This window comes from Coffea arabica, chromosome 5e, assembly GCF_036785885.1.
Source record: "Coffea arabica cultivar ET-39 chromosome 5e, Coffea Arabica ET-39 HiFi, whole genome shotgun sequence".
NCBI classification, from domain to species: domain Eukaryota; kingdom Viridiplantae; phylum Streptophyta; class Magnoliopsida; order Gentianales; family Rubiaceae; genus Coffea; species Coffea arabica.
This window is the reverse complement of record NC_092318.1, coordinates 41,699,847-41,771,935: the sequence shown is the minus strand read 5'-3', so window position 1 is coordinate 41,771,935 and position 72,089 is coordinate 41,699,847.

Below are 72,089 nucleotides of genomic sequence, written 5' to 3'. Positions count from 1 at the left end.
ACCAGACCAACTTGTTTCCTTCTTTGTGCAACAAAACAATGGCAAAGAGTTTAGCTATAGCACCCCACCAAATTCCCTGTTTTGTCATTTAAGCAAGTGTATTATTCAACGTATAGTTGCCTTATACTAGGAAAACTAATAAACACATAGTGGCATACCTTATCCTCTCTCTCCCGGGTGAGAGTTCAAAATTTTCTCTCTATTGGGAAGTGTGCATCTCCCTCCTCTGGGAGCTTTCCAACATCTTTGTCGGAAACCTGAGAGACCACCAAACTCCAAACAATCAACTGGTAGCCAACAAAATCCACTACAACAATATTAAAGCCTTCAGACAGCATTAAGCGGCAGCATTAAAGACAACGGACAAGATCCCACCTTCAGTCCGGATTGGTGGATCCAAAAAACAAAGGATTGAGTGTTTTTGCGCCTGTTTTTGAAAACCTGTTTTTCACATTCTAAATGCTACAGTAAATATGTATTTCAAAAACAATTTCAAAAATATCATATCCAAACAATATATCAAAAACAACTCCAAATATATTTCAATTATGTATATTTAATTTGTATATTTTAATAAGCATATTTCAATTTGTATATTTTAATTATGTATTTTAATATGTATATTTCAATTATATTTTAATATATTTTAATTATATATTTTAATATGTATATTTCAATCATGTATTTTAATATGTATATTTCAATTATGTATATTATATATATATTATATTAATATAAATATATTTATTTCAATTATGTATAATATTATATATATTATATCAATTGAAATAAATATTATATATTTATATAAATACATTTATTTATATATAAATTTATAAATATATTTATGCAATTTTGTTTTATAATATATATTAATATGTATATTTTAATTTTGTATATTTTATATAAATTATATTAATATTAATGTTTATTATATATATTATACATTTCTAATATTATATATTTATACATACATATTAGAAATATTTTATTTTATTTAAAATATATTTTTATATATTTATAATATATTTACTTAAATATTATATGTTATATAAATTATATATAATATAATATATAATATATTATACATTTATATAAATGTACATTTATACATAATATATAAATATTTATGTATATTTATAATATACATTTATATTATGATTTATATATAATATTAATTTTACATTTATACATAATATTAATACATGTATACATTTATATTAATTATATTAATACATTTCTACATAATATTAATACATATTTATAATATATTAATTTATACATTTATATAATATTCATTTATAATTTATACATTTTTAATAAATACACTTATACATTTAAATATACATTTATATTATTCATTATATATAATATTATACATTTATACATTTATATTAATATACATAATATTAATTTTACATTTATGCATAATATTAATACATATATACATTTATATTAATTATATAAATACATTTCTACATAATATTAATATATATGTATAATATATTAATTTATACATTTATAATAATATACACTTATTCATTTATAAATATATTTATATATAATATAATATATTTATATATTTTTATATGAATATATAAATTTATTTATTTATAAATATCTATAAATGTATTATGAATGCATAAATGTATATTTATATGAAAATATAAAATTTATAATTTATACATTTATACATTTATATAATATTCATTTATAATTTATACATTTATAATAATATACATTTATACATTTGTAAATATAAATGTATTATAAATACATAAATGTATATTTATGTAAAAATATAAAAATTATAATATTTTAAAAATACTCAAAAATATGTTTCAAAAATACCTCTAAAAATAATCCAAAAAAATCTACAGTAAAAGTTTTTCATATAGTTTTTGAAAAACAACCCCAAAAACAACTAACCCAAACGGACTTGTTTTTCAGATTCGAAATGCTACAGTGGTGTTTTTGAAAAACAACCCAAAAAACAGCTAATCCAAACGGAGCCAAAGGACTTCGGAAGAAAGGCCACTAACTTCTGTGTCCGAAACTCTTAGCAGGTAACTCTAAAGCTTTACCATACGGATCTAGCCTGGATCTGCAAGTACTCTTGAGGAGAAGCAGTTAACACTGCTGTTTCCGTTTTGTCTTTTTCCTTTCCACGCTTACATCTCGTGCTTTATAAGAAAAAAAAAAAACGGACAATGTTGGAAAAAACAAGGGCTCCATTTGAATTAATTATTTTTGGAGGTGTTTTTTAAAAATTTTACTATAATTGTGTATATGAAAATCTTTTATTATAGATGTTTTTTGAATTTTTTTTAGAGGTGTTTTTAAAATATATTTTTGAGTATTTTTATAATAAACAATTTTCTTGAAATTTTTTTAAAATATATGCTGGCTTTGTTTCTATATATTAATATTTATTTATTTATATATATAATATTTTTTATTTCAATTTTTTTTATAACACGTATATTAATATGTATTTATATTATATATATTTATATACATATTATAAAACAAAATTGAAATATATATATTTATATATATATTTATATAAATAAATATATATATTTATAAAAATATAAAAATATATTTATTGTGAGGACCCAAATTTTTTTATTTTATTTTACTTTTATTTTATTTTATTGATTTATTTAATCATTTATTTATTCGTTTACTCCAATTAATTTATTTCATTCATTTTAAATTCATTAACTTGGAACAATGTCTCATTTTATATTTTAAAACATTTCGTTAGCGAATTTAATTTTTCTACAGCTCACTTAGTAAGAAATAGCGATTACACGTTTTTCGAGGTAAAATTTGATCCGAGAGTGCAATAATCTTGAAAAATTAAGAATGATCGATAGTAGACTAAGAAAAGTTAATTGAGAGGTGAGTGAGTTAAATTAAACTCAATTATGAACACTAATGGCCTTCTATTCATTCGTTGACTTTGGGATATCAAGTCACCTTTATGTCATTTCTTTTCTTCGCTCAATCACTTCACCACCTACCACCCAAAACCCTTTCTTCCTCTTCTCCTTTGGCCGGCTCTCCTTTTCCAATTTCCTCACCAAAATTTCAGCTCCCTTGTCTTCCATTTTGCTCCAAAAATACTCTCTAAACTTGCTTCATTTCGTGGTTCATCACACAAGGTTGAAAGGGAACTTGGAGGAGGAAGGTACTTGGAGTCTTAGAGTTTGATATACATAAAACTATTGATAAAATTTCTTTTTTAATTGTTGAATAATTCTTTTGAGGATCTGACCATGTTCCTGAGTGAAATCTTACTAACTCTTCTTTTGACTCTTCTAATTTTTGTTTTAGTATTCCCCCATATCCTAATTCTGATGCATCTGTTTCAACTATCATGAATGCTTTAGGATGTGGTAAACATAAACATGGTAAAGATTTAATTTTTTCTTTTAAATATTTTATTTTTTGAGTATGTTCTTCTGTCCATGGTTTTGGATTTTTCTTTAGTCTATTATATAATATAGAACATTCTTGTCTTAATTTGGGAAAGAAATCTGCTATATAATTTAAACATCCTAAAAATCTTTGTAATTGATTATTATCTTTTATTTCATCTGGAAATTTAGTAGTGAATTCTAAAGCTCTATTGATTGGTTTTATTGTTCCTTGATATATGTCATGTCCTAAAAATCTTATTTTTGTTTGAAATAATTTCATTTTTGGTGCAGAAACTACTAATCCATTTTTCTTAACTATTTTTAAAAATATATTTAAATGTTTAAAATGCTGTTCTAATGATTCAGAAAATATTAATACATCATCAATATAAACTATACTAAATGAATTATAAGGATTGAAAATGTCATTCATTATATTTTGAAATTCTGATGGTGCATTTTTTAATCCAAATGGCATTACATTCCACTCATAATGTCCAAAGGGTGTTGTGAATGCTGTTTTATACCTATCTTTTGGATTTATTAATATTTGCCAATATCCTGATTTTAAATCAAATTTTGAAAATATCTTTGCTTTAAATAATCTTTTAAGCAAATCTTTTTTATTAGGAATTGGATATCTTATCCATTGTAATACTTTATTTAATGGTTTGTAATTTATTACTAATCTTGGAACTCCTCGTCCTTTTTCTGCTTGATTCATGACATAAAATGCAGCACAACTCCATGGTGATTTTGAATGGGTTATTAATTTTTTATCCATTAATGTTTTTATTTCTTTTTTACAGAATTCTAATAATTCAAAATTCATTTGTATAGGTCTAGCCTTAGTTGGAATATTTTTCTCATTGAATCCTGTTTCATAGGGTAATTCTACCATATGTTGTTTTCGATCCCAAAAAGCATTAGGAATATCAGCACATACTTCTTTTTGTAGTAATTTTTCTATTTCTAAAATTCTTTTTTGTATCTTTTCGTCTTTTAATTGTTCCTCAATTTTTAAATAAGATTTTTCTTCTTTAATATAATTTATTTGTTGTTGTACTCTAGTAATACTATTTATTGTTTTATAAATAGAGGAGGTTTGTAATATTTGTAATTCTCTTTGTTTTACTGGGGTTAAAAATCTAAATATAACCGTTTTTCCCATTATGTTTATTGAAATTCCTTCATGACTTACAAAAAATGGATATATTTGAATTAAAAAGGGTGTTCCTAATATTACATCACAATTTATATCTTTTACAATTATAAAATTATGTCTAATACAATATTCATTATTACATATTGATCCTTTTGTAAATTTATATGTAACTTGTAAATTTTCTCCATTTGCTGCCATTAATGTCTCTTTTGTTTTTTCACAATATTTAGTAGGAATTATTCCTTCTTTAATACAACTTGTGTCTGCTCCACTATCTATTAGAGCTACATATGTTTCTTTAAAATCTTCAACTGTGATAGTTACTAAAGCAAACCATTTTTGAAATGTCATTCTTTCTATAATATTTATATATTGAAGTTCGTTTGTAGATTTTTCTGAGATATTTATTTCTTCTGTTTTAGAATTAGAAGTTGAAGGCTGATTTTCTAATAATGTTAATTTTGCTTCTATTTCTAAATCTTTTGTTTTTAATTCTATAATCTCTTTCTGTAATTGTTTTACTTGTATCTTTAGATTGTTAATTTCTGATTGAAGATCTTTGGTAGTTTCTTTTTTCATTATATTTATATTTGGATACTTATCTATTAATTTCGAAATACTAAAAGGTTCTATTATTTTTGGCATTTTATCCTCTTGAATGATTAAACTTTTTAATCTTTCTAAATATTCCTTTTTAGCTATTGGATCTTCTATCTTTTCTATCATATCTAATAAAAATTCTTTGTCTTCTTTTTTAGTTATAACATTTATATATTTTGGAGTGCAATTACAATTTTCTTCACTGTCTGAACTAGATATATCATTATAATAATCATCTTCAGAACTTTGATCTTTTTCGTTTATTAATAAGTTTATTAATTTATTTTTAATTTCTTCCTCATTAACACAGATTTCTGAAATTTTTTCTTTTAATTTACATTTATTTGCTTTATGACCTATTTTTCCACATTTGTAACAAACAATTTTTCTTTTACTAAACTTTCTCTTTTTAGTTGGTTCATTTTCCTTGGGTTTTTTATATTTTATTTTCTTATTGTATTTTTTAACTTTCCTTTTGTATGCTGATGGTGATTTAATTCTTTTAATTCCAAATGCATCACAAAATGATCCTACTTCTTTGGTTTTAGAACAATATTTTATTTGTAATCTTAATTCTGAACATAACATTAATCCTTCTTTTTTGACAAATGCAAATAATTGTCCGAAAGTAATATTTTCAAATGAAATTACATCTGTTCCCATTTCTTTTTGTAAACTATCCATTATTCTTTGTGAAAATAAACTTAGTAATCCTGTTATGAATCTTTCTTTCCAGAATGAAGCATTACAATCCGGTCTTCTTAATACATTTGTTAAAACATATCTTTATACCATCTAAAATCTGATAAGGTAGGACATCTTAAATTTGTTAAAAATGTTTTATTAGAATTCAATTATTCTTTTGGGTTTCCTATGAAATACATTACTATTGTTACTATTAGGAATTCTGCAGCATCTGAAAGATCAAAATTTCGTACCACTAAATATGATGGAGATTCAATTTATGAATGGAATATAGATGGAAAAGCTGAATATGAAGTATTAAATAATTTGCAAGAAATGGGAATGGCTAGACTTGCTTATAAAATTAAAAATATTCAAGAAAGAAATATTGCAACATTATTAGTTTCAGGATTCACTGGACAATTAAAAAATTGGTGGGATAATGCTCTAACATTACAAGATAAATTATCAATATTAGAACATACCCAAGAGATTGAAGATGACCAAGGAAATACAACTTATGGTTAGATTAGTTAGTTAATCTAGTTAGTCTTTGGGTTGTTGATGGGTTTACAAGAACCTTGACACTAAGTAGAGGACTTGAGGTGGTTTCATAGGTAGAGGTCTTGAGAATTATTGTGTGTTTATTTGCTTGTTTGATGCTTGTTTTGAGAAGATATGGCTTAGTTTTGGTTGGGAAGTTGAAAAAAAAACTTAAAGAATGGAGGATGCTTGCTGTCCGAATTTTGGTTGGTGAATCTCTCATGTTATTTTCGAATTTTGATGTTATTTTAGTGCTATAATGCTTGATATATGTTGGCGTTTACGTGTGTTAAATATCTTCCAAAAAACTTTACAATTGGTTGAGTTAAAGTAGGGTTTCAGTGAGGAAGAAACTTGAAAAATTTTCTGATCAGGAGACCCGACCAGTGTTCACATTTTGGCCCATAACTTTTTGTCTGGGAGTTGAAATCAAGTGCCGTTTGTGGCACCTAAAACTAGACTCTGAGGGGTTTCCAACGGTATAAAATGTACCTCCTAATTCGTTTCCTATGAGCCATAGTGAACCGGCAAAGATAACTGAATTTGCTCACTGCTTTCATCCGAGAAACAAGCATAGCTACAGTTTGTAGCTCAATTTCACCTATCTTGTAAAACGAATTTTAAGACAGTTCCTTCTAATGATTTTTAGCATTTTGAACCTCGTTTTCAATGCCACAAAGTACGCTAAATTTTGAGTTTTGTAGCTTTAGTTATGATCAGACTTTGAAACGCTCTCAAGCCTTCAAAACTGGAAATTTCGTAGAATAGGTTCCAAAACTCAACTTTCTTAAAACTGTTGTATCTTGGTGTAGAAAGGTCCGAATTGAGTTCCATTTATTACATTTGAAACTAGAATTGGAGTTCTATTTGTGGTATAAATTTCAAGGGCTGATTCCATTCCTACAAATTTTGTCGAATTTCCAAACTTTGCTGAAATTGCAAGCTTGTTTTGCTTTGTCCTGTCTGGAATAGTGACTTTGGTCTAAAATTTGAATGATTTCGAATTGGAGTCTGAGAAAAGTGTATTCTAAAGAGTTTTAGTGCATTGAATCTAATTTCTATAAAGTTTTCAATTTTTGGATTTACGGAACTCGAGATATGATTTTTTTCAAGTAGTGTTGCACCAAGTTGGAAATTTTCTGGTTTCAAACAAAGGACTCTTTTAAGCACTTTCAACCTTCCTTTGAAATTGTTAGTCCGTTTTAAGTTTAATTTCATGGTTGGATACAAGGTCTCTTTGAACTTTAAACCTTCATTTTGAATCTTGGTTTTCAAAGGATTAAACATCTCTTGATGCGTTTTCTTGGTTGTTTAACTTTCTTGGTTAATGACACCTCTTTTCATACTTGAGAAATTGACTTCAATCCCTAGTCTTATGCCATCGATTTTCATGAGTTTGAACTTTAAAAAGGGAGCGTTTTAACTAGAGTAATTCTTGAAAAATTTCACTAGTTTTATACTCGAAACTTGGAACCTTTAGTTTTGACATTTACTATGAAAATGAGTGAAGTTTTGGATGAGTTTTGACTCCATTAGTTTGGAAAATGTGAACGTTCTTTATATTCTAAAGTTTGGACATGAGATTAGAAGTTTTGAGAGATGAAAATCATTTACACTTTTTCTCGATTTTCGTGTCGAAAGTAAAAATGGTACTTTCTTTTGGAATTGAGATTTACTTACCTCGGCATGAATCAAAAACAACTTTTGAGTTCTCTTTGAATATTATTTCAATGATTTAGCGAGAAAAACTCCTTTAACTTGACTCGAACTTGTGACCTTAAACCTTCATTTGTGAATCTCGATTTTCAATGAAATAAACCTTTTTGATGCATTGTCCTAATTCTAGGCAAACGAACTTTCTTCTTTGTATGCTCAATGACTTAGGGTATCCGTGAGTGATGGTTGGTTAATATTTCTTCAGGTGCTCAAGAGGGATTCGAAAGGAATTCTGACGAGAAACTTTAAAGGAATTTGTTGCTCACTTGCTTTTGAAATTGGTGAGTGTCAAGTGCATGACGTGTTGCATAATACTTGAACTATTTCTTGTTGAATATGTGAATTGGACTTGTCGAGACAAGTGTGTAATTTATCGCACTCGTTCTCTCTTGCTTGACTTGATAATTGACTTGCTTGTACTTTATAATCATATTCATGCCTGTGTGTGACTTGGTGTCGATTTGAGAGAAATCTTATCGACTTGTACTTGTGGGGACGCCCAAATTCCATTGGCTAACCTTGTAACTTGAATCGACATGAGCTTGGTCGAGAAGTTTAGTGAACCATGGGTGTCGCGCCCCATTTTAAAATAAAAAATTAAAATTACGAGTTTAGAAAAAGGAATTTTTTGATTAATTTTGAGAAAAATGAATTTTAATTAGAAAATGAATAAAGAAATGAATTTTGATTAATTTTGCTTGAAAGAATTTTTTTATTTTTAGAAAATAAATAAAGAAAATGGGCCTAAATGGGACTAAAAAGTGGAGTTATTTTGACCCAAAAGTAATAGTTTAAAAAGGATTTTTAATGAAAAATAGGAGTCACCACTTGGTATTGAGTTAAGGTGTACCAAATCACCTAAAATGAATTGTTAAAGAAAAAGTAGAGAAAACTCTTTTTAAACGATTCCAAATCTACAAAAATCAAGAGAAAAGAGCTCGGGAGTCACGGTTGAAGAAAGAGAAGGCAAGGATAAAATCCAATGCACCCTTTCAACCTAACCAAGGCTAGTTGCGTGATTTAGTAAAAAAAATTCTATTTTAATTTAAAAATTTATCACATTTGGATGTCACTATATGAATGTAAACTTAGACCTAATGTATATCGGAAGGGTCAATATGTCTTTTCAAGGCTTGATTGGTGCAAATTGTATTAATTGCGACGTCCAAACGTGATTCTTTGAAGAGGTCACGAATATTCAACAATGAGACTTTGAAAAAATGAAAAAAAAAATTATAATATACAAATATACGTGATTTAAGGGAATGCATCATAATGGGTGTGGGGAACTAACACTCGTGACTTTCAATTTTCCCTTTAATAGAAGAAATGAGAGTGTGCTAAGGCTAGAAAGCCATACTCGTCTATATCCCATATTCGAGGGGTATTCTCCTATCTAGTCAAGCAAATGATCTAATCTAGTTCTAATTTTTTAAAATGAAATGCAAGTCTAATGTCATGTTTTTACATACAGGAGTAAGGGATGTACATATAGGGGAAATATGGATAAGGGATATACATATAAGGAAAATGTCATGCAAAATGATAAAAACCCTAAAAAGTAGAAAAATATGTACGAAAATGTAGTGATTGTCACGTCACACAAACATGATGTAGCGCGTGGAGGGCCCCTAAGGGTCTAATATTGGACTAACCCATGTTTATAAGTTCTCACTAGCGTTGGACTAGTGATAAATTAGAAAGGAGGGTTACAATTAGCGTTGGACTAGTGTGGAATCGGAAAAAGGGGGCCATAACTAGCATTGGACTAGTGTGGTGACGTCATGCATTTATTATGATCAAATAAATCATGTAAAACATAATAAAGCAAATAAACACGTAAATCACATATAGCACATAGCACATAAGCATGATATCTAGATGCAAGACCCTAAAAAAGCGAGTAACACGTAAACACATAGGCATGCAAAACACACAAAACAAATAAAGCAAATAAAACCCTAACTATTACATTGGGGGCCCTAACTACAATCTGAGGGGGGAAGTAATAAAATAAATACCTAACTATTACATCTTGGCATTTAAATGCCTCTCAAATGACCAAAATTAAATTAAATAAATATATCAAATTAAAATAAATAAAGTGAATAAAAAATAATATGAAATAATAAAATTAAAAAAACTTCAAAAAGCATGCAATTTCACACATAAAATCACACAGTAGCACATAGGTTCAAGTAAAATCGAAATAAAGGAGTAGAGTGTACCTCCCTTGAATTGTGACCTAAAGAAATAAAATGTTTCTTATTTACCCTCCAAAACAAAGAAAAGGGTCAAGGCATCGCTTTAATCAACATATAATCATAAAAATAGAAATAAACACGAAGTTGAATTAATCAAAGCATTCCACGGAAAGGAAACTACTCAAATTTAACAAATTAAGACAAACAAAGACCCAATTAAAAGGATTAAAGAAGTTTGAGGGGTCAAATTATTATTATTACAAATATTAAGGGTTTAAATGAAAATAATAGAATTAAGGCATGATATGAAGCTTATCAAAACTAAATGCTAAAATTCACAAAAAAAAAGAACAAAAACCCATTTGCTATAGTTAAACAACAAATTACCCAAAATTTTACTAAAATTCAAATCAAGACTGTAAATCTATCAAAAGTCATTAAACCTTCAAAGTTCATCCTAAAATTTACTAAAAATCTATCCAAAAGCCACATTAAATTATATCAAAGAAAATTAACATTTTTAAGGGGACAAAATTGATTAAATATTTCAATTTTCTGGGCCATAGTAAAATAAAGGAAAACTTCAGGGGTAAAATGCAATTTTTGAAAGTTTCTCATGCAAAGCTTCGAACAAGATTCTGCATTGTTCTGCAATCACGGAGGTTCATTTTCCAGCAAGCATTCAAGCCTGATTTATGTGTCTTTGGATAAAAAATACGCAAACCCAACACCAATCATCCCATTTCCTCTTTCTAGCACAAGATTAAATAGCAAATTAGGTGACGAAACCCACTTGGTGGGCTGTTACGGGAAGAAAAACAGCCAAACATATGAACGAATGCAGCTTTCTTCCACTTCCTGGGTTTTTTATATGGAACAACCTTGCCAAATTGATATAATATATATAATATACATAATTGAAATATACAAATTAATTTATATTAATATGCATATTATAAAACAAAATTGAAAAAAATAAATAAATAAATATTTATATAAATATATTTATATTATTTATATATAAATATATTTATTTCAATTGATATAATATATATAATATACATATTAATTCAGTTAATTGAAATAGACATATTAATATTACTATAATTTATATATATAATATAATATACATAATTGAAATATACAAATTAATATATATCAATATACATATTATAAAATAAAATTGAAATAAATATATTTATAAATTTATATAAATATATAAATATATAAATTTATATTTATATATGAATATATATATTTATTTCAATTGATATAATATATATAACATATATATTAATATACATAATTGAAATATACATATTAATATTAATATAATTTATATATATAATATAATATACATAATTGAAATATACATATTAATATATATTAATATACATATTATAAAACAAAATTGAAATAAAAAATATTATATATATAAATAAATATTAATATATATATAATATAAAATGAAATTGAAATCAAAAAATCTGATTTCTATTTTGGATTTCAAAATTTTCATTACCGAATTCAAACCAAATTCGCATAATTTGAAATCGAAAAATTTCGAATTTTTTTTGTATATTTGGAGTTGTTTTCGATATATTATTTGAATATGGTATTTTTGGAGTTGTTTTTGTTTGTGTATTACTATAGTATTGTAAATGAAAAAATTGTTTTTCAAAAAATGCTGAATCCAAATGGAGCCAAGGAATTTTGGAACAAAGGGAGGACTCTGTTTTTAAAAATCTTTTTTTTTTTAAAAAAAAGGAAGGTGGAAAGAGAGAAAAAAGCATAAAACTGCTTTTCTGTTAAATCTGGGTTTTATTGTGCTGATGCAGTAGCAGGGTAGCTCATATTTAATCTTTGGTCCCTTTTTCCTGAACTGCTTTCTTTTTAGTGGAAGTTCATACCTTTAGTGTGAGAGAGCCAAAGAGAACACCCTTGTTTTAGTATAGCTAACCCTTGACTTATCACCTGGAGATGAGCTGATCAGTGATATTCCTTCTTGTAGAAACCTAGTTGGAGCACTACGGCTGAGGAGATAGCGGAGATACTGCAGAAATTTGTGTTATCTACAAAAGAGATGGGTGTCACAGAAATTGACTTGGGAGATGTAGGACCAAGTGTCAAGGAATGTGAAAAAAGTATGGTAGGAAAGATAAAGGGAGAAAAAATCATAAACTTTGTGGGAGTGAAAAATTTTGTAACCTTAGCATGAGGATACCCTAAGGGTCTGAGGGTGGTAGAGGTAGGAGCAAATTCGTACCAGTTTTTCATTCCCAGCGAAAAGAATAGAGATAGGATCTCTAACAGAGGGCCATGGATCATTGACAGTCAGATGCTAGTAGTTAGGCCATGGTTTAAAGGCTTTGAAGAGAAGGATGCTGACTTTAACATAGCCCCACTATGGATACAAGTTTGGAATCTCCCAGTGCATTGGATTTCAAAGGAAGTGGGGAAAAAGATAGCTTCAGTGTTTCAGGAAACAAAGGAAGTGATTATACCTCAAGGGGGAGGTAAGGAAGGAAGGCACATTAAGATGCTGGTGATGGCAGACATTTCACAACCTCTTATGAGAGGTACCACGGTCAAAGTGGAAGGTAAAGTGAAATGGTTAAGCTTCAGGTACAAACGGTGTCCAGATTTCTGTTACACCTGTGGCAAAATCGGACATAGTGAAAGGAATTGCACAACCAGTACACAAGTGGGGAAAGGACATTTGGATAACCAATTTGGGCCATGGCTTAGAGCAGGTGGGGGGAAATTGTCACCCCAAAAAGAAATGAGAGGTAGACAGCTAGTCAATAGATCCCCTAACAAACAGCGATGGGGTTTTAAAGATGGGGAGTTGGTCCCAAAAATAGCAAGAAGAACACTGATGGAAAAAAAGCAACCTGGTACTAATGATTTAGAGAAAGAGGATAATGGATCTAATAAGGCTGGTAAACAAGGAGGAATTCATCTGATAACTAATGCAAAAGAAAAGGTTTCAGGAAAAGAGGAGAGCAGGAATAATAGAGAAGGGAAAGAGGAATAGGCAAAGAAAGGAATTGAAAGGATGTCTTGTGAAGGAAATCTGAACATTGTGCTAGAGAGGCCTGTGGAACAACTCTCAAAGGAACCAGAAGCTGAGAGCATGCAAGTAGAGGAACAATTAGAAGCCCTGGAGGATACAAGTAATCAGGAAACATCTAGAAGGACCAGGAGACAATTAAAGACTTCAGTTGTTAGAAGAAAACCTCTGAAAGATATACAAAACTCCATGAATAATAAAGAAAATGCAGGGAAGAGAAAATTTCAAATAGCAGATGAAGATATGGTGGATGTTGATGTAGCTACGATAGTTGGAAAAAATGGGAGAATGGAGATAGGTCAAGAAAGCTGTGCAAACCTAAGAGAGGGGGAGGTGACCAGCCCAACCTGGTCACCAATGGACAAATGAAAGTCCTGGTGTGGAATTGTCAAGGTGCTGGAAGCCCCTTGACAATTCCCCAGTTGATGGAGGCCTGCAACCTCCTCTCCCTAAACATGATTTTCTTGTGTGAAACCAAAAATAGAAAACAGGTAATGGAAAAACTACAAAAACAGTTGAGGTTTGAGGAAAGTGTGGTGGTGGAATCTATGCATAAATCAGGAGGTATGGCAATAATGTGGAATACTGATGTGTAGGTTTTAGAGGTCCTTACTACTGCTTTCACTGTGGAAGTCCACATAATGGACACAGAGACTAATTTGGAGTAGTGGTTCATAGGAATTTATGCTAGCATTGATGACCAAATCAAGAGAAATCAATGGGAGGTTGTGGAGAGAAGGAAGGAGCTATGGGGACTAAGGTGGATGATTTTAGGTGATTTTAATAATATCACTTCCAATGAGGAGAAATGGAGGGGTAGAAGAAGGGAGGAAGGCTCTTTCAAGGATTTTAGAAATTTCATTAACCAAAATGGACTAATAGATTTAGGATTTGAAGGCAACCCCAGGACATGGAGTAATCATTAGACTCAAGAAGGGGAAATTAAACAGAGGCCTGATAGAGCCATGGGGAGTAGTGCCTGGAGCCAGATGTTTGACAGAGCTATTGTTAAACACATATAAAACTTTGGCTCAGACCATAGCATGATTTTACTGGATTCCAACCCTCTGAGAGAGAAAAGAAAGAAAAGGTTTATCTTCAACAGAAGATGGCTGAAGAAGAAGGGCCTGGAACAAGTAATTAAACAGGCCTGGGAAGAGGAGCAAATAGGCTTGAGGTTGTATAAAGTGCACGGGAAAATTGCAAAATGTAGAGCAGAAATACTCAAATGGAGGAACAACTTTCAAGGAAATGCAAGGAAGACTATTGAAAAGATAAAAGAGTAACTGGAGGAGCTGAAAACCATTGACTGCCAAGATAAAAGAGGAAGAAACAAGGAGCTTAAAATGCAATTGAAGGAGGCTTATGATAAAGAGGAGATTTTTTGGAGCCAGAAATCTAGAGTCCAGTGGCTGAATGAGGGAGATAGGAATACTCATTTCTTCCACTCTAGTGTGAAGGGTAGACGAAAGAGGAACAAGATTCACAGGTTACAAAGAGATGATAGTTCCTGGACAAGCACAGAAGAGGAAATTGAAGAAGAAGTGGTGAAGCATTATAAAGACCTTTTCTGCAGTAAGGGAGTAGACCAGGCAGATATGGTTCTAGAGGGAATATCACAGACTATCACAGAGCAAATGAACACAGAAATTACTGCACCTGTTAGGGAGAAAGAAATCAAAGAAGCCTTGTTCTCCAAGAACCCGACCAAAGCTCCTGGCCCTGATGGCATGACACCAAACTTTTTTCAGAAATTCTGGCATATCCTTAAAGCAGACATAATACAAGCCATTAAAAGCTTCTTTCACTCAAGTTATATGCTAAACGCAGTCAACCATACCATCATATCCCTGATTCCTAAGGTAGAGAATCCCACTGAAATCAAGCAGTTCAGACCCATAAGCCTATGCAATGTTCTGTACAAAATCATTTCCAAAATTCTTTCAAACAGACTGAAAAAAGTTTTGGATAATTGCATCAGTAAAAACCAAGCAACCTTTGTGTCTGGAAGACAAATTTTGGACAATACAATAACTTCTCATGAGTACTTGTAGTACTTCAAAAACAAAAGGCAGGGATCTCAAGGTTTCATGGCTTTAAAGTTATATATGTCAAAAGGTTATGATAGGGTGGAATAGGGATACCTGAAAGCAATGATGGCTAAAATGGGATTTTGTGAGATATGGATCAACTGGATTATGGAATGCATCACAACAACTATTTTCTCCTTCAATATAAATGGGGAACCAAAAGGATATGTGATACCTTCTAGGGGAATTAGGCAAGGTGACCCTCTATCACCTTACCTATTCCTACCAGTATCAGAAGGTTTCTCAAATTTGTTGGCTCAAGCAGAGAGTAACCATAAGCTGACTGGAATGAAGATTAGTCGAAATGGGCCATCAATCAATCATCTCTTCTTTGTAGATGACTCTCTGATTTTTTGTAAAGCTGAAAAGACTCAAGCTGAAGAAGTGCTGGGAATACTGAAGATGTATGAAAAAGGTTCAGGTCAGATAATCAATATGGAAAAATCCTCAGTCTTCTTTAGCAAGAATGTGGAACAGGATGAACAAAAGGAGATTTGCAGCAGGTTAGGAAACATAGAGGTGGTAAATCAAGGGAAGTATTTGGGACTGCCAATGATCATTACAAGAACCAAAGAACAAATCTTTGGTTTTATCAGAGACAAATGCCAGAAAACTGTCTCTAACCGGTGCAACAAAAAGCTCAGCCAAGCAGGGAAAGAGGTTTTACTGAAAGAAATAACCATGGCAATGCCAACCTGTGCAATGTCATGTTTTAAGCTTCCAGTGAAGCTATGCAAAGAAATAAATGCTTTGATGGTTAACTTCTGGTGGGGAGAAGATAATGGAAAAAGGAAAGTGCATTGGTGTTCATAGAAAAAGATGACAGCTAGAAAGAACACTGGTGGTTTAGGCTTCGAAGACTTACAAGGCTTTAATAAAGCCTTGCTGGGTAAACAGATCTGGAGACTCCTCACATGTCCAAATTTGCTGATGAGCAAAGTGATGAAAGCTAAGTACTATCATAAGGAGTCACCTTTGAGTTGTAAAGTTAAAGGTAACTCATCCTGGATATGGAAAAGTCTGATAGGAGCAAGAGAAGAGGTACAGATAGGAGCAAGGAAGAAAATTGGGAATGGCAACAGTACCAGAATTTGGGAGGATGCCTGGATACAGGATGGCAAGAAAGGTAAACTAGACTCCCCTAAACCCCAAGTTGCAAGATTAGCAAAGTGAGTGAACTGATATCCAATTTCAGATGGAATTTACCACTAATATTTAGAACCTTTAGCACAAGAGAAGCTGGAAAGATATTCAAAATTCCTGTAAGCCTAACTGGTCCACCTGACTGCTACGTTTGGAGCCATAGCATGAATGGACAATACACTGTCAGATCAGCATATGAAGCAATAGCAAGAGAGGATAGGCAGCTGGAAGCAAACAGGAGAAGTAAGGGGAAAAGGGCAGGAGGAAATGAAAAAGCCTGGAAACAGCTATGGAAGATGAGGATAAAAAACAAACAAAAGCTGTTTGTCTGGAAAAGCCTGAACCACACATTACCAGGAAGGGAAGCAATATATAAAAGAACAGGGAAGGGGGACATGATCTGCAAGGTGTGTGGAGAAAACAATGAGACAGTGGAACATATATTTTTTCATTGCAGAAAAGCTCAAATGATATGGCAAATGGCACCCCTCCAGTGGGATGGACTTAAGGAATACACAGGGGACTTCAGAAGATGGTGGAGCATGTTAATGGAGGTACAGAACAGAAAGGATGGAATGGAACACATAGCTCTAACGGTGGATATACTTTGGCAGATTTGGAAAGCTAGGAATGAAGCAGAATTCAAAGAGAAAGATAGACATCCAATGGAAGTAACCAAAAAAACAATTAAGGATTGGGAGGAATATCGCCAATCGCAACAGACTGAGTATCAGATGAGCATCTCAGAAACAGAAACAACACAAGAATTTGGGGAAAGAGTGGGGGAGGATAAAAATCTACTGAAAATATGTATAGATGTGGGACAACATGTGGAAGGTCAAAACATGGGAATTGGAGTCACAACAGAAAACAACATGAGCCAGAAATGTGCAGCTTGGATACCAAAGGAGAGAAGCACAGGATCAGTAGTGCTGGACAATTTGTTGGCCATCAAATTGGCTCTGTGTAATCTAAAGGAGCAAGATTGGCAGTATATCAAGATCCAAACGCCATGCACTCGGGTCCTGAATTAGATAAGGTACCAAGCTTTAAGCAACATTTGGCTGGCAACTCACCTAGAGGACATAAAAGATCTCAGCTCAATGTTTAAGAAATGCTCATTTGACAATTTGCCTGTTGAAGTGAATAGACTCAGTGCAAAACTGAGTAAATTAGCAATGCATATACTTTGATGAGGAACTTCTAGATCCTCAGTGTCCTAGTACACTTTTGTAAAGTCCAAGTTGAGGCCTTTGCTCATATCTTATTATTATAAATGAAACTCCTATCGTTTCCGGGAAAAAAAAGGAAAACTAATAAACACGTACTGAGAAATCCAGCAAACCATGTTCAAATTAGTTGGGAATTAACATGAACCCATAAATCGAATTTAGAAACACAATATCTATTTTGTCCAAAACATCCATAACACAAGTTATTACTGATAAGATTATCCTATTATTTACATACGTACTTGAATATTTCTCCATAAAAATTATCAAAAATAGCATAAACATCAAAACAAAAGCTGTCTTAGCTAAACATCCAAACAAAAGATGTGGTTCAGCAATGAAAAAGTTGTCCATTTGTGCAGTTGTACTCATGTCTTCATGATCTGCAATTATAATAAATCAAAAAAGAAAGACAAAATCAGTTAAAATGTGATGCAAATTGGTTTTTTTTTTGCTAAATAACACTCTTTCTAAAAAAATATTTCCAATGTGATTTGTTTTCAAATTTTATTTCCATAATGATGTTACTGTTGCCACTTAATTATCCTAATTGCCATGTAGGATAACAAGAAAGGAAAGCTTTATTCTAATCTATAGTTTCCAACATGAACTAAAATTTTAATTTTTTATTATACCGGCACAAGAAGATTGCATAACTTTGATAATTTTCTTATAATTATTTAAAATAAATTCTACCATTATTGATCTTGCTATTATTGGTATCTATATTTTTTTAAATGTATCAAACCTATTGCATATATTTTTTAAAAAAAATAAATTTGAAAAATACAAAAATTTCAACAAAAATTGCAATAAAAATTGTTAGAAATAACAAGAAAAAAATTACAAAACTTCAATGTTATCATATTTATTTATGTTATCCTTCCTACTCCTTGAAAAGAACTTTTACAAGAAGTAATCAAATTGAAAATTTCAAGCTTTCAATTGCAAACTGAAAACTACTGGATTATTATATAAGTAATCAACTAGTCTAAAGGCAACGGCATCTTGCTCCTTGAAAAACGTCATGTTGTAAAGGGAAAAATGACAAAAATAAGCTTTTTATTAAACTTTAAAAATGCAATAAAGTTCTCAACATCCATATCTTATGCAAAGAACTAAAAAAACAAGATATTCTAAACTAAAAAAACTTGGTCATAATATAATTACAATAAATTTAGAATCCAAACATGTGTCTCATAATCATTGCCAATTGCAAGCAAATTTGAAATATTTGAATCAACACTCTTGAAACTTCCTTAAGTGTTCGCCAAAAGGGAATGAATATAAGAATGTCATTAGGCAGTCCACTAATCTTATGTTCAAACACTTCAATAATGCTAAATTCGCCCACTTCATTGATCCTATCACTAGAACGGTAAACTCTATTTGATCACTGCAAATCACATATGAGGAATGAGGAAAACAAAAAGGTATCACAAGTTAGAAGTAAAATAATAGAAAACTAAAATCTTAAAAACGTGTTTGGATGCATTATGCTTAAATTGCAGGTTTAGAGTCTAGAGAGATGATAACATCACAAGAAAAAAAAATATGGCAACTCTACGAACCTAAATAACCTTTATACTTAGCTAACAGTAAAAAGGCAGCCAAATTACCTCTACAAAGTTTGGAACATTAGATTGCAGAGACATGGACCATTTTTTATTTTCCTTCTCTAGTTCCAAGCGAATATTTCCCTGCATTATATAATGTTTTACCTTTATATTTTTTTTCTACAACTCTTACTTTTTTTCTTGCAATTTTCATAAGTTGCTCAAAAATAACACAAGCCACCAATTGATGTTGAATAAATGTGCAAAATAGTTCAAGTATATGAGATTATTTGATCATGTGATAGAGAGGTACTACAATGAACATGGTCATATATGTGGTAGAAATCAAACATATTGAGCATGAATCTATGTTGTTATGTAGTTTTCCTCCTAAATATTTTATCAAAGACACAGTGTGAGAAATTATTTGTTATACAATTAGTATTCAAAATTATTTGAAGGCCATCGCAATGTTCCAAAAACTGCACAATAGAAAAGACAAGAGAATAATTTTCATTTATCTTGAGATTATCAATTCAAAAAGAATATTTTCATCCACCGAAACAATGTCAAGGATGATAATGAAGTTTTAATGCTATTAATATTGACTTCTCAAAATTATGTTTGACAAGGAAAAGATAATGAAAGGAAAAAATGTGGGAAGATTCAAAGAGAGAATCAGGGAAGCTATTAGATAGGAAAGAGAAATAGAGTGTGCTTTTATCTTTATCTTAGCACTTGTGCAACCTATGTGGCAAAAAAATATCATAATGGTAATAAATTTTAAAATTAGGTTACTTTGGGTATATGATTTGGAAGGAGAGTTATTTTGGCAATAAACTCTGATACAAATAGAGTATAAAGAAAATGGAAAGGAAATACATAGAATCCAATTAGAGTAGAAAGAATTAGTTACATGGCATATAATGGAGAACGTGACGGATACAAAACACTGTTTGGTCTATCTATATAAACATAGAATTTATGCACAATCACTAAAAAGACAGAGAAAATAAAAAGGACGGTAAAATATTTGCACCTAGGAGTTTGAAAACTATTATATAATGTCGCTTATTATGAATATAAAATATACATGCTACTGAAGAAGCTTATGTCTGATTCCAAAATATTAGACGTAGATGACGCGTTACCACATTTTTGATGGATTAGATATACTAGAGATTCATGGAGGAAGCACTTCAAATTTTGAATGGCGTGGTTGTTTTCTTATGAAGATTTTCTTATCTAGCCCATCAAAGATTGTCAATGTGTCTCTTATTAGCTATACAAACATGAGAGGACTCTCTAGCTTCTGTAGCAAGCTTGCTGAATGATAAACTTTTCTACAGTTGATAAATGCCTGGAAATATGTGGTGATTGGTGAAGTAATTGTGGCAATCTTCATTCTTGACGCTCTGCTTGTAGGATTTTCCTTTATTCTGTCATCTATTTTGAGTTGAGAGTTTTATTGTGCTTAGTAGGTACTTAAATGAAATGAACTTGTCCGAAATATTTTGTTTTGCTCCTGTTTTGACTGTTAATCCTGAATTCACCCCATGTGCTGGCTGTGTGGATGAATATTATGATATGCTGTTCGTTTGATCTTTTGTTCTCTATTTGTTCTTGAATTTATCAGTAGAGCAAAGTGGAAATTCTGAAGAACAAATGCACCATGTGGGCTGGTGATTGCATTACACAAGAAAAGTCTTTCATTGTCTATATAGTTTCAGGAGTGATGGGATTTGGTGAACATTGCTTTTCGGAGTTGTAGGCAATTTCTGAGGAAGTATTGTGAGAGGCCTTATTGAAGGTCTTGATCAGGTTGTCTTGGAAAAGAATTTTCCACCAAAAAAATCCCTACGTTTTTCGTTAACATATTTTCCAATCACTTTTACCTCACATATATCAAATTGCTATAATACATATTTTTCAAAAATTCAGAAAATTGCAATCTAAACACGATAGAGTCCTGCTAGATATTATCTGTTTAATCTTAACTCATGTATAACTCTGATCTTCTCTCCCAAAGGGACTTGCCAAGGCAGAACCACCATCTTGTTGTTCAATGTTCGATAGGCTGCCCTGCCTAAAGTCTCTTCAAATTGGACTAACAGACAGTGCACTGGGCCATTGATGGAAGCTCTGCTAATGCGGGCACCAGCTCTTGAAAATCGCATTCCTCCTAGATTATGATTGGCATTTTAAATTTTACAAGTTATATCGAGTTTCTTCTTTACACTTCCCAAGGCCCAAGTTATACTTCATTGGTTGGTTAAGCCATTTTTTTTTTTAAATTTGGTTGGATAAGTCTAATAAGGATTAAAACCATCTCCTATTTGTCATTTAGACATCTTTTTATTTTTGGGTTTAACTAATGATTCTTTATGTGCCAAATATAAGAAATTTCGAAAATATTTTCCTAGGCGTGAAATCAATGAGGTGGGTGGGTAATATTACCAAGCAAAAATCTTTGTATACCTATTGCACAATACAAAAATTTATTGCAATAGATTAAAACCAAATTAGGGGGTTTAATGTGTCTAGAAAGTTTTTTTTTAAGCATTAATGTGTCTAAAAAACTTTATTTTTTGAAGCATTAATGCGTCTAAAAACTAATGTTTGGGATTGTTAAATGGAGGTAGTCACATAGGCAATAAGTGAAGAATGCAAAGTAAAACTAACTTGGTACCAATTTGTATGCACGAAATATCCCTCAACATTTCTAGCACAGTTAACATTAACAAATTCAAAACTCACTTCAACCGATAAAACACTTAGATTCAGGTGGTAAAACACTTAAAGTAAATATTATGTACATTGTACATTATCATTATTGGATTCATTGTATATGTGCAAAAGTTGAATTCCAAATTTAAATTTTGCATAATTATCATTTACTCAGCACTGATATACTATCAGTGTTGGAACGATTAAGCCAAACACTTAACTTGTGATTTATGTACGAAAGATTAATCCAAACATTTAACTTGTAATTAACAAAACACGGTTTCCAATCAATAAGGTATAGGTGTAGAATTACTGTTGATCCCCTTGAACAGAATTGATCAAATGGATATTGAGATTCGGATATAATGAGTTCTAAAATTGGATTCCGAATGTGTCTAAATTAGAATTGAGAGGCAAAATGAGAATAGGCTTATAACTTCAAGTGGTGGATAGTGGAATTAATCCTGTCTATTTGAAATGCCACTGTAGGAGTCTCAACTCCTGACACTATGGGTCGGGACTTACTTACCGTCACACCTAATGAATCCTTCCCTTTTTGGCTGAAAGGGACTTATGTAACGCCCCGAGGCAGAAGAAAAGGGAGAAATTTTTGGTGAATAGTGTTTTGTGGGGAATTCGGCCAGAAGCCGTACAAATTCCTTATATTTTTCTTAAAATTCTCTTTTCTTTGACAAATACCACTTTATAATGGCCCTACTACTCAATCATCCCACAAAGAGTGCCAATGAACCTAGAAAGTATGGTTTCACACTTCGGTTTCAAGTTTGGAGCAAAACTAGGGTTTTCGTAATTTTTCGCCGGATGAATTTTCGGTACAGAGTGAGGATTAAATTTGGGAATTAAAAGTGACTTTTAAGTGAGAAATAATATGTGACTAGTAACAATGATATAAGGTTAGTGAATGGGAAGTAAAAACCCTAGTACGTGAGTTTTTAAGAAAAACGGCGCGAACCGGCGGGTCCCGCGCACTACCGATTGAACGCACCACTTGATCACCATTTTTCTTACCAAACTAGCTTATTGACTTTGAGCAAAATATCTTCTGAAATTACAGCTAAGGCTGACCGAATTATGAGGCGTAAAATGCAAAGGAAAAGAAAGAGAAAAATGGAAGGTAGTGGTGGCGACACTTGTCGCCACCTTAGAGCTTCTTGACCAAGACTTGGTCTTTCTATTTAACTCCAAATTTTACAACTTTCCCCTTCATTTTTGCTGCTGCTTGGCCGAGAGAGACAAGAGAGAAAAACACCAAAGGAAAACAATTCCATCTTCTTGATTTGCTTCAACCCAAGTAACAAATCCAAATCCAAACCGATTAAAGGGTAGCTTGTGAGTTAGGAAGCTTGAGGAACCAAGAAATATCAAAGGGGGTGAAGGATCACTCTACCAAGCCTTGTTTTTGAGGTACCAACATTTGATCATGATCTTTGTTGCTTTGAATCTTGCTTTAAGATGTGTTTTTAGCTTAAGTTTTGGTTTGATTTCATGATTATGCAAGTGGGTGTGATGAATTTGGAAGTTTTCCCCTTTTATATGATGAACTAGGGCTTGGGGAATTTCTGCCCAATTTGATGCATGATATATATATATTGCAATTGAGGTTTTATAAGGGGCTTTGGTAGTGATTAGAACAAGAAAATTGAGAAAGTTCCATTGATTACAAAAAATTCCAGAATCTGGAAAATTTTCCCCAACATTCTGTCCGAATTTGTAACCCAATGTTAGAGGCCGAATTGGCCTTAGGTCAAAGAATGAAAGTTGTATATAATGGTATTTTATAGGTGGCTACAAAATTTCAGCTCAATCGGAGCAACGTAGGTCATGAAAATTCCAAAATACCCTTACTGTTTTAAGTTTTTCCCCAGCAGTCCGTGTGATCAGTTTGTCCAGTTTATCACGTTTTTTGACTAGAATTCGTACTGATTTAGCTTTTTGCCAAAACATGAAAGTTGTAGTATTCTGACTTAGCTTTCAAATGCCTCTAAGAACACCAGAATTGGACTTTTGTAGCCTGAGATATGTCCATTAAAGTGTAATGCGGTTAAACAGCCGACAAAGTGGATTTTGGTTCTGTAATTTGAGGATTTTTCTAAGTTACATTAGAAACTGGACTAAGTGACCTTCATGAACATTGTAGCCCTGAGTCTTAGCTTCGAAACGGCATAGGTTGCGTCTCAATCCGATAAGCGTAGCCTCGTATATGTTATTTCCGCATCCATACGTCAAAGCTGTCTTTTGCTAAATTGAATTTCTGCACTTGCTATTATTGTGAATCTTGATCTTATGATATTGTGAGCCTATGGAACGGCTCTTGACATGAATTGCTGATATATGTGATGTTGGGTTTTGGTTGAGGAAAAATAATGAAGCCTAAATGGCTGAAAAATTAGGTAAACACAAAGGGCATGCTGCCCGAATTTTTACTCGAGAACTAGAAAATTATATTTGCAACTTGAGTGAAGGTTAAGTGATTACCACTTGAACTAGCGAGAACTTTTGCTACTTTGTTATCGATGGTTATACGTCAAAAACCTAAACGATCTTGTACTCTTGAGGAAAAGATATAATGGCCAATGTAAACTTGTATTTCCTTATACTTTCAACTCAAGTATTGTTTCCAAGTATATATGCTACAAAAACCTTATGATTTGAAAAGCGAGCAAGTGTTTCACGAATGCCTTTCAAATGAATTTCAATTGGTTGATTCTTATGAACGGAACGTTTAAGTTTCAAATCTTATTCGTGTTTCAAAGTTCTCAAATCAGATTTTTATCGCAGATCTGGACTCCAAATCTGGAGTATAATTGAACGTGACTACTTCAGGCACTATAGTTTGAGTGAGTGATCCCTCAACTATTTCCAAAGTTACTTTTGAACTAATTCCTACATTTATTACTCCATTGCATATCATTTGGGTTTGGGTGTATGCCATGACATAATTTGACTCCAATGAGTTCCTGGAAAGTCTTGTGCTTAGAACCAATGTCTCCACTATTGTTTACACATTCTTTGGAGTACGATGGCTCCTTACTTCTGTTTCATGGTTACCTGATCTAAACGAGCATTGGATATTTAAGTACAAGAACTTCACTGGCTCACATGAGCAATAAATGAACATTTGATTACTGCATCATGACATCATATCAATGCTTTATTGTGAAATATACTTGGCTGTTGATTTTACTGGTCACTCGCTGAGCTTCTAGCTCACCCCCTATTATCTTCTTCTCCCCACAGGGATCGAAGTAAAGGAAGAACTTGTTTTTGGATCTTTGTGTGGCTGGATGGCGTACATCTTGTATAGTTTAGTTTTGGTTTTGGTTTGTGTACTTTTGGGCTTGTATAAATATTTGGAATTGAATCGGATGTAAATCTACATTTTACGCTTAGAACTAGTTTCCGCTTCGCTTATGATATGTAATTTTGGAGAATTGGATGTATTATTTGAGTTGTACCTTGTAATTTACTTGAAAAATGTAGTAAGTGAGTGAGTCCCGGCGAGAGCTGGGCAGGCGGTCCGCTAAACCCTTTGGTTCGCCTTAGGGGGAGGTGGGGTCGTTACAAATGGTATCAGATCTTAGGATTCAGATCTTTGTAGTGTATCCTAGGCTTAAAGTTTAGGATGCCGGACTGTGGGATTGGTTTGTACGTTCAGTGCTCTTTTGGAGCGTCAGTTGTGACTCTTGAAAATGGTACACGTAAGATATGACTTGATGAGGTTCGTTTAAAACCATATGGTCTGAGTCGTGAAGTTTCTTAGTTTGAATTCTTGTACTTGTGTACCTGATATTTTTCCTGAGGAAATGCTCGTGAATTTTAGACGGAATATGGTTTAACGTACGATGATGTGAATAGAAATTATGATTGAGTTTGAGATAAGTTGTAATGGCACAGGTTAGAGCGCAGAAGATTTTGTCTTGTACTCAAGACTTAACTGAATGAGGAAATTGAAATAATGACTTGGACTTGTCCAATAAGCGTTGGCTTGGGTTTTGATACATTATGGTGGTGGCTGGATTGTTGAGAAAATTTTTAATTTTGCAACCTTCATCTAGTCTTCTTGTTTGATTAAGGATGGCACCACCCGATTTGTAAGTGTTGGGATTTGAACTACTTGAACTGCCGGAAACTGACTAGGCTGAGTTCACTTGAGACTTGAACATTGTTTAGACAAGTGTGTTTTTACGTACACTTAGTGGTTGTGATTTGACTGAATATATGGTATTTCATTTACGCATGAGCAAGTAGTTTGGTTTGTATACGACCTGTAAGTAGACTTGAATTTGAATCGGCTAGTGTACCCTTACATACACTGGATAGACCTGACCTAACTGAAAATAGGGTATCTCTTTTACTCTTGAGCAAGTATCTTGATTTATATATGATCTGTATGTGGATTTGAGTTTGATGACTGCTTGAGAGTGTGAATTACTGGGCATAAGCTAGGCGAGTGAGTTTCTCCTCGTACCCGTGTCCCTTGAACCTGAAATAATTGACCCTGCTTTTGAACCGATATACTTGAACCCTGCTTTTGACTCTGTTTCTGAACATTTTCGTACTTGTTTGGTTGTAGACCGGCTACTACTCCTCTGTAGCGGTTGAACTGAACCTCTCTGATGAGGTATAGCCTGTTGTGTTACCAAGCACCGCCATTCTCTTGGCGAGGCATACCTGTTGTGTTTCCAAGCACCATCAGGGATGAAATTCTTGAACTGAACCTCTTTGATGAGGTATTGCCTGTTGTGTTATCAAGCACCGCCATTCTTTTGGCGAGGCATACCTGTTGTGTTTCAAAGCACCATCAGGGATGAAACTTTGACTTGAGGCTCTCTGGTGAAGTTTAGTCGTTGTGCTAACTTGTTGTGTTATAAAGCACCACCAGGGCCAATTTCTTGAGCTAAGATCCTCTGGTGAAGTTTAGCCGTTGTGCTAACTTATTGTGTTATAAAGCACCACCAAGGATGAAATTTTGAACTGAGATTCTTTGGCGAGGTATAGCCGTTGTGCTAACCTGTTGTGTTGTCCAGCACCGCCATGGACAAAATCTTGCATCTGAGGCTCTGGTGAAGTATAGCTGAGTGCTAGCTTGTTGTGTTATAAAGCACCACCAGGGGTAATTTCTGACCTGAGATATCGTTATGTCCTGAATTGTTTTTCCAAATATCAGGGACTTTAAGTCCGATTTCGAGCCCTTTTTGTATATGTATCAAGTTACTCGTCTGACTATCTATTGGATCAAGATTATTTGATAAGTTGGATTGGAGTACTTTTAGTACTTGATTGTAATGAGTGATTCTTAGTATGTGATTGACCTTTGTGATATTTGATCTGATTAGTATTTGATTATGATAAGCGAGATTGAAATGATTCTTAATACGTGATCGACTTTCGAGAACTATTTTGATCTGATTAGTACAAGTTGGAATGTCGAGGACGACATTCTTTTAAGGAGGGGAGTTGTAACGCCCCGAGGCAGAAGAAAAGGGAGAAATTTCTGGTGAATAGTGTTTTGTGGGCAATTCGGCCAGAAGCCGTGCAAATTCCTTATATTTTTCCTAAAATTCCCTTTTCTTTGACAAATACCACTTTATAATGGCCCTACCACTCAATCATCCCACAAAGAGTGCCAATGAACCTAGAAAGTATGGTTTCACACTTCGGTTTCAAGTTTGGAGCAAAACTAGGGTTTTCGTAATTTTTCGCCGGATGAATTTTCGGTACAGAGTGAGGATTAAATTTGGGAATTAAAAGTGACTTTTAAGTGAGAAATAATATGTGACTAGTAGCAATGATATAAGGTTAGTGAATGGGAAGTAAACACCCTAGTACGTGAGTTTTTAAGAAAAACGGCGCGAACCGGCGGGTCCCGCGCACTACCGATTGAACGCACCACTTGATCACCATTTTTCTTACCAAACTAGCTTATTGACTTTGAGCAAAATATCTTCTTAAATTACAGTTAAGGCTGACCGAATTATGAGGCTTAAAATGCAAAGGAAAAGAAAGAGAAAAATGGAAGGTAGTGGTGGCGACAAGTGTCGCCACCTTAGAGCTTCTTGACCAAGACTTGGTCTTTCCATTTAACTCCAAATTTTACAACTTTCCCCTTCATTTTTGCTGCTGCTTGGCCGAGAGAGACAAGAGAGAAAAACACCAAAGGAAAACAATTCCATCTTCTTGATTTGCTTCAACCCAAGTAACAAATCCAAATCCAAACCGATTAAAGGGTAGCTTGTGAGTTAGGAAGCTTGAGGAACCAAGAAATATCAAAGGGGGTGAAGGATCACTCTACCAAGCCTTGTTTTTGAGGTACCAACATTTGATCATGATCTTTGTTGCTTTGAATCTTGCTTTAAGATGTGTTTTTAGCTTAAGTTTTGGTTTGATTTCATGATTATGCAAGTGGGTGTGATGAATTTGGAAGTTTTCCCCTTTTATATGATGAACTAGGGCTTGGGGAATTTCTGCCCAATTTGATGTATGATATATATATATTGCAATTGAGGTTTTATAAGGGGCTTTGGTAGTGATTAGAACAAGAAAATTGAGAAAGTTCCATTGATTACAAAAAATTCCAGAATCTGGAAAATTTTCCCCAACATTCTGTCCGAATTTGTAACCCAATGTTAGAGGCCGAATTGGCCTTAGGTCAAAGAATGAAAGTTGTATAGAATGGTATTTTATAGGTGGCTACAAAATTTCAGCTCAATCGGAGCAACGTAGGTCATGAAAAGTCCAAAATACCCTTACTGTTTTAAGTTTTTCCCCAGCAGTCCGTGTGATCAGTTTGTCCAGTTTATCACGTTTTTTGACTAGGATTCGTACTGATTTAGCTTTTTGCCAAAACATGAAAGTTGTAGTATTCTGACTTAGCTTTCAAATGCCTCTAAGAACACCAGAATTGGACTTTTGTAGCCTGAGATATGTCCATTACAGTGTAATGCGGTTAAACAGCCGACAAAGTGGATTTTGGTTCTGTAATTTGAGGATTTTTCTAAGTTACATTAGAAACTGGACTAAGTGACCTTCATGAACATTGTAGCCCTGAGTCTTAGCTTCGAAACGGCATAGGTTGCGCCTCAATCCGATAAGCGTAGCCTCGGATATGTTATTTCCGCATCCATACGTCAAAGCTGTCTTTTGCTAAATTGAATTTCTGCACTTGCTATTATTGTGAATCTTGATCTTATGATATTGTGAGCCTATGGAACGGCTCTTGACATGAATTGCTGATATATGTGATGTTGGGTTTTGGTTGAGGAAAAATAATGAAGCCTAAATGGCTGAAAAATTAGGTAAACACAAAGGGCATGCTGCCCGAATTTTTACTCGAGAACTAGAAAATTATATTTGCAACTTGAGTGAAGGTTAAGTGATTACCACTTGAACTAGCGAGAACTTTTGCTACTTTGTTATCGATGGTTATACGTTAAAAACCTAAACGAACTTGTACTCTTGAAGAAAAGATATAATGGCCAATGTAAACTTGTATTTCCTTGTACTTTCAACTCAAGTATTGTTTCCAAGTATATATGCTACAAAAACCTTATGATTTGAAAAGCGAGCAAGTGTTTCACGAATGCCTTTCAAATGAATTTCAATTGGTTGATTCTTATGAACGGAACGTTTAAGTTTCAAATCTTATTCGTGTTTCAAAGTTCTCAAATCGGATTTTTATCGCAGATCTGGACTCCAAATCTGGAGTATAATTGAACGTGACTACTTCAGGCACTATAGTTTGAGTGAGTGATCCCTCAACTATTTCCAAAGTTACTTTTGAACTAATTCCTACATTTATTACTCCATTGCATATCATTTGGGTTTGGGTGTATGCCATGACATAATTTGGCTCCAATGAGTTCCTGGAAAGTCTTGTGCTTAGAACCAATGTCTCCACTATTGTTTACACATTCTTTGGAGTACGATGGCTCCTTACTTCTGTTTCATGGTTACCTGATCTAAACGAGCATTGGATATTTAAGTACAAGAACTTCACTGGCTCACATGAGCAATAAATGAACATTTGATTACTGCATCATGACATCATATCAATGCTTTATTGTGAAATATACTTGGCTGTTGATTTTACTGGTCACTCGCTGAGCTTCTAGCTCACCCCCTATTATCTTCTTCTCCCCACAGGGATCGAAGTAAAGGAAGAACTTGTTTTTGGATCTTTGTGTGGCTGGATGGCGTACATCTTGTATAGTTTAGTTTTGGTTTTGGTTTGTGTACTTTTGGGCTTGTATAAATATTTGGAATTGAATCGGATGTAAATCTACATTTTACGCTTAGAACTAGTTTCCGCTTCGCTTATGATATGTAATTTTGGAGAATTGGATGTATTATTTGAGTTGTACCTTGTAATTTACTTGAGAAATGTAGTAAGTGAGTGAGTCCCGGCGAGAGCTGGGCAGGCGGTCCGCTAAACCCTTTGGTTCGCCTTAGGGGGAGGTGGGGTCGTTACAAATGGTATCAGAGCTTAGGCTTCAGATCTTTGTAGTGTATCCTAGGCTTAAAGTTTAGGATGCCGGACTGTGGGATTGGTTTGTACGTTCAGTGCTCTTTTGGAGCGTCAGTTGTGACTCTTGAAAATGGTACACGTAAGATATGACTTGATGAGCTTCGTTTAAAACCATATGGTCTGAGTCGTGAAGTTTCTTAGTTTGAATTCTTGTACTTGTGTACCTGATATTTTTCCTGAGGAAATGCTCGTGAATTTTAGACGGAATATGGTTTAACGTACGATGATGTGAATAGAAATTATGATTGAGTTTGAGATAAGTTGTAATGGCACAGGTTAGAGCGCAGAAGATTTTGTCTTGTACTCAAGACTTAACTGAATGAGGAAATTGAAATAATGACTTGGACTTGTCCAATAAGTGTTGGCTTGGGTTTTGATACATTATGGTGGTGGCTGGATTGTTGAGAAAATTTTTGATTTTGCAACCTTCATCTAGTCTTCTTGTTTGATTAAGGATGGCACCACCCGATTTGTAAGTGTTGGGATTTGAACTACTTGAACTGCCGAAAACTGACTAGGCTGAGTTCACTTGAGACTTGAACATTGTTTAGACAAGTGTGCTTTTACGTACACTTAGTGGTTGTGATTTGACTGAATATATGGTATTTCATTTACGCATGAGCAAGTAGTTTGGTTTGTATACGACCTGTAAGTAGACTTGAATTTGAATCGGCTAGTGTACCCTTACATACACTGGATAGACCTGACCTAACTGAAAATAGGGTATCTCTTTTACTCTTGAGCAAGTATCTTGATTTATATATGATCTGTATGTGGATTTCAGTTTGATGACTGCTTGAGAGTGTGAATTACTGGGCATAAGCTAGGCGAGTGAGTTTCTCCTCGTACCCGTGTCCCTTGAATCTGAAATAATTGACCCTGCTTTTGAACCGATATACTTGAACCCTGCTTTTGACTCTGTTTCTGAACATTTTCGTACTTGTTTCGTTGTAGACCGGCTACTACTCCTCTGTAGCGGTTGAACTGAACCTCTCTGATGAGGTATAGCCTGTTGTGTTACCAAGCACCGCCATTCTCTTGGCGAGGCATACCTGTTGTGTTTCCAAGCACCATCAGGGATGAAATTCTTGAACTGAACCTCTTTGATGAGGTATTGCCTGTTGTGTTACCAAGCACCGCCATTCTTTTGGCGAGGCATACCTGTTGTGTTTCAAAGCACCATCAGGGATGAAACTTTGACTTGAGGCTCTCTAAGATCCTCTGGTGAAGTTTAGCCGTTGTGCTAACTTGTTGTGTTATAAAGCACCACCAGGGCCAATTTCTTGAGCTAAGATCCTCTGGTGAAGTTTAGCCGTTGTGCTAACTTATTGTGTTATAAAGCACCACCAAGGATGAAATTTTGAACTGAGATTCTTTGGCGAGGTATAGCCGTTGTGCTAACCTGTTGTGTTGTCCAGCACCGCCATGGACAAAATCTTGCATCTGAGGCTCTGGTGAAGTATAGCTGAGTGCTAGCTTGTTGTGTTATAAAGCACCACCAGGGGTAATTTCTGACCTGAGATATCGTTATGTCCTGAATTGTTTTTCCAAATATCAGGGACTTTAAGTCCGATTTCGAGCCCTTTTTGTATATGTATCCAGTTACTCGTCTGACTATCTATTGGATCAAGATTATTTGATAAGTTGGATTGGAGTACTTTTAGTACTTGATTGTGATGAGTGATTCTTAGTATGTGATTGACCTTTGTGATATTTGATCTGATTAGTATTTGATTATGATAAGCGAGATTGAAATGATTCTTAATACGTGATCGACTTTCGAGAACTATTTTGATCTGATTAGTACAAGTTGGAATGTCGAGGACGACATTCTTTTAAGGAGGGGAGTTGTAACGCCCCGAGGCAGAAGAAAAGGGAGAAATTTCTGGTGAATAGTGTTTTGTGGGCAATTCGGCCAGAAGCCGTGCAAATTCCTTATATTTTTCTTAAAATTCCCTTTTCTTTGACAAATACCACTTTATAATGGCCCTACCACTCAATCATCCCACAAAGAGTGCCAATGAACCTAGAAAGTATGGTTTCACACTTCGGTTTCAAGTTTGGAGCAAAACTAGGGTTTTCGTAATTTTTCGCCGGATGAATTTTCGGTACAGAGTGAGGATTAAATTTGGGAATTAAAAGTGACTTTTAAGTGAGAAATAATATGTGACTAGTAGCAATGATATAAGGTTAGTGAATGGGAAGTAAAAACCCTAGTACGTGAGTTTTTAAGAAAAACGGCGCGAACCGGCGGGTCCCGCGCACTACCGATTGAACGCACCACTTGATCACCATTTTTCTTACCAAACTAGCTTATTGACTTTGAGCAAAATATCTTCTTAAATTACAGATAAGGCTGACCGAATTATGAGGCTTAAAATGCAAAGGAAAAGAAAGAGAAAAATGGAAGGTAGTGGTGGCGACAAGTGTCGCCACCTTAGAGCTTCTTGACCAAGACTTGGTCTTTCCATTTAACTCCAAATTTTACAACTTTCCCCTTCATTTTTGCTGCTGCTTGGCCGAGAGAGACAAAAGAGAAAAACACCAAAGGAAAACAATTCCATCTTCTTGATTTGCTTCAACCCAAGTAACAAATCCAAACCGATTAAAGGGTAGGTTGTGAGTTAGGAAGCTTGAGGAACCAAGAAATATCAAAGGGGGTGAAGGATCACTCTACCAAGCCTTGTTTTTGAGGTACCAACATTTGATCATGATCTTTGTTGCTTTGAATCTTGCTTTAAGATGTGTTTTTAGCTTAAGTTTTGGTTTGATTTCATGATTATGCAAGTGGGTGTGATGAATTTGGAAGTTTTCCCCTTTTATATGATGAACTAGGGCTTGGGGAATTTCTGCCCAATTTGATGTATGATATATATATATTGCAATTGAGGTTTTATAAGGGGCTTTGGTAGTGATTAGAACAAGAAAATTGAGAAAGTTCCATTGATTACAAAAAATTCCAGAATCTGGAAAATTTTCCCCAACATTCTGTCCGAATTTGTAACCCAATGTTAGAGGCCGAATTGGCCTTAGGTCAAAGAATGAAAGTTGTATATAATGGTATTTTATAGGTGGCTACAAAATTTCAGCTCAATCGGAGCAACGTAGGTCATGAAAAGTCCAAAATACCCTTACTGTTTTAAGTTTTTCCCCAGCAGTCCGTGTGATCAGTTTGTCCAGTTTATCACGTTTTTTGACTAGGATTCGTACTGATTTAGCTTTTTGCCAAAACATGAAAGTTGTAGTATTCTGACTTAGCTTTCAAATTCCTCTAAGAACACCAGAATTGGACTTTTGTAGCCTGAGATATGTCCATTACAGTGTAATGCGGTTAAACAGCCGACAAAGTGGATTTTGGTTCTGTAATTTGAGGATTTTTCTAAGTTACATTAGAAACTGGACTAAGTGACCTTCATGAACATTGTAGCCCTGAGTCTTAGCTTCGAAACGGCATAGGTTGCGCCTCAATCCGATAAGCGTAGCCTCGGATATGTTATTTCCGCATCCATACGTCAAAGCTGTCTTTTGCTAAATTGAATTTCTGCACTTGCTATTATTGTGAATCTTGATCTTATGATATTGTGAGCCTATGGAACGGCTCTTGACATGAATTGCTGATATATGTGATGTTGGGTTTTGGTTGAGGAAAAATAATGAAGCCTAAATGGCTGGAAAATTAGGTAAACACAAAGGGCATGCTGCCCGAATTTTTACTCGAGAACTAGAAAATTATATTTGCAACTTGAGTGAAGGTTAAGTGATTACCACTTGAACTAGCGAGAACTTTTGCTACTTTGTTATCGATGGTTATACGTTAAAAACCTAAACGAACTTGTACTCTTGAAGAAAAGATATAATGGCCAATGTAAACTTGTATTTCCTTGTACTTTCAACTCAAGTATTGTTTCCAAGTATATATGCTACAAAAACCTTATGATTTGAAAAGCGAGCAAGTGTTTCACGAATGCCTTTCAAATGAATTTCAATTGGTTGATTCTTATGAACGGAACGTTTAAGTTTCAAATCTTATTCGTGTTTCAAAGTTCTCAAATCGGATTTTTATCGCAAATCTGGACTCCAAATCTGGAGTATAATTGAACGTGACTACTTCAGGCACTATAGTTTGAGTGAGTGATCCCTCAACTATTTCCAAAGTTACTTTTGAACTAATTCCTACATTTATTACTCCATTGCATATCATTTGGGTTTGGGTGTATGCCATGACATAATTTGGCTCCAATGAGTTCCTGGAAAGTCTTGTGCTTAGAACCAATGTCTCCACTATTGTTTACACATTCTTTGGAGTACGATGGCTCCTTACTTCTGTTTCATGATTACCTGATCTAAACGAGGATTGGATATTTAAGTACAAGAACTTCACTGGCTCACATGAGCAATAAATGAACATTTGATTACTGCATCATGACATCATATCAATGCTTTATTGTGAAATATACTTGGCTGTTGATTTTACTGGTCACTCGCTGAGCTTCTAGCTCACCCCCTATTATCTTCTTCTCCCCACAGGGATCGAAGTAAAGGAAAAACTTGTTTTTGGATCTTTGTGTGGCTGGATGGCGTACATCTTGTATAGTTTAGTTTTAGTTTTGGTTTGTGTACTTTTGGGCTTGTATAAATATTTGGAATTGAATCGGATGTAAATCTACATTTTACGCTTAGAACTAGTTTCCGCTTCGCTTATGATATGTAATTTTGGAGAATTGGATGTATTATTTGAGTTGTACCTTGTAATTTACTTGAGAAATGTAGTAAGTGAGTGAGTCCCGGCGAGAGCTGGGCAGGCGGTCCGCTAAACCCTTTGGTTCGCCTTAGGGGGAGGTGGGGTCGTTACAAATGGTATCAGAGCTTAGGCTTCAGATCTTTGTAGTGTATCCTAGGCTTAAAGTTTAGGATGCCGGACTGTGGGATTGGTTTGTACGTTCAGTGCTCTTTTGGAGCGTCAGTTGTGACTCTTGAAAATGGTACACGTAAGATATGACTTGATGAGCTTCGTTTAAAACCATATGGTCTGAGTCGTGAAGTTTCTTAGTTTGAATTCTTGTACTTGTGTACCTGATATTTTTCCTGAGGAAATGCTCGTGAATTTTAGACGGAATATGGTTTAACGTACGATGATGTGAATAGAAATTATGATTGAGTTTGAGATAAGTTGTAATGGCACAGGTTAGAGCGCAGAAGATTTTGTCTTGTACTCAAGACTTAACTGAATGAGGAAATTGAAATAATGACTTGGACTTGTCCAATAAGTGTTGGCTTGGGTTTTGATACATTATGGTGGTGGCTGGATTGTTGAGAAAATTTTTGATTTTGCAACCTTCATCTAGTCTTCTTGTTTGATTAAGGATGGCACCACCCGATTTGTAAGTGTTGGGATTTGAACTACTTGAACTGCCGGAAACTGACTAGGCTGAGTTCACTTGAGACTTGAACATTGTTTAGACAAGTGTGCTTTTACGTACACTTAGTGGTTGTGATTTGACTGAATATATGGTATTTCATTTACGCATGAGCAAGTAGTTTGGTTTGTATACGACCTGTAAGTAGACTTGAATTTGAATCGGCTAGTGTACCCTTACATACACTGGATAGACCTGACCTAACTGAAAATAGGGTATCTCTTTTACTCTTGAGCAAGTATCTTGATTTATATATGATCTGTATGTGGATTTCAGTTTGATGACTGCTTGAGAGTGTGAATTACTGGGCATAAGCTAGGCGAGTGAGTTTCTCCTCGTACCCGTGTCCCTTGAATCTGAAATAATTGACCCTGCTTTTGAACCGATATACTTGAACCCTGCTTTTGACTCTGTTTCTGAACATTTTCGTACTTGTTTCGTTGTAGACCGGCTACTACTCCTCTGTAGCGGTTGAACTGAACCTCTCTGATGAGGTATAGCCTGTTGTGTTACCAAGCACCGCCATTCTCTTGGCGAGGCATACCTGTTGTGTTTCCAAGCACCATCAGGGATGAAATTCTTGAACTGAACCTCTTTGATGAGGTATTGCCTGTTGTGTTACCAAGCACCGCCATTCTTTTGGTGAGGCATACCTGTTGTGTTTCAAAGCACCATCAGGGATGAAACTTTGACTTGAGGCTCTCTGGTGAAGTTTAGCCGTTGTGCTAACTTGTTGTGTTATAAAGCACCACCAGAGCCAATTTCTTGAGCTAAGATCCTCTGGTGAAGTTTAGCCGTTGTGCTAACTTGTTGTGTTATAAAGCACCACCAGGGCCAATTTCTTGAGCTAAGATCCTCTGGTGAAGTTTAGCCGTTGTGCTAACTTATTGTGTTATAAAGCACCACCAAGGATGAAATTTTGAACTGAGATTCTTTGGCGAGGTATAGCCGTTGTGCTAACCTGTTGTGTTGTCCAGCACCGCCATGGACAAAATCTTGCATCTGAGGCTCTGGTGAAGTATAGCTGAGTGCTAGATTGTTGTGTTATAAAGCACCACCAGGGGTAATTTCTGACCTGAGATATCGTTATGTCCTGAATTATTTTTCCAAATATCAGGGACTTTAAGTCCGATTTCGACCCCTTTTTGTATATGTATCCAGTTACTCGTCTGACTATCTATTGGATCAAGATTATTTGATAAGTTGGATTGGAGTACTTTTAGTACTTGATTGTGATGAGTGATTCTTAGTATGTGATAGACCTTTGTGATATTTGATCTGATTAGTATTTGATTATGATAAGCGAGATTGAAATGATTCTTAATACGTGATCGACTTTCGAGAACTATTTTGATCTGATTAGTACAAGTTGGAATGTCGAGGACGACATTCTTTTAAGGAGGGGAGTTGTAACGCCCCGAGGCAGAAGAAAAGGGAGAAATTTCTGGTGAATAGTGTTTTGTGGGCAATTCGGCCAGAAGCCGTGCAAATTCCTTATATTTTTCTTAAAATTCCCTTTTCTTTGACAAATACCACTTTATAATGGCCCTACTACTCAATCATCCCACAAAGAGTGCCAATGAACCTAGAAAGTATGGTTTCACACTTCGGTTTCAAGTTTGGAGCAAAACTAGGGTTTTCGTAATTTTTCGCCGGATGAATTTTCGGTACAGAGTGAGGATTAAATTTGGGAATTAAAAGTGACTTTTAAGTGAGAAATAATATGTGACTAGTAGCAATGATATAAGGTTAGTGAATGGGAATTAAAAACCCTAGTACGTGAGTTTTTAAGAAAAACGGCGCGAACCGGCGGGTCCCGCGCACTACCGATTGAACGCACCACTTGATCACCATTTTTCTTACCAAACTAGCTTATTGACTTTGAGCAAAATATCTTCTTAAATTACAGCTAAGGCTGACCGAATTATGAGGCTTAAAATGCAAAGGAAAAGAAAGAGAAAAATGGAAGGTAGTGGTGGCGACAAGTGTCGCCACCTTAGAGCTTCGTGACCAAGACTTGGTCTTTCCATTTAACTCCAAATTTTACAACTTTCCCCTTCATTTTTGCTGCTGCTTGGCCGAGAGAGACAAGAGAGAAAAACACCAAAGGAAAACAATTCCATCTTCTTGATTTGCTTCAACCCAAGTAACAAATCCAAATCCAAACCGATTAAAGGGTAGCTTGTGAGTTAGGAAGCTTGAGGAACCAAGAAATATCAAAGGGGGTGAAGGATCACTCTACCAAGCCTTGTTTTTGAGGTACCAACATTTGATCATGATCTTTGTTGCTTTGAATCTTGCTTTAAGATGTGTTTTTAGCTTAATTTTGGTTTGATTTCATGATTATGCAAGTGGGTGTGATGAATTTGGAAGTTTTCCCCTTTTATATGATGAACTAGGGCTTGGGGAATTTCTGCCCAATTTGATGTATGATATATATATATTGCAATTGAGGTTTTATAAGGGGCTTTGGTAGTGATTAGAACAAGAAAATTGAGAAAGTTCCATTGATTACAAAAAATTCCAGAATCTGGAAAATTTTCCCCAACATTCTGTCCGAATTTGTAACCCAATGTTAGAGGCCGAATTGGCCTTAGGTCAAAGAATGAAAGTTGTATATAATGGTATTTTATAGGTGGCTACAAAATTTCAGCTCAATCGGAGCAACGTAGGTCATGAAAAGTCCAAAATACCCTTACTGTTTTAAGTTTTTCCCCAGCAGTCCGTGTGATCAGTTTGTCCAGTTTATCACGTTTTTTGACTAGGATTCGTACTGATTTAGCTTTTTTCCAAAACATGAAAGTTGTAGTATTCTGACTTAGCTTTCAAATGCCTCTAAGAACACCAGAATTGGACTTTTGTAGCCTGAGATATGTCCATTAAAGTGTAATGCGGTTAAACAGCCGACAAAGTGGATTTTGGTTCTGTAATTTGAGGATTTTTCTAAGTTACATTAGAAACTGGACTAAGTGACCTTCATGAACATTGTAGCCCTGAGTCTTAGCTTCGAAACGGCATAGGTTGCGTCTCAATCCGATAAGCGTAGCCTCGTATATGTTATTTCCGCATCCATACGTCAAAGCTGTCTTTTGCTAAATTGAATTTCTGCACTTGCTATTATTGTGAATCTTGATCTTATGATATTGTGAGCCTATGGAACGGCTCTTGACATGAATTGCTGATATATGTGATGTTGGGTTTTGGTTGAGGAAAAATAATGAAGCCTAAATGGCTGGAAAATTAGGTAAACACAAAGGGCATGCTGCCCGAATTTTTACTCGAGAACTAGAAAATTATATTTGCAACTTGAGTGAAGGTTAAGTGATTACCACTTGAACTAGCGAGAACTTTTGCTACTTTGTTATCGATGGTTATACGTTAAAAACCTAAACGAACTTGTACTCTTGAAGAAAAGATATAATGGCCAATGTAAACTTGTATTTCCTTGTACTTTCAACTCAAGTATTGTTTCCAAGTATATATGCTACAAAAACCTTATGATTTGAAAAGCGAGCAAGTGTTTCACGAATGCCTTTCAAATGAATTTCAATTGGTTGATTCTTATGAACGGAACGTTTAAGTTTCAAATCTTATTCGTGTTTCAAAGTTCTCAAATCGGATTTTTATCGCAAATCTGGACTCCAAATCTGGAGTATAATTGAACGTGACTACTTCAGGCACTATAGTTTGAGTGAGTGATCCCTCAACTATTTCCAAAGTTACTTTTGAACTAATTCCTACATTTATTACTCCATTGCATATCATTTGGGTTTGGGTGTATGCCATGACATAATTTGGCTCCAATGAGTTCCTGGAAAGTCTTGTGCTTAGAACCAATGTCTCCACTATTGTTTACACATTCTTTGGAGTACGATGGCTCCTTACTTCTGTTTCATGATTACCTGATCTAAACGAGGATTGGATATTTAAGTACAAGAACTTCACTGGCTCACATGAGCAATAAATGAACATTTGATTACTGCATCATGACATCATATCAATGCTTTATTGTGAAATATACTTGGCTGTTGATTTTACTGGTCACTCGCTGAGCTTCTAGCTCACCCCCTATTATCTTCTTCTCCCCACAGGGATCGAAGTAAAGGAAAAACTTGTTTTTGGATCTTTGTGTGGCTGGATGGCGTACATCTTGTATAGTTTAGTTTTAGTTTTGGTTTGTGTACTTTTGGGCTTGTATAAATATTTGGAATTGAATCGGATGTAAATCTACATTTTACGCTTAGAACTAGTTTCCGCTTCGCTTATGATATGTAATTTTGGAGAATTGGATGTATTATTTGAGTTGTACCTTGTAATTTACTTGAGAAATGTAGTAAGTGAGTGAGTCCCGGCGAGAGCTGGGCAGGCGGTCCGCTAAACCCTTTGGTTCGCCTTAGGGGGAGGTGGGGTCGTTACAAATGGTATCAGAGCTTAGGCTTCAGATCTTTGTAGTGTATCCTAGGCTTAAAGTTTAGGATGCCGGACTGTGGGATTGGTTTGTACGTTCAGTGCTCTTTTGGAGCGTCAGTTGTGACTCTTGAAAATGGTACACGTAAGATATGACTTGATGAGCTTCGTTTAAAACCATATGGTCTGAGTCGTGAAGTTTCTTAGTTTGAATTCTTGTACTTGTGTACCTGATATTTTTCCTGAGGAAATGCTCGTGAATTTTAGACGGAATATGGTTTAACGTACGATGATGTGAATAGAAATTATGATTGAGTTTGAGATAAGTTGTAATGGCACAGGTTAGAGCGCAGAAGATTTTGTCTTGTACTCAAGACTTAACTGAATGAGGAAATTGAAATAATGACTTGGACTTGTCCAATAAGTGTTGGCTTGGGTTTTGATACATTATGGTGGTGGCTGGATTGTTGAGAAAATTTTTGATTTTGCAACCTTCATCTAGTCTTCTTGTTTGATTAAGGATGGCACCACCCGATTTGTAAGTGTTGGGATTTGAACTACTTGAACTGCCGGAAACTGACTAGGCTGAGTTCACTTGAGACTTGAACATTGTTTAGACAAGTGTGCTTTTACGTACACTTAGTGGTTGTGATTTGACTGAATATATGGTATTTCATTTACGCATGAGCAAGTAGTTTGGTTTGTATACGACCTGTAAGTAGACTTGAATTTGAATCGGCTAGTGTACCCTTACATACACTGGATAGACCTGACCTAACTGAAAATAGGGTATCTCTTTTACTCTTGAGCAAGTATCTTGATTTATATATGATCTGTATGTGGATTTCAGTTTGATGACTGCTTGAGAGTGTGAATTACTGGGCATAAGCTAGGCGAGTGAGTTTCTCCTCGTACCCGTGTCCCTTGAATCTGAAATAATTGACCCTGCTTTTGAACCGATATACTTGAACCCTGCTTTTGACTCTGTTTCTGAACATTTTCGTACTTGTTTCGTTGTAGACCGGCTACTACTCCTCTGTAGCGGTTGAACTGAACCTCTCTGATGAGGTATAGCCTGTTGTGTTACCAAGCACCGCCATTCTCTTGGCGAGGCATACCTGTTGTGTTTCCAAGCACCATCAGGGATGAAATTCTTGAACTGAACCTCTTTGATGAGGTATTGCCTGTTGTGTTACCAAGCACCGCCATTCTTTTGGCGAGGCATACCTGTTGTGTTTCAAAGCACCATCAGGGATGAAACTTTGACTTGAGGCTCTCTGGTGAAGTTTAGCCGTTTTGCTAACTTGTTGTGTTATAAAGCACCACCAGGGCCAATTTCTTGAGCTAAGATCCTCTGGTGAAGTTTAGCCGTTGTGCTAACTTATTGTGTTATAAAGCACCACCAAGGATGAAATTTTGAACTGAGATTCTTTGGCGAGGTATAGCCGTTGTGCTAACCTGTTGTGTTGTCCAGCACCGCCATGGACAAAATCTTGCATCTGAGGCTCTGGTGAAGTATAGCTGAGTGCTAGCTTGTTGTGTTATAAAGCACCACCAGGGGTAATTTCTGACCTGAGATATCGTTATGTCCTGAATTGTTTTTCCAAATATCAGGGACTTTAAGTCCGATTTCGAGCCCTTTTTGTATATGTATCCAGTTACTCGTCTGACTATCTATTGGATCAAGATTATTTGATAAGTTGGATTGGAGTACTTTTAGTACTTGATTGTGATGAGTGATTCTTAGTATGTGATTGACCTTTGTGATATTTGATCTGATTAGTATTTGATTATGATAAGCGAGATTGAAATGATTCTTAATACGTGATCGACTTTCGAGAACTATTTTGATCTGATTAGTACAAGTTGGAATGTCGAGGACGACATTCTTTTAAGGAGGGGAGTTGTAACGCCCCGAGGCAGAAGAAAAGGGAGAAATTTCTGGTGAATAGTGTTTTGTGGGCAATTCGGCCAGAAGCCGTGCAAATTCCTTATATTTTTCCTAAAATTCCCTTTTCTTTGACAAATACCACTTTATAATGGCCCTACCACTCAATCATCCCACAAAGAGTGCCAATGAACCTAGAAAGTATGGTTTCACACTTCGGTTTCAAGTTTGGAGCAAAACTAGGGTTTTCGTAATTTTTCGCCGGATGAATTTTCGGTACAGAGTGAGGATTAAATTTGGGAATTAAAAGTGACTTTTAAGTGAGAAATAATATGTGACTAGTAGCAATGATATAAGGTTAGTGAATGGGAAGTAAAAACCCTAGTACGTGAGTTTTTAAGAAAAACGGCGCGAACCGGCGGGTCCCGCGCACTACCGATTGAACGCACCACTTGATCACCATTTTTCTTACCAAACTAGCTTATTGACTTTGAGCAAAATATCTTCTTAAATTACAGATAAGGCTGACCGAATTATGAGGCTTAAAATGCAAAGGAAAAGAAAGAGAAAAATGGAAGGTAGTGGTGGCGACAAGTGTCGCCACCTTAGAGCTTCTTGACCAAGACTTGGTCTTTCCATTTAACTCCAAATTTTACAACTTTCCCCTTCATTTTTGCTGCTGCTTGGCCGAGAGAGACAAAAGAGAAAAACACCAAAGGAAAACAATTCCATCTTCTTGATTTGCTTCAACCCAAGTAACAAATCCAAACCGATTAAAGGGTAGGTTGTGAGTTAGGAAGCTTGAGGAACCAAGAAATATCAAAGGGGGTGAAGGATCACTCTACCAAGCCTTGTTTTTGAGGTACCAACATTTGATCATGATCTTTGTTGCTTTGAATCTTGCTTTAAGATGTGTTTTTAGCTTAAGTTTTGGTTTGATTTCATGATTATGCAAGTGGGTGTGATGAATTTGGAAGTTTTCCCCTTTTATATGATGAACTAGGGCTTGGGGAATTTCTGCCCAATTTGATGTATGATATATATATATTGCAATTGAGGTTTTATAAGGGGCTTTGGTAGTGATTAGAACAAGAAAATTGAGAAAGTTCCATTGATTACAAAAAATTCCAGAATCTGGAAAATTTTCCCCAACATTCTGTCCGAATTTGTAACCCAATGTTAGAGGCCGAATTGGCCTTAGGTCAAAGAATGAAAGTTGTATAGAATGGTATTTTATAGGTGGCTACAAAATTTCAGCTCAATCGGAGCAACGTAGGTCATGAAAAGTCCAAAATACCCTTACTGTTTTAAGTTTTTCCCCAGCAGTCCGTGTGATCAGTTTGTCCAGTTTATCACGTTTTTTGACTAGGATTCGTACTGATTTAGCTTTTTTCCAAAACATGAAAGTTGTAGTATTCTGACTTAGCTTTCAAATTCCTCTAAGAACACCAGAATTGGACTTTTGTAGCCTGAGATATGTCCATTACAGTGTAATGCGGTTAAACAGCCGACAAAGTGGATTTTGGTTCTGTAATTTGAGGATTTTTCTAAGTTACATTAGAAACTGGACTAAGTGACCTTCATGAACATTGTAGCCCTGAGTCTTAGCTTCGAAACGGCATAGGTTGCGCCTCAATCCGATAAGCGTAGCCTCGGATATGTTATTTCCGCATCCATACGTCAAAGCTGTCTTTTGCTAAATTGAATTTCTGCACTTGCTATTATTGTGAATCTTGATCTTATGATATTGTGAGCCTATGGAACGGCTCTTGACATGAATTGCTGATATATGTGATGTTGGGTTTTGGTTGAGGAAAAATAATGAAGCCTAAATGGCTGAAAAATTAGGTAAACACAAAGGGCATGCTGCCCGAATTTTTACTCGAGAACTAGAAAATTATATTTGCAACTTGAGTGAAGGTTAAGTGATTACCACTTGAACTAGCGAGAACTTTTGCTACTTTGTTATCGATGGTTATACGTTAAAAACCTAAACGAACTTGTACTCTTGAAGAAAAGATATAATGGCCAATGTAAACTTGTATTTCCTTGTACTTTCAACTCAAGTATTGTTTCCAAGTATATATGCTACAAAAACCTTATGATTTGAAAAGCGAGCAAGTGTTTCACGAATGCCTTTCAAATGAATTTCAATTGGTTGATTCTTATGAACGGAACGTTTAAGTTTCAAATCTTATTCGTGTTTCAAAGTTCTCAAATCGGATTTTTATCGCAGATCTGGACTCCAAATCTGGAGTATAATTGAACGTGACTACTTCAGGCACTATAGTTTGAGTGAGTGATCCCTCAACTATTTCCAAAGTTACTTTTGAACTAATTCCTACATTTATTACTCCATTGCATATCATTTGGGTTTGGGTGTATGCCATGACATAATTTGGCTCCAATGAGTTCCTGGAAAGTCTTGTGCTTAGAACCAATGTCTCCACTATTGTTTACACATTCTTTGGAGTACGATGGCTCCTTACTTCTGTTTCATGGTTACCTGATCTAAACGAGGATTGGATATTTAAGTACAAGAACTTCACTGGCTCACATGAGCAATAAATGAACATTTGATTACTGCATCATGACATCATATCAATGCTTTATTGTGAAATATACTTGGCTGTTGATTTTACTGGTCACTCGCTGAGCTTCTAGCTCACCCCCTATTATCTTCTTCTCCCCACAGGGATCGAAGTAAAGGAAAAACTTGTTTTTGGATCTTTGTGTGGCTGGATGGCGTACATCTTGTATAGTTTAGTTTTAGTTTTGGTTTGTGTACTTTTGGGCTTGTATAAATATTTGGAATTGAATCGGATGTAAATCTACATTTTACGCTTAGAACTAGTTTCCGCTTCGCTTATGATATGTAATTTTGGAGAATTGGATGTATTATTTGAGTTGTACCTTGTAATTTACTTGAGAAATGTAGTAAGTGAGTGAGTCCCGGCGAGAGCTGGGCAGGCGGTCCGCTAAACCCTTTGGTTCGCCTTAGGGGGAGGTGGGGTCGTTACAAATGGTATCAGAGCTTAGGCTTCAGATCTTTGTAGTGTATCCTAGGCTTAAAGTTTAGGATGCCGGACTGTGGGATTGGTTTGTACGTTCAGTGCTCTTTTGGAGCGTCAGTTGTGACTCTTGAAAATGGTACACGTAAGATATGACTTGATGAGCTTCGTTTAAAACCATATGGTCTGAGTCGTGAAGTTTCTTAGTTTGAATTCTTGTACTTGTGTACCTGATATTTTTCCTGAGGAAATGCTCGTGAATTTTAGACGGAATATGGTTTAACGTACGATGATGTGAATAGAAATTATGATTGAGTTTGAGATAAGTTGTAATGGCACAGGTTAGAGCGCAGAAGATTTTGTCTTGTACTCAAGACTTAACTGAATGAGGAAATTGAAATAATGACTTGGACTTGTCCAATAAGTGTTGGCTTGGGTTTTGATACATTATGGTGGTGGCTGGATTGTTGAGAAAATTTTTGATTTTGCAACCTTCATCTAGTCTTCTTGTTTGATTAAGGATGGCACCACCCGATTTGTAAGTGTTGGGATTTGAACTACTTGAACTGCCGGAAACTGACTAGGCTGAGTTCACTTGAGACTTGAACATTGTTTAGACAAGTGTGCTTTTACGTACACTTAGTGGTTGTGATTTGACTGAATATATGGTATTTCATTTACGCATGAGCAAGTAGTTTGGTTTGTATACGACCTGTAAGTAGACTTGAATTTGAATCGGCTAGTGTACCCTTACATACACTGGATAGACCTGACCTAACTGAAAATAGGGTATCTCTTTTACTCTTGAGCAAGTATCTTGATTTATATATGATCTGTATGTGGATTTCAGTTTGATGACTGCTTGAGAGTGTGAATTACTGGGCATAAGCTAGGCGAGTGAGTTTCTCCTCGTACCCGTGTCCCTTGAATCTGAAATAATTGACCCTGCTTTTGAACCGATATACTTGAACCCTGCTTTTGACTCTGTTTCTGAACATTTTCGTACTTGTTTCGTTGTAGACCGGCTACTACTCCTCTGTAGCGGTTGAACTGAACCTCTCTGATGAGGTATAGCCTGTTGTGTTACCAAGCACCGCCATTCTCTTGGCGAGGCATACCTGTTGTGTTTCCAAGCACCATCAGGGATGAAATTCTTGAACTGAACCTCTTTGATGAGGTATTGCCTGTTGTGTTACCAAGCACCGCCATTCTTTTGGCGAGGCATACCTGTTGTGTTTCAAAGCACCATCAGGGATGAAACTTTGACTTGAGGCTCTCTGGTGAAGTTTAGCCGTTGTGCTAACTTGTTGTGTTATAAAGCACCACCAGGGCCAATTTCTTGAGCTAAGATCCTCTGGTGAAGTTTAGCCGTTGTGCTAACTTATTGTGTTATAAAGCACCACCAAGGATGAAATTTTGAACTGAGATTCTTTGGCGAGGTATAGCCGTTGTGCTAACCTGTTGTGTTGTCCAGCACCGCCATGGACAAAATCTTGCATCTGAGGCTCTGGTGAAGTATAGCTGAGTGCTAGCTTGTTGTGTTATAAAGCACCACCAGGGGTAATTTCTGACCTGAGATATCGTTATGTCCTGAATTGTTTTTCCAAATATCAGGGACTTTAAGTCCGATTTCGAGCCCTTTTTGTATATGTATCCAGTTACTCGTCTGACTATCTATTGGATCAAGATTATTTGATAAGTTGGATTGGAGTACTTTTAGTACTTGATTGTGATGAGTGATTCTTAGTATGTGATTGACCTTTGTGATATTTGATCTGATTAGTATTTGATTATGATAAGCGAGATTGAAATGATTCTTAATACGTGATCGACTTTCGAGAACTATTTTGATCTGATTAGTACAAGTTGGAATGTCGAGGACGACATTCTTTTAAGGAGGGGAGTTGTAACGCCCCGAGGCAGAAGAAAAGGGAGAAATTTCTGGTGAATAGTGTTTTGTGGGCAATTCGGCCAGAAGCCGTGCAAATTCCTTATATTTTTCTTAAAATTCCCTTTTCTTTGACAAATACCACTTTATAATGGCCCTACCACTCAATCATCCCACAAAGAGTGCCAATGAACCTAGAAAGTATGGTTTCACACTTCGGTTTCAAGTTTGGAGCAAAACTAGGGTTTTCGTAATTTTTCGCCGGATGAATTTTCGGTACAGAGTGAGGATTAAATTTGGGAATTAAAAGTGACTTTTAAGTGAGAAATAATATGTGACTAGTAGCAATGATATAAGGTTAGTGAATGGGAAGTAAAAACCCTAGTACGTGAGTTTTTAAGAAAAACGGCGCGAACCGGCGGGTCCCGCGCACTACCGATTGAACGCACCACTTGATCACCATTTTTCTTACCAAACTAGCTTATTGACTTTGAGCAAAATATCTTCTTAAATTACAGCTAAGGCTGACCGAATTATGAGGCTTAAAATGCAAAGGAAAAGAAAGAGAAAAATGGAAGGTAGTGGTGGCGACAAGTGTCGCCACCTTAGAGCTTCTTGACCAAGACTTGGTCTTTCCATTTAACTCCAAATTTTACAACTTTCCCCTTCATTTTTGCTGCTGCTTGGCCGAGAGAGACAAGAGAGAAAAACACCAAAGGAAAACAATTCCATCTTCTTGATTTGCTTCAACCCAAGTAACAAATCCAAATCCAAACCGATTAAAGGGTAGCTTGTGAGTTAGGAAGCTTGAGGAACCAAGAAATATCAAAGGGGGTGAAGGATCACTCTACCAAGCCTTGTTTTTGAGGTACCAACATTTGATCATGATCTTTGTTGCTTTGAATCTTGCTTTAAGATGTGTTTTTAGCTTAAGTTTTGGTTTGATTTCATGATTATGCAAGTGGGTGTGATGAATTTGGAAGTTTTCCCCTTTTATATGATGAACTAGGGCTTGGGGAATTTCTGCCCAATTTGATGTATGATATATATATATTGCAATTGAGGTTTTATAAGGGGCTTTGGTAGTGATTAGAACAAGAAAATTGAGAAAGTTCCATTGATTACAAAAAATTCCAGAATCTGGAAAATTTTCCCCAACATTCTGTCCGAATTTGTAACCCAATGTTAGAGGCCGAATTGGCCTTAGGTCAAAGAATGAAAGTTGTATAGAATGGTATTTTATAGGTGGCTACAAAATTTCAGCTCAATCGGAGCAACGTAGGTCATGAAAAGTCCAAAATACCCTTACTGTTTTAAGTTTTTCCCCAGCAGTCCGTGTGATCAGTTTGTCCAGTTTATCACGTTTTTTGACTAGGATTCGTACTGATTTAGCTTTTTGCCAAAACATGAAAGTTGTAGTATTCTGACTTAGCTTTCAAATGCCTCTAAGAACACCAGAATTGGACTTTTGTAGCCTGAGATATGTCCATTACAGTGTAATGCGGTTAAACAGCCGACAAAGTGGATTTTGGTTCTGTAATTTGAGGATTTTTCTAAGTTACATTAGAAACTGGACTAAGTGACCTTCATGAACATTGTAGCCCTGAGTCTTAGCTTCGAAACGGCATAGGTTGCGCCTCAATCCGATAAGCGTAGCCTCGGATATGTTATTTCCGCATCCATACGTCAAAGCTGTCTTTTGCTAAATTGAATTTCTGCACTTGCTATTATTGTGAATCTTGATCTTATGATATTGTGAGCCTATGGAACGGCTCTTGACATGAATTGCTGATATATGTGATGTTGGGTTTTGGTTGAGGAAAAATAATGAAGCCTAAATGGCTGAAAAATTAGGTAAACACAAAGGGCATGCTGCCCGAATTTTTACTCGAGAACTAGAAAATTATATTTGCAACTTGAGTGAAGGTTAAGTGATTACCACTTGAACTAGCGAGAACTTTTGCTACTTTGTTATCGATGGTTATACGTTAAAAACCTAAACGAACTTGTACTCTTGAAGAAAAGATATAATGGCCAATGTAAACTTGTATTTCCTTGTACTTTCAACTCAAGTATTGTTTCCAAGTATATATGCTACAAAAACCTTATGATTTGAAAAGCGAGCAAGTGTTTCACGAATGCCTTTCAAATGAATTTCAATTGGTTGATTCTTATGAACGGAACGTTTAAGTTTCAAATCTTATTCGTGTTTCAAAGTTCTCAAATCGGATTTTTATCGCAGATCTGGACTCCAAATCTGGAGTATAATTGAACGTGACTACTTCAGGCACTATAGTTTGAGTGAGTGATCCCTCAACTATTTCCAAAGTTACTTTTGAACTAATTCCTACATTTATTACTCCATTGCATATCATTTGGGTTTGGGTGTATGCCATGACATAATTTGGCTCCAATGAGTTCCTGGAAAGTCTTGTGCTTAGAACCAATGTCTCCACTATTGTTTACACATTCTTTGGAGTACGATGGCTCCTTACTTCTGTTTCATGGTTACCTGATCTAAACGAGGATTGGATATTTAAGTACAAGAACTTCACTGGCTCACATGAGCAATAAATGAACATTTGATTACTGCATCATGACATCATATCAATGCTTTATTGTGAAATATACTTGGCTGTTGATTTTACTGGTCACTCGCTGAGCTTCTAGCTCACCCCCTATTATCTTCTTCTCCCCACAGGGATCGAAGTAAAGGAAAAACTTGTTTTTGGATCTTTGTGTGGCTGGATGGCGTACATCTTGTATAGTTTAGTTTTAGTTTTGGTTTGTGTACTTTTGGGCTTGTATAAATATTTGGAATTGAATCGGATGTAAATCTACATTTTACGCTTAGAACTAGTTTCCGCTTCGCTTATGATATGTAATTTTGGAGAATTGGATGTATTATTTGAGTTGTACCTTGTAATTTACTTGAGAAATGTAGTAAGTGAGTGAGTCCCGGCGAGAGCTGGGCAGGCGGTCCGCTAAACCCTTTGGTTCGCCTTAGGGGGAGGTGGGGTCGTTACAAATGGTATCAGAGCTTAGGCTTCAGATCTTTGTAGTGTATCCTAGGCTTAAAGTTTAGGATGCCGGACTGTGGGATTGGTTTGTACGTTCAGTGCTCTTTTGGAGCGTCAGTTGTGACTCTTGAAAATGGTACACGTAAGATATGACTTGATGAGCTTCGTTTAAAACCATATGGTCTGAGTCGTGAAGTTTCTTAGTTTGAATTCTTGTACTTGTGTACCTGATATTTTTCCTGAGGAAATGCTCGTGAATTTTAGACGGAATATGGTTTAACGTACGATGATGTGAATAGAAATTATGATTGAGTTTGAGATAAGTTGTAATGGCACAGGTTAGAGCGCAGAAGATTTTGTCTTGTACTCAAGACTTAACTGAATGAGGAAATTGAAATAATGACTTGGACTTGTCCAATAAGTGTTGGCTTGGGTTTTGATACATTATGGTGGTGGCTGGATTGTTGAGAAAATTTTTGATTTTGCAACCTTCATCTAGTCTTCTTGTTTGATTAAGGATGGCACCACCCGATTTGTAAGTGTTGGGATTTGAACTACTTGAACTGCCGGAAACTGACTAGGCTGAGTTCACTTGAGACTTGAACATTGTTTAGACAAGTGTGCTTTTACGTACACTTAGTGGTTGTGATTTGACTGAATATATGGTATTTCATTTACGCATGAGCAAGTAGTTTGGTTTGTATACGACCTGTAAGTAGACTTGAATTTGAATCGGCTAGTGTACCCTTACATACACTGGATAGACCTGACCTAACTGAAAATAGGGTATCTCTTTTACTCTTGAGCAAGTATCTTGATTTATATATGATCTGTATGTGGATTTCAGTTTGATGACTGCTTGAGAGTGTGAATTACTGGGCATAAGCTAGGCGAGTGAGTTTCTCCTCGTACCCGTGTCCCTTGAATCTGAAATAATTGACCCTGCTTTTGAACCGATATACTTGAACCCTGCTTTTGACTCTGTTTCTGAACATTTTCGTACTTGTTTCGTTGTAGACCGGCTACTACTCCTCTGTAGCGGTTGAACTGAACCTCTCTGATGAGGTATAGCCTGTTGTGTTACCAAGCACCGCCATTCTCTTGGCGAGGCATACCTGTTGTGTTTCCAAGCACCATCAGGGATGAAATTCTTGAACTGAACCTCTTTGATGAGGTATTGCCTGTTGTGTTACCAAGCACCGCCATTCTCTTGGCGAGGCATACCTGTTGTGTTTTCAAGCACCATCAGGGATGAAATTTTGAACTGAACCTCTTTGATGAGGTATTGCCTGTTGTGTTACCAAGCACCGCCATTCTTTTGGCGAGGCATACCTGTTGTGTTTCAAAGCACCATCAGGGATGAAACTTTGACTTGTGGCTCTCTGGTGAAGTTTAGCCAATGAGCCTAGAAAGTATGGTTTCACACTTCGGTTTCAAGTTTGGAGCAAAACTAGGGTTTTCGTATTTTTTCGCCGGATGAATTTTCGGTACAGAGTGAGGATTAAATTTGGGAATTAAAAGTGACTTTTAAGTGAGAAATAATATGTGACTAGTAGCAATGATATAAGGTTAGTGAATGGGAAGTAAAAACCCTAGTACGTGAGTTTTTAAGAAAAACGGCGCGAACCGGCGGGTCCCGCGCTCTACCGATTGAACGCACCACTTGATCACCATTTTTCTTACCAAACTAGCTTATTGACTTTGAGCAAAATATCTTCTTAAATTACAGCTAAGGCTGACCGAATTATGAGGCTTAAAATGCAAAGGAAAAGAAAGAGAAAAATGGAAGGTAGTGGTGGCGATTACCGGATCAGTAGAAAAGAAAAACCCGGTTCAAATTCTTGGAATGGAAGAAAATAAAGTTGGGTTGAATGAATAAATGGATAGGGCCTCGCGGCTTCAATTAATTATAGGGAAAGATAAAGAAACGAGCTTCTGCTCTGAATTTGGAATAATTTCCTGATCTAATTAGACGTTAAAAAAATATTAGTGCCCGGTGCAGGAAAGCTTTCACTCCCATGAGTGAATTCTCAATTTTTCAACGAATCCTAACTATTCTAACTCTCCATTATGAAACGGAGATGTGTGTGTAGAAGAAGCAGTATATTGATAAAGAAAATTTTTCCGAAATCAAAAGAGCGATTGGGTTGAAAAAATAAAAGATTTCTAACCATCTTGTTATACTATAACATAGACTAAAAATGTAAAAAAGAGAGGATAGAGAATCTGTTTATAAGTTTATACTCGCCCCGAGGTATCTTTTATTACTAAAATACTTTGTTTTGACTGTATCGCACTTTGTTTTGACTGTATCATTTGATACCTACTATAATCATTACATGTATGATACTCAATATAGTTGGAATAATCATATTAATAGTTGCATTGACAGTTATCTTCAGTCTCAAATTTGGATTGAGACTTCCATTGTAAGTAGAGGGGATAATTACAGCGATAGTTACATCTATAGTTCCATTTGTGGTGAAAGTAGAAATAATAGTGAAGGAGAGGTTTCGGATATACAAACCCACGTGAAGGGGAGCGATTTTACTATAATAGAAAGTTCCAATGATCTCGATGTAACTCAAAAATATAGGCATTTGTGGGTTCAATGTGAAAATTGTTATGGATTAAATTATAAGAAATTTTTGAAATAAAAAATGAATATTTGTGAACAATGTGGATATCATTTGAAAATGAATAGTTCAGAAAGAATCGAACTTTCGATCGATCCTGGTACTTGGGATCCTATGGATGAAGACATGGCCTCTCTGGATCCCATTGAATTTCATTCGGAGGAGGAACCTTATAAAGATCGTATTGATTCTTATCAAAAGAAGACAGGATTAACCGAGGCTGTTCAAACAGGCATAGGCCAACTAAACGGCATTCCCGTAGCAGTTGGGGTTATGGATTTTCAGTTTATGGGGGGTAGTATGGGATCCGTAGTTGGGGAAAAAATAACCTGTTTGATTGAATACGCTACCAAAGAGTTGCTACCTCTTATTATAGTATGTGCTTCGGGGGGGGGGGGCACGCATGCAAGAAGGAAGTTTGAGCTTGATGCAAATGGCTATATTACAAATTTCAATTTGTAATTTTCGTATCACAAACCTTTTTCACACAAAAATCGAAAGACTTTTATTAGTGAAATAGAACAATAAAAACATATACGATAAACTTTTCCTCATTTTATATGTATTTTTTTAAGTAACATTATTATCTTACTAGAAATAGAAAGTGAATAAAAAACAATAAAAGATATAAAGCACCACCATCTCATGTGTTACATAGATTTACAATTTTTCATTAGGACCCAACACGAAATACCCAAACTGAGATTCAAAGAAAATATATCGGTTGTTAAATATATAATTACATAATATAGCATTGGAGTTTTGTTAAATTTTTGATAATGTAGTTCGGACAGACGCAAATATTTTAATATCTTCCATTAATGATTAATTCTTATCTGCTCACCCATTCTATGGGAATAATGGGACATAACAGAAATGAAAAAGGGGATTCTGATCGCAGATACAAACTACCTAGACACAAAACTAAAGAAGTCCAGATTAAGCTGTTCCTTTTTTTATTTCAACCTAACCTATATTAACATTAAGAGACTTAATTCTATTGAGTTTGAGTCAACTTTATTAGTACCAAATATAGTTAGAATTCAGAAATCCATAGAAAAATTAATAAATAATTAGACTACCCCATTTACGAGATAATATCCCTTTCCCCCCTTGAGAAGATATTAATCGTATATAAAATGGAATTTCCACAATAAATGCAAGTCCTTCTGATATTGTTTGAGAATATAAATTCTTGTTGTGACCAAAAAATAGATTTTGATTAGAATTATTAGCAAATATTTATAATCCACATCGACGGGATGGGTTCCATTTTGTTATCTTTGGAATGATAAATGACCTACTTAACTCAGTGGTTAGAGTATTGCTTTCATACGGCGAGAGTCATTGGTTCAAATCCAATAGTAGGTAGAACTTATTAGATACCGGAGTTTATGGTATCTAATAAGTTTTTTGACCCACCCCCTTTTTATATTTTATTGATTTTGTATCTTTGCTATTTCATTTTTGAATTTCTTTTATTTATGTATCGGATTCCATTCACCTCATGGTTGGGAACTAATGGTTGGCTCTGTCTACAAAGATCTTGGATTTGTTCATAATGATCAAATTATATCTGGTCTTGTTTCCACTTTTCCAGTCATTCTTGATACAATTTTTAAATATTGGATTTTCTGTTATTTAAATCGTGTATCTCCTTCGCTTGTAGTTATTTATCATTCAATGAATGACTGATAAAAGATCCACTGATATTAATCTAATCCAACCAGAACCTTTGTTACTTTGTAGTTGTACATAAACAAAACATTGCAAGTCCTACTTACGCTTTCTATTTCGACCCATCTGGGGGGATTCATCCTATAATTATATTCCAGTAAAATATTATTCCATTAAATTTATTCCAGTAACTAGCAGAATCGTGGATAGGGAACTATACTAGCGACTTACCCCCACTTATTGTCTATTGTAGAAATTTTGGGATCAACGATTGGACCATGGAAACTAGAAATATTTTTTCTTGGATAAAGGAACAGATTACTCGATCTATTTCTGTATCTCTCATGATATATATCATAACTCGAACAGCCGTTTCAAATGCATATCCCATTTTCGCACAACAGGGTTATGAAAATCCACGCGAAGCAACTGGGCGTATTGTATGTGCCAATTGCCATTTAGCTAATAAGCCCGTAGATATTGAGGTTCCACAGGCGGTACTTCCTGATACTGTATTTGAAGCAGTTGTTCGAATTCCTTATGATAAGCAACTAAAACAAGTTCTTGCTAATGGTAAAAAGGGGGGTTTGAATGTAGGGGCTGTTCTTATTTTACCGGAGGGGTTTGACCTTAGAGCTTCTTGACCAAGATTTGGTCTTTCCATTTAACTCCAAATTTTACAACTTTCCCCTTCATTTTTGCTGCTGCTTGGCCGAGAGAGACAAGAGAGAAAAACACCAAAGGAAAACAATTCCATCTTCTTGATTTGCTTCAACCCAAATAACAAATCCAAATCCAAACCGATTAAAGGGTAGCTTGTGAGTTAGGAAGCTTGAGTAACCAAGAAATATCAAAGGGGGTGAAGGATCACTCTACCAAGCCTTGTTTTTGAGGTACCAACATTTGATCATGATCTTTGTTGCTTTGAATCTTGCTTTAAGATGTGTTTTTAGCTTAAGTTTTGGTTTGATTTCATGATTATGCAAGTGGGTGTGATGAATTTGAAAGTTTTCCCCTTTTATATGATGAACTAGGGCTTGGGGAATTTCTGCCCAATTTGATGTATGATATATATATATTGAAATTGAGGTTTTATAAGGGGCTTTGGTAGTGATTAGAACAAGAAAATTGAGAAAGTTCCATTGATTACAAAAAATTCCAGAATCTGGAAAATTTTCCCCAACATTCTGTCCGAATTTGTAACCCTATGTTAGAGGCCGAATTGGCCTTAGGTCAAAGAATGAAAGTTGTAGATAATGGTATTTTATAGGTGCCTACAAAATTTCAGCTCAATCGGAGTAACGTAGGTCATGAAAAGTCCAAAATACCCTTACTGTTTTAAGTTTTTCCCCAGCAGTCCGTGTGATCAGTTTGTCCCGTTTATCATATTTTTTGACTAGTATTCGTACTGATTTAGCTTTTTGCCAAAACATGAAAGTTGTAGTATTCTGACTTAGCTTTCAAATTCCTCTAAGAACACCAGAATTGGACTTTTGTAGCCTGAGATATGTCCATTACAGTGTAATGCGGTTAAACAGCCGACAAAGTGGATTTTGGTTCTGTAATTTGAGGATTTTTCTAAGTTACATTAGAAACTGGACTAAGTGACCTTCATGAACATTGTAGCCCTGAGTCTTAGCTTCGAAACGGCATAGGTTGCACCTCAATCCGATAAGCGTAGCCTCGGATATGTTATTTCCACATCCATACGTCAAAGCTGTCTTTTGCTAAATTGAATTTCTGCACTTGCTATTATTGTGAATCTTGATCTTATGATATTGTGAGCCTATGGAACGGCTCTTGACATGAATTGCTGATATATGTGATGTTGGGTTTTGGTTGAGGAAAAATAATGAAGCCTAAATGGCTGGAAAATTAGGTAAACACAAAGGGCATGCTGCCCGAATTTTTACTCGAGAACTAGAAAATTATATTTGCAACTTGAGTGAAGGTTAAGTGATTACCACTTGAACTAGCGAGAACTTTTGCTACTTTGTTATCGATGGTTATACGTTAAAAACCTAAACGAACTTCTACTCTTGAGGAAAAGATATAATGACCAATGTAAACTTGTATTTCCTTGTACTTTCAACTCAAGTATTGTTTCCAAGTATATATGCTACAAAAACCTTATGATTTGAAAAGCGAGCAAGTGTTTCACGAATGCCTTTCAAATGAATTTCAATTGGTTGATTCTTATGAACGGAACGTTTAAGTTTCAAATCTTATTCGTGTTTCAAAGTTCTCAAATCGGATTTTTATCGCAGATCTGGACTCCAAATCTGGAGTATAATTGAACGTGACTACTTCAGGCACTATAGTTTGAGTGAGTGATCCCTCAACTATTTCCAAAGTTACTTTTGAACTAATTCCTACATTTATTACTCCATTGCATATCATTTGGGTTTGGGTGTATGCCATGACATAATTTGGCTCCAATGAGTTCCTGGAAAGTCTTGTGCTTAGAACCAATGTCTCCACTATTGTTTACACATTCTTTGGAGTACGATGGCTCCTTACTTCTGTTTCATGATTACCTGATCTAAACGAGGATTGGATATTTAAGTACAAGAACTTCACTGGCTCACATGAGCAATAAATGAACATTTGATTACTGCATCATGACATCATATCAATGCTTTATTGTGAAATATACTTGGCTGTTGATTTTACTGGTCACTCGCTGAGCTTCTAGCTCACCCCCTATTATCTTCTTCTCCCCACAGGGATCGAAGTAAAGGAAAAACTTGTTTTTGGATCTTTGTGTGGCTGGATGGCGTACATCTTGTATAGTTTAGTTTTAGTTTTGGTTTGTGTACTTTTGGGCTTGTATAAATATTTGGAATTGAATCGGATGTAAATCTACATTTTACGCTTAGAACTAGTTTCCGCTTCGCTTATGATATGTAATTTTGGAGAATTGGATGTATTATTTGAGTTGTACCTTGTAATTTACTTGAGAAATGTAGTAAGTGAGTGAGTCCCGGCGAGAGCTGGGCAGGCGGTCCGCTAAACCCTTTGGTTCGCCTTAGGGGGAGGTGGGGTCGTTACAAATGGTATCAGAGCTTAGGCTTCAGATCTTTGTAGTGTATCCTAGGCTTAAAGTTTAGGATGCCGGACTGTGGGATTGGTTTGTACGTTCAGTGCTCTTTTGGAGCGTCAGTTGTGACTCTTGAAAATGGTACACGTAAGATATGACTTGATGAGCTTCGTTTAAAACCATATGGTCTGAGTCGTGAAGTTTCTTAGTTTGAATTCTTGTACTTGTGTACCTGATATTTTTCCTGAGGAAATGCTCGTGAATTTTAGACGGAATATGGTTTAACGTACGATGATGTGAATAGAAATTATGATTGAGTTTGAGATAAGTTGTAATGGCACAGGTTAGAGCGCAGAAGATTTTGTCTTGTACTCAAGACTTAACTGAATGAGGAAATTGAAATAATGACTTGGACTTGTCCAATAAGTGTTGGCTTGGGTTTTGATACATTATGGTGGTGGCTGGATTGTTGAGAAAATTTTTGATTTTGCAACCTTCATCTAGTCTTCTTGTTTGATTAAGGATGGCACCACCCGATTTGTAAGTGTTGGGATTTGAACTACTTGAACTGCCGGAAACTGACTAGGCTGAGTTCACTTGAGACTTGAACATTGTTTAGACAAGTGTGCTTTTACGTACACTTAGTGGTTGTGATTTGACTGAATATATGGTATTTCATTTACGCATGAGCAAGTAGTTTGGTTTGTATACGACCTGTAAGTAGACTTGAATTTGAATCGGCTAGTGTACCCTTACATACACTGGATAGACCTGACCTAACTGAAAATAGGGTATCTCTTTTACTCTTGAGCAAGTATCTTGATTTATATATGATCTGTATGTGGATTTCAGTTTGATGACTGCTTGAGAGTGTGAATTACTGGGCATAAGCTAGGCGAGTGAGTTTCTCCTCGTACCCGTGTCCCTTGAATCTGAAATAATTGACCCTGCTTTTGAACCGATATACTTGAACCCTGCTTTTGACTCTGTTTCTGAACATTTTCGTACTTGTTTCGTTGTAGACCGGCTACTACTCCTCTGTAGCGGTTGAACTGAACCTCTCTGATGAGGTATAGCCTGTTGTGTTACCAAGCACCGCCATTCTCTTGGCGAGGCATACCTGTTGTGTTTCCAAGCACCATCAGGGATGAAATTCTTGAACTGAACCTCTTTGATGAGGTATTGCCTGTTGTGTTACCAAGCACCGCCATTCTTTTGGTGAGGCATACCTGTTGTGTTTCAAAGCACCATCAGGGATGAAACTTTGACTTGAGGCTCTCTGGTGAAGTTTAGCCGTTGTGCTAACTTGTTGTGTTATAAAGCACCACCAGAGCCAATTTCTTGAGCTAAGATCCTCTGGTGAAGTTTAGCCGTTGTGCTAACTTGTTGTGTTATAAAGCACCACCAGGGCCAATTTCTTGAGCTAAGATCCTCTGGTGAAGTTTAGCCGTTGTGCTAACTTATTGTGTTATAAAGCACCACCAAGGATGAAATTTTGAACTGAGATTCTTTGGCGAGGTATAGCCGTTGTGCTAACCTGTTGTGTTGTCCAGCACCGCCATGGACAAAATCTTGCATCTGAGGCTCTGGTGAAGTATAGCTGAGTGCTAGATTGTTGTGTTATAAAGCACCACCAGGGGTAATTTCTGACCTGAGATATCGTTATGTCCTGAATTATTTTTCCAAATATCAGGGACTTTAAGTCCGATTTCGACCCCTTTTTGTATATGTATCCAGTTACTCGTCTGACTATCTATTGGATCAAGATTATTTGATAAGTTGGATTGGAGTACTTTTAGTACTTGATTGTGATGAGTGATTCTTAGTATGTGATAGACCTTTGTGATATTTGATCTGATTAGTATTTGATTATGATAAGCGAGATTGAAATGATTCTTAATACGTGATCGACTTTCGAGAACTATTTTGATCTGATTAGTACAAGTTGGAATGTCGAGGACGACATTCTTTTAAGGAGGGGAGTTGTAACGCCCCGAGGCAGAAGAAAAGGGAGAAATTTCTGGTGAATAGTGTTTTGTGGGCAATTCGGCCAGAAGCCGTGCAAATTCCTTATATTTTTCTTAAAATTCCCTTTTCTTTGACAAATACCACTTTATAATGGCCCTACTACTCAATCATCCCACAAAGAGTGCCAATGAACCTAGAAAGTATGGTTTCACACTTCGGTTTCAAGTTTGGAGCAAAACTAGGGTTTTCGTAATTTTTCGCCGGATGAATTTTCGGTACAGAGTGAGGATTAAATTTGGGAATTAAAAGTGACTTTTAAGTGAGAAATAATATGTGACTAGTAGCAATGATATAAGGTTAGTGAATGGGAATTAAAAACCCTAGTACGTGAGTTTTTAAGAAAAACGGCGCGAACCGGCGGGTCCCGCGCACTACCGATTGAACGCACCACTTGATCACCATTTTTCTTACCAAACTAGCTTATTGACTTTGAGCAAAATATCTTCTTAAATTACAGCTAAGGCTGACCGAATTATGAGGCTTAAAATGCAAAGGAAAAGAAAGAGAAAAATGGAAGGTAGTGGTGGCGACAAGTGTCGCCACCTTAGAGCTTCGTGACCAAGACTTGGTCTTTCCATTTAACTCCAAATTTTACAACTTTCCCCTTCATTTTTGCTGCTGCTTGGCCGAGAGAGACAAGAGAGAAAAACACCAAAGGAAAACAATTCCATCTTCTTGATTTGCTTCAACCCAAGTAACAAATCCAAATCCAAACCGATTAAAGGGTAGCTTGTGAGTTAGGAAGCTTGAGGAACCAAGAAATATCAAAGGGGGTGAAGGATCACTCTACCAAGCCTTGTTTTTGAGGTACCAACATTTGATCATGATCTTTGTTGCTTTGAATCTTGCTTTAAGATGTGTTTTTAGCTTAATTTTGGTTTGATTTCATGATTATGCAAGTGGGTGTGATGAATTTGGAAGTTTTCCCCTTTTATATGATGAACTAGGGCTTGGGGAATTTCTGCCCAATTTGATGTATGATATATATATATTGCAATTGAGGTTTTATAAGGGGCTTTGGTAGTGATTAGAACAAGAAAATTGAGAAAGTTCCATTGATTACAAAAAATTCCAGAATCTGGAAAATTTTCCCCAACATTCTGTCCGAATTTGTAACCCAATGTTAGAGGCCGAATTGGCCTTAGGTCAAAGAATGAAAGTTGTATATAATGGTATTTTATAGGTGGCTACAAAATTTCAGCTCAATCGGAGCAACGTAGGTCATGAAAAGTCCAAAATACCCTTACTGTTTTAAGTTTTTCCCCAGCAGTCCGTGTGATCAGTTTGTCCAGTTTATCACGTTTTTTGACTAGGATTCGTACTGATTTAGCTTTTTTCCAAAACATGAAAGTTGTAGTATTCTGACTTAGCTTTCAAATGCCTCTAAGAACACCAGAATTGGACTTTTGTAGCCTGAGATATGTCCATTAAAGTGTAATGCGGTTAAACAGCCGACAAAGTGGATTTTGGTTCTGTAATTTGAGGATTTTTCTAAGTTACATTAGAAACTGGACTAAGTGACCTTCATGAACATTGTAGCCCTGAGTCTTAGCTTCGAAACGGCATAGGTTGCGTCTCAATCCGATAAGCGTAGCCTCGTATATGTTATTTCCGCATCCATACGTCAAAGCTGTCTTTTGCTAAATTGAATTTCTGCACTTGCTATTATTGTGAATCTTGATCTTATGATATTGTGAGCCTATGGAACGGCTCTTGACATGAATTGCTGATATATGTGATGTTGGGTTTTGGTTGAGGAAAAATAATGAAGCCTAAATGGCTGGAAAATTAGGTAAACACAAAGGGCATGCTGCCCGAATTTTTACTCGAGAACTAGAAAATTATATTTGCAACTTGAGTGAAGGTTAAGTGATTACCACTTGAACTAGCGAGAACTTTTGCTACTTTGTTATCGATGGTTATACGTTAAAAACCTAAACGAACTTGTACTCTTGAAGAAAAGATATAATGGCCAATGTAAACTTGTATTTCCTTGTACTTTCAACTCAAGTATTGTTTCCAAGTATATATGCTACAAAAACCTTATGATTTGAAAAGCGAGCAAGTGTTTCACGAATGCCTTTCAAATGAATTTCAATTGGTTGATTCTTATGAACGGAACGTTTAAGTTTCAAATCTTATTCGTGTTTCAAAGTTCTCAAATCGGATTTTTATCGCAAATCTGGACTCCAAATCTGGAGTATAATTGAACGTGACTACTTCAGGCACTATAGTTTGAGTGAGTGATCCCTCAACTATTTCCAAAGTTACTTTTGAACTAATTCCTACATTTATTACTCCATTGCATATCATTTGGGTTTGGGTGTATGCCATGACATAATTTGGCTCCAATGAGTTCCTGGAAAGTCTTGTGCTTAGAACCAATGTCTCCACTATTGTTTACACATTCTTTGGAGTACGATGGCTCCTTACTTCTGTTTCATGATTACCTGATCTAAACGAGGATTGGATATTTAAGTACAAGAACTTCACTGGCTCACATGAGCAATAAATGAACATTTGATTACTGCATCATGACATCATATCAATGCTTTATTGTGAAATATACTTGGCTGTTGATTTTACTGGTCACTCGCTGAGCTTCTAGCTCACCCCCTATTATCTTCTTCTCCCCACAGGGATCGAAGTAAAGGAAAAACTTGTTTTTGGATCTTTGTGTGGCTGGATGGCGTACATCTTGTATAGTTTAGTTTTAGTTTTGGTTTGTGTACTTTTGGGCTTGTATAAATATTTGGAATTGAATCGGATGTAAATCTACATTTTACGCTTAGAACTAGTTTCCGCTTCGCTTATGATATGTAATTTTGGAGAATTGGATGTATTATTTGAGTTGTACCTTGTAATTTACTTGAGAAATGTAGTAAGTGAGTGAGTCCCGGCGAGAGCTGGGCAGGCGGTCCGCTAAACCCTTTGGTTCGCCTTAGGGGGAGGTGGGGTCGTTACAAATGGTATCAGAGCTTAGGCTTCAGATCTTTGTAGTGTATCCTAGGCTTAAAGTTTAGGATGCCGGACTGTGGGATTGGTTTGTACGTTCAGTGCTCTTTTGGAGCGTCAGTTGTGACTCTTGAAAATGGTACACGTAAGATATGACTTGATGAGCTTCGTTTAAAACCATATGGTCTGAGTCGTGAAGTTTCTTAGTTTGAATTCTTGTACTTGTGTACCTGATATTTTTCCTGAGGAAATGCTCGTGAATTTTAGACGGAATATGGTTTAACGTACGATGATGTGAATAGAAATTATGATTGAGTTTGAGATAAGTTGTAATGGCACAGGTTAGAGCGCAGAAGATTTTGTCTTGTACTCAAGACTTAACTGAATGAGGAAATTGAAATAATGACTTGGACTTGTCCAATAAGTGTTGGCTTGGGTTTTGATACATTATGGTGGTGGCTGGATTGTTGAGAAAATTTTTGATTTTGCAACCTTCATCTAGTCTTCTTGTTTGATTAAGGATGGCACCACCCGATTTGTAAGTGTTGGGATTTGAACTACTTGAACTGCCGGAAACTGACTAGGCTGAGTTCACTTGAGACTTGAACATTGTTTAGACAAGTGTGCTTTTACGTACACTTAGTGGTTGTGATTTGACTGAATATATGGTATTTCATTTACGCATGAGCAAGTAGTTTGGTTTGTATACGACCTGTAAGTAGACTTGAATTTGAATCGGCTAGTGTACCCTTACATACACTGGATAGACCTGACCTAACTGAAAATAGGGTATCTCTTTTACTCTTGAGCAAGTATCTTGATTTATATATGATCTGTATGTGGATTTCAGTTTGATGACTGCTTGAGAGTGTGAATTACTGGGCATAAGCTAGGCGAGTGAGTTTCTCCTCGTACCCGTGTCCCTTGAATCTGAAATAATTGACCCTGCTTTTGAACCGATATACTTGAACCCTGCTTTTGACTCTGTTTCTGAACATTTTCGTACTTGTTTCGTTGTAGACCGGCTACTACTCCTCTGTAGCGGTTGAACTGAACCTCTCTGATGAGGTATAGCCTGTTGTGTTACCAAGCACCGCCATTCTCTTGGCGAGGCATACCTGTTGTGTTTCCAAGCACCATCAGGGATGAAATTCTTGAACTGAACCTCTTTGATGAGGTATTGCCTGTTGTGTTACCAAGCACCGCCATTCTTTTGGTGAGGCATACCTGTTGTGTTTCAAAGCACCATCAGGGATGAAACTTTGACTTGAGGCTCTCTGGTGAAGTTTAGCCGTTGTGCTAACTTGTTGTGTTATAAAGCACCACCAGAGCCAATTTCTTGAGCTAAGATCCTCTGGTGAAGTTTAGCACCACCGTTGTGCTAACTTATTGTGTTATAAAGCACCACCAAGGATGAAATTTTGAACTGAGATTCTTTGGCGAGGTATAGCCGTTGTGCTAACCTGTTGTGTTGTCCAGCACCGCCATGGACAAAATCTTGCATCTGAGGCTCTGGTGAAGTATAGCTGAGTGCTAGATTGTTGTGTTATAAAGCACCACCAGGGGTAATTTCTGACCTGAGATATCGTTATGTCCTGAATTATTTTTCCAAATATCAGGGACTTTAAGTCCGATTTCGACCCCTTTTTGTATATGTATCCAGTTACTCGTCTGACTATCTATTGGATCAAGATTATTTGATAAGTTGGATTGGAGTACTTTTAGTACTTGATTGTGATGAGTGATTCTTAGTATGTGATAGACCTTTGTGATATTTGATCTGATTAGTATTTGATTATGATAAGCGAGATTGAAATGATTCTTAATACGTGATCGACTTTCGAGAACTATTTTGATCTGATTAGTACAAGTTGGAATGTCGAGGACGACATTCTTTTAAGGAGGGGAGTTGTAACGCCCCGAGGCAGAAGAAAAGGGAGAAATTTCTGGTGAATAGTGTTTTGTGGGCAATTCGGCCAGAAGCCGTGCAAATTCCTTATATTTTTCTTAAAATTCCCTTTTCTTTGACAAATACCACTTTATAATGGCCCTACTACTCAATCATCCCACAAAGAGTGCCAATGAACCTAGAAAGTATGGTTTCACACTTCGGTTTCAAGTTTGGAGCAAAACTAGGGTTTTCGTAATTTTTCGCCGGATGAATTTTCGGTACAGAGTGAGGATTAAATTTGGGAATTAAAAGTGACTTTTAAGTGAGAAATAATATGTGACTAGTAGCAATGATATAAGGTTAGTGAATGGGAATTAAAAACCCTAGTACGTGAGTTTTTAAGAAAAACGGCGCGAACCGGCGGGTCCCGCGCACTACCGATTGAACGCACCACTTGATCACCATTTTTCTTACCAAACTAGCTTATTGACTTTGAGCAAAATATCTTCTTAAATTACAGCTAAGGCTGACCGAATTATGAGGCTTAAAATGCAAAGGAAAAGAAAGAGAAAAATGGAAGGTAGTGGTGGCGACAAGTGTCGCCACCTTAGAGCTTCGTGACCAAGACTTGGTCTTTCCATTTAACTCCAAATTTTACAACTTTCCCCTTCATTTTTGCTGCTGCTTGGCCGAGAGAGACAAGAGAGAAAAACACCAAAGGAAAACAATTCCATCTTCTTGATTTGCTTCAACCCAAGTAACAAATCCAAATCCAAACCGATTAAAGGGTAGCTTGTGAGTTAGGAAGCTTGAGGAACCAAGAAATATCAAAGGGGGTGAAGGATCACTCTACCAAGCCTTGTTTTTGAGGTACCAACATTTGATCATGATCTTTGTTGCTTTGAATCTTGCTTTAAGATGTGTTTTTAGCTTAATTTTGGTTTGATTTCATGATTATGCAAGTGGGTGTGATGAATTTGGAAGTTTTCCCCTTTTATATGATGAACTAGGGCTTGGGGAATTTCTGCCCAATTTGATGTATGATATATATATATTGCAATTGAGGTTTTATAAGGGGCTTTGGTAGTGATTAGAACAAGAAAATTGAGAAAGTTCCATTGATTACAAAAAATTCCAGAATCTGGAAAATTTTCCCCAACATTCTGTCCGAATTTGTAACCCAATGTTAGAGGCCGAATTGGCCTTAGGTCAAAGAATGAAAGTTGTATATAATGGTATTTTATAGGTGGCTACAAAATTTCAGCTCAATCGGAGCAACGTAGGTCATGAAAAGTCCAAAATACCCTTACTGTTTTAAGTTTTTCCCCAGCAGTCCGTGTGATCAGTTTGTCCAGTTTATCACGTTTTTTGACTAGGATTCGTACTGATTTAGCTTTTTGCCAAAACATGAAAGTTGTAGTATTCTGACTTAGCTTTCAAATGCCTCTAAGAACACCAGAATTGGACTTTTGTAGCCTGAGATATGTCCATTAAAGTGTAATGCGGTTAAACAGCCGACAAAGTGGATTTTGGTTCTGTAATTTGAGGATTTTTCTAAGTTACATTAGAAACTGGACTAAGTGACCTTCATGAACATTGTAGCCCTGAGTCTTAGCTTCGAAACGGCATAGGTTGCGTCTCAATCCGATAAGCGTAGCCTCGTATATGTTATTTCCGCATCCATACGTCAAAGCTGTCTTTTGCTAAATTGAATTTCTGCACTTGCTATTATTGTGAATCTTGATCTTATGATATTGTGAGCCTATGGAACGGCTCTTGACATGAATTGCTGATATATGTGATGTTGGGTTTTGGTTGAGGAAAAATAATGAAGCCTAAATGGCTGGAAAATTAGGTAAACACAAAGGGCATGCTGCCCGAATTTTTACTCGAGAACTAGAAAATTATATTTGCAACTTGAGTGAAGGTTAAGTGATTACCACTTGAACTAGCGAGAACTTTTGCTACTTTGTTATCGATGGTTATACGTTAAAAACCTAAACGAACTTGTACTCTTGAAGAAAAGATATAATGGCCAATGTAAACTTGTATTTCCTTGTACTTTCAACTCAAGTATTGTTTCCAAGTATATATGCTACAAAAACCTTATGATTTGAAAAGCGAGCAAGTGTTTCACGAATGCCTTTCAAATGAATTTCAATTGGTTGATTCTTATGAACGGAACGTTTAAGTTTCAAATCTTATTCGTGTTTCAAAGTTCTCAAATCGGATTTTTATCGCAAATCTGGACTCCAAATCTGGAGTATAATTGAACGTGACTACTTCAGGCACTATAGTTTGAGTGAGTGATCCCTCAACTATTTCCAAAGTTACTTTTGAACTAATTCCTACATTTATTACTCCATTGCATATCATTTGGGTTTGGGTGTATGCCATGACATAATTTGGCTCCAATGAGTTCCTGGAAAGTCTTGTGCTTAGAACCAATGTCTCCACTATTGTTTACACATTCTTTGGAGTACGATGGCTCCTTACTTCTGTTTCATGATTACCTGATCTAAACGAGGATTGGATATTTAAGTACAAGAACTTCACTGGCTCACATGAGCAATAAATGAACATTTGATTACTGCATCATGACATCATATCAATGCTTTATTGTGAAATATACTTGGCTGTTGATTTTACTGGTCACTCGCTGAGCTTCTAGCTCACCCCCTATTATCTTCTTCTCCCCACAGGGATCGAAGTAAAGGAAAAACTTGTTTTTGGATCTTTGTGTGGCTGGATGGCGTACATCTTGTATAGTTTAGTTTTAGTTTTGGTTTGTGTACTTTTGGGCTTGTATAAATATTTGGAATTGAATCGGATGTAAATCTACATTTTACGCTTAGAACTAGTTTCCGCTTCGCTTATGATATGTAATTTTGGAGAATTGGATGTATTATTTGAGTTGTACCTTGTAATTTACTTGAGAAATGTAGTAAGTGAGTGAGTCCCGGCGAGAGCTGGGCAGGCGGTCCGCTAAACCCTTTGGTTCGCCTTAGGGGGAGGTGGGGTCGTTACAAATGGTATCAGAGCTTAGGCTTCAGATCTTTGTAGTGTATCCTAGGCTTAAAGTTTAGGATGCCGGACTGTGGGATTGGTTTGTACGTTCAGTGCTCTTTTGGAGCGTCAGTTGTGACTCTTGAAAATGGTACACGTAAGATATGACTTGATGAGCTTCGTTTAAAACCATATGGTCTGAGTCGTGAAGTTTCTTAGTTTGAATTCTTGTACTTGTGTACCTGATATTTTTCCTGAGGAAATGCTCGTGAATTTTAGACGGAATATGGTTTAACGTACGATGATGTGAATAGAAATTATGATTGAGTTTGAGATAAGTTGTAATGGCACAGGTTAGAGCGCAGAAGATTTTGTCTTGTACTCAAGACTTAACTGAATGAGGAAATTGAAATAATGACTTGGACTTGTCCAATAAGTGTTGGCTTGGGTTTTGATACATTATGGTGGTGGCTGGATTGTTGAGAAAATTTTTGATTTTGCAACCTTCATCTAGTCTTCTTGTTTGATTAAGGATGGCACCACCCGATTTGTAAGTGTTGGGATTTGAACTACTTGAACTGCCGGAAACTGACTAGGCTGAGTTCACTTGAGACTTGAACATTGTTTAGACAAGTGTGCTTTTACGTACACTTAGTGGTTGTGATTTGACTGAATATATGGTATTTCATTTACGCATGAGCAAGTAGTTTGGTTTGTATACGACCTGTAAGTAGACTTGAATTTGAATCGGCTAGTGTACCCTTACATACACTGGATAGACCTGACCTAACTGAAAATAGGGTATCTCTTTTACTCTTGAGCAAGTATCTTGATTTATATATGATCTGTATGTGGATTTCAGTTTGATGACTGCTTGAGAGTGTGAATTACTGGGCATAAGCTAGGCGAGTGAGTTTCTCCTCGTACCCGTGTCCCTTGAATCTGAAATAATTGACCCTGCTTTTGAACCGATATACTTGAACCCTGCTTTTGACTCTGTTTCTGAACATTTTCGTACTTGTTTCGTTGTAGACCGGCTACTACTCCTCTGTAGCGGTTGAACTGAACCTCTCTGATGAGGTATAGCCTGTTGTGTTACCAAGCACCGCCATTCTCTTGGCGAGGCATACCTGTTGTGTTTCCAAGCACCATCAGGGATGAAATTCTTGAACTGAACCTCTTTGATGAGGTATTGCCTGTTGTGTTACCAAGCACCGCCATTCTTTTGGTGAGGCATACCTGTTGTGTTTCAAAGCACCATCAGGGATGAAACTTTGACTTGAGGCTCTCTGGTGAAGTTTAGCCGTTGTGCTAACTTGTTGTGTTATAAAGCACCACCAGCACCACCAGGGCCAATTTCTTGAGCTAAGATCCTCTGGTGAAGTTTAGCCGTTGTGCTAACTTATTGTGTTATAAAGCACCACCAAGGATGAAATTTTGAACTGAGATTCTTTGGCGAGGTATAGCCGTTGTGCTAACCTGTTGTGTTGTCCAGCACCGCCATGGACAAAATCTTGCATCTGAGGCTCTGGTGAAGTATAGCTGAGTGCTAGATTGTTGTGTTATAAAGCACCACCAGGGGTAATTTCTGACCTGAGATATCGTTATGTCCTGAATTATTTTTCCAAATATCAGGGACTTTAAGTCCGATTTCGACCCCTTTTTGTATATGTATCCAGTTACTCGTCTGACTATCTATTGGATCAAGATTATTTGATAAGTTGGATTGGAGTACTTTTAGTACTTGATTGTGATGAGTGATTCTTAGTATGTGATAGACCTTTGTGATATTTGATCTGATTAGTATTTGATTATGATAAGCGAGATTGAAATGATTCTTAATACGTGATCGACTTTCGAGAACTATTTTGATCTGATTAGTACAAGTTGGAATGTCGAGGACGACATTCTTTTAAGGAGGGGAGTTGTAACGCCCCGAGGCAGAAGAAAAGGGAGAAATTTCTGGTGAATAGTGTTTTGTGGGCAATTCGGCCAGAAGCCGTGCAAATTCCTTATATTTTTCTTAAAATTCCCTTTTCTTTGACAAATACCACTTTATAATGGCCCTACTACTCAATCATCCCACAAAGAGTGCCAATGAACCTAGAAAGTATGGTTTCACACTTCGGTTTCAAGTTTGGAGCAAAACTAGGGTTTTCGTAATTTTTCGCCGGATGAATTTTCGGTACAGAGTGAGGATTAAATTTGGGAATTAAAAGTGACTTTTAAGTGAGAAATAATATGTGACTAGTAGCAATGATATAAGGTTAGTGAATGGGAATTAAAAACCCTAGTACGTGAGTTTTTAAGAAAAACGGCGCGAACCGGCGGGTCCCGCGCACTACCGATTGAACGCACCACTTGATCACCATTTTTCTTACCAAACTAGCTTATTGACTTTGAGCAAAATATCTTCTTAAATTACAGCTAAGGCTGACCGAATTATGAGGCTTAAAATGCAAAGGAAAAGAAAGAGAAAAATGGAAGGTAGTGGTGGCGACAAGTGTCGCCACCTTAGAGCTTCGTGACCAAGACTTGGTCTTTCCATTTAACTCCAAATTTTACAACTTTCCCCTTCATTTTTGCTGCTGCTTGGCCGAGAGAGACAAGAGAGAAAAACACCAAAGGAAAACAATTCCATCTTCTTGATTTGCTTCAACCCAAGTAACAAATCCAAATCCAAACCGATTAAAGGGTAGCTTGTGAGTTAGGAAGCTTGAGGAACCAAGAAATATCAAAGGGGGTGAAGGATCACTCTACCAAGCCTTGTTTTTGAGGTACCAACATTTGATCATGATCTTTGTTGCTTTGAATCTTGCTTTAAGATGTGTTTTTAGCTTAATTTTGGTTTGATTTCATGATTATGCAAGTGGGTGTGATGAATTTGGAAGTTTTCCCCTTTTATATGATGAACTAGGGCTTGGGGAATTTCTGCCCAATTTGATGTATGATATATATATATTGCAATTGAGGTTTTATAAGGGGCTTTGGTAGTGATTAGAACAAGAAAATTGAGAAAGTTCCATTGATTACAAAAAATTCCAGAATCTGGAAAATTTTCCCCAACATTCTGTCCGAATTTGTAACCCAATGTTAGAGGCCGAATTGGCCTTAGGTCAAAGAATGAAAGTTGTATATAATGGTATTTTATAGGTGGCTACAAAATTTCAGCTCAATCGGAGCAACGTAGGTCATGAAAAGTCCAAAATACCCTTACTGTTTTAAGTTTTTCCCCAGCAGTCCGTGTGATCAGTTTGTCCAGTTTATCACGTTTTTTGACTAGGATTCGTACTGATTTAGCTTTTTGCCAAAACATGAAAGTTGTAGTATTCTGACTTAGCTTTCAAATGCCTCTAAGAACACCAGAATTGGACTTTTGTAGCCTGAGATATGTCCATTAAAGTGTAATGCGGTTAAACAGCCGACAAAGTGGATTTTGGTTCTGTAATTTGAGGATTTTTCTAAGTTACATTAGAAACTGGACTAAGTGACCTTCATGAACATTGTAGCCCTGAGTCTTAGCTTCGAAACGGCATAGGTTGCGTCTCAATCCGATAAGCGTAGCCTCGTATATGTTATTTCCGCATCCATACGTCAAAGCTGTCTTTTGCTAAATTGAATTTCTGCACTTGCTATTATTGTGAATCTTGATCTTATGATATTGTGAGCCTATGGAACGGCTCTTGACATGAATTGCTGATATATGTGATGTTGGGTTTTGGTTGAGGAAAAATAATGAAGCCTAAATGGCTGGAAAATTAGGTAAACACAAAGGGCATGCTGCCCGAATTTTTACTCGAGAACTAGAAAATTATATTTGCAACTTGAGTGAAGGTTAAGTGATTACCACTTGAACTAGCGAGAACTTTTGCTACTTTGTTATCGATGGTTATACGTTAAAAACCTAAACGAACTTGTACTCTTGAAGAAAAGATATAATGGCCAATGTAAACTTGTATTTCCTTGTACTTTCAACTCAAGTATTGTTTCCAAGTATATATGCTACAAAAACCTTATGATTTGAAAAGCGAGCAAGTGTTTCACGAATGCCTTTCAAATGAATTTCAATTGGTTGATTCTTATGAACGGAACGTTTAAGTTTCAAATCTTATTCGTGTTTCAAAGTTCTCAAATCGGATTTTTATCGCAAATCTGGACTCCAAATCTGGAGTATAATTGAACGTGACTACTTCAGGCACTATAGTTTGAGTGAGTGATCCCTCAACTATTTCCAAAGTTACTTTTGAACTAATTCCTACATTTATTACTCCATTGCATATCATTTGGGTTTGGGTGTATGCCATGACATAATTTGGCTCCAATGAGTTCCTGGAAAGTCTTGTGCTTAGAACCAATGTCTCCACTATTGTTTACACATTCTTTGGAGTACGATGGCTCCTTACTTCTGTTTCATGATTACCTGATCTAAACGAGGATTGGATATTTAAGTACAAGAACTTCACTGGCTCACATGAGCAATAAATGAACATTTGATTACTGCATCATGACATCATATCAA